The 72,089-nt window shown below is 35.4% G+C and overlaps 1 long non-coding RNA gene across 1 annotated transcript; it reads left to right on the forward strand.

Annotated features, from left to right (window-relative positions):
• Positions 1-26,358: 26,358 nt before the first annotated feature.
• Positions 26,359-51,192, forward strand: LOC118496891. Its single transcript, XR_004899453.1, has 3 exons — positions 26,359-26,500; positions 38,622-38,626; positions 51,176-51,192. It is a non-coding gene; the product is annotated as an uncharacterized LOC118496891 (long non-coding RNA).
• Positions 51,193-72,089: the final 20,897 nt, after the last annotated feature.

The following is a 72,089-nucleotide window of genomic DNA, read 5'->3' on the forward strand; positions in this document are numbered from 1 at the left end:
AGTAACCAGAAGAGAGGTGGGAGAGGGTGTGGGGGGAAAATAGGGGAAGGGTTGTCAAAGAACATGTGTAAAGGACAAATGGACAAAGCCAAAATGGGTAGGATCCAGGGTGCGAGGCAGGGATGGATGGGGTGGTGGGAGTGGTCGGGGGAAAATGGAGACAACTGTACTTGAACAACAATTAAAAAATAGAAAGAAACAGAAAAAACTCTTTATATTACAATAGCATAGTGAGCACAGAGGAAATTAAAATATTAAATTAAATGGCTATAGTGAGCCTAGCTGGACAAGATTATTTGCACAGTGGAACACAGTTATAGGGTTTTTTAGAGGAGGAGCAATGTGATTATGACTGCATTTTGAGAGGACCACTTTGGCTAATATATGGAGAATGGATCATAGGGATCAAAAATAGAAGCAGGAAGATAAGCTGTGAGTTGTGCAGGAGAAAGTTGATTATAGTTGGACTAGAGTGATAGTAATAGCAATGGACAAACAGGGAGAGTGTCTAGATAAATATCAGAGGTGATGTTGACAGTACTTGATTGATTGTCATGATTAAGGAAAGGAATACATTGATAAGTGACTGCAGGAATTTGGGCTTAAACAACTCCAAAGGTACATAGTGGGGCTGTTCACAGAAATAGAAAGAATTAGCAATGAGGCAGTTTTATCCCTTGTTTTTGAAGACATTAATTTGATAAGACTATCAGTTGTATATACCAAGTAAGCAATTAACAGTTAAACCAACAAGATTGGGTTGGAAGGAGGTGGTGAAGTGGAGAAAAAAAATGAGAATGACCATAGCAGCATAAACAAAAATAAAATTAAAAAGACATGGTTTTATGCTTACAATGACCTGTATTGAATACACACTAAACACAAATCTGTGTGAGAAAAAAAATTAGTTAAGACTACCACTTCATAGGGAAGTCTGGGGTAAGCTACAAAATTTTAATTATGAGCATATAGATAGCATTTAAAGCCATAGTAAAAAGTGAAACTAAATTTAAAAAAATAAATTGCAGGAGACATTGAAAAAACATAGGTTAACTCTTGGAAGTTTTCAACACTTTCTAGTAGTAAGAGAGGAGCAAGTAAAAGAGGTTGAAAAAGTGAAAAGAAGCCAGATGAAAGAAAAATGAAAAGAGAACTTTTCATACAATACAAGAAACAAGAGGGAAGTATGAGAGAGCAGTCAAGAGTATTTAACAAGAAGTTTTGGGAAAAAATCCATTTGAATTAGCAGTAACAAGGTAGATGTGATTATGATAGGAACAACTTTAATGTACTGATGAGACTAAATTCTAATTTGAGTGTGTGGGAGAGTGACTGGGAGGTGAGATAGTAGAAAACAGAGTTTGTAGAAAATGCTTCCAAAACTTCAGGAAGGGAAGTAGAGAAGTGATGAGGTATCTAGAAAAGGATGTGGAGTCGAGGATGTTATATTCAGTCTTGGAAAAGTCTGGTGTGGGTTTCTACACTTATGGCAGTGATCCAATAGATGCACAGTGTTAAGGCAATGGAAGAGATAAGCTAAAAAGTAAAGCCCATGGAAATATAATATAAGATATGACAAGAAGAAAATATAAAGGCATTAACCTTTGCCAGGATATTTGTCCTTTGAAGTAAGAGGTAGGAAAAGATTGGAACAGATTTAGTTTAGATTTAAAGATTTGGCCATGAGGATATATAGCACATTTTTTATGAGACTTTCAATATTTCAGTGGAATATGATGCAAAGATCTTAACTAAAAGTGGAATGGGGATTAAGGATGGCAGAAGATTAGAAAAAAAGAAAGATGTATGCAATATTTTTTGTTTCAGGGTAGGAAAATACTATTGTTTGAGGAAACAGGATAGGTTTTCCAGGGAAGTGTTGAGAACCATTTGCCATTCAAGATTATTATTTTGTAGTAAGATCAATCTGGCCAGTTTCAAGATTAAAGTAAAAATTCACTGCACTAGTGTAGACACAAAGAAGGTAAGAGTTTAGATTTCAGCTTGTGGTATTTTCTGAGTGAGTGTAATGGAAGCAAAAAATGTTTTCAGGTTGATGGATTTTTTTAAGTGAAGGTGGATTAAGATGGTGTGAGGTCTAGTGTATATGGTAGGGCCAATGGATTAAGCTCCTAAAGAAGTTGAGGTGTTTTTCCATTAGACTACTTGACAAAACAAGCAGTACCTATAAGACATTTGTGTTTTGAGGTAAGATGGTTTGTGGTGATAGCTAGACCTAGGATGTAACCATGAGAGAGTATGGCTGATGTACAATGAAATGGACCCAGGAACACACATTTGTTCACTCAACAAATTTATTTTGAGACCTTCCTGTGTGTGATGCACTTTTTAAGCCCTGGGTTTGTAGCAGTGCCTAAACAGGTAAGAATTCTGTGTGCTAATTGATTTTACATGTTAGTGGATAAGAGAGATGACAAACCAAGACATACATAAGTGCCCAGTGTGACAAATGGCAGGGACTGAGGAAAGAGGGGTGGCCAGGGGCCTCATTAGTCATGATAGAGTATGAATTTTTCCTTAGTGTGGTGGAATGCCACCAGAAGATTTTTGAGGTGTGTGCATGTGTGTGTGTTTGGTGGGGTTGGGGAAGACATGTACATTTATATTTATAAATGGATCACTAGAACTACTATTTGGAAAACAGACTTTTAGTGGTCAGTAGAAAATACCTGTTCAGAAGCTTCTACTCTGGTCTAGGCAAAATATAAAAGGTCTCCCCTACACCAGGTAGTTATGGTGGAAGTGAGCAAGAGGTTGAATTCAGGCTATACTTTGGAGGTAGAATATCAAATTGTCAGATTCTTGAGACACAGTGTTTGAGAGGTGGCTCTCCATGATCTCCTCAGCTAATTCAACTCCAAGAGATCATTTCTGCACAATAGCCTGACACGGTAAAATTCAAATGTGGCAAATCTCTTCACATGATTTTATGTGATTTTATGTGATTTTATGATTGCATTTAATCATTATGACAGCTGTGTGTGGTAGTTTTCACTAACCATCTTGCAATGTACTGTACCTCATCGATCTGGTAGGAGGTAGAGAAGAGGTAGTGATTCAAGAGACATTAAATTTGCAGATTACAAGAGAATACTGTATTTTGAAGTTAAATTCTGTCTGTTCTGGGAAATTCACAAAAGACTGTACAAATTTATGGTTAAAAGTCAGAACGCTATATAGTTTTTAGTATATTTTATTGATTATGCTACTAAAGTTGTCCCATTTTTTCTCTCCTTCATCACCTTCTGCCCTGCACTCCTCCACTCTCCAGCATTCCCCACCCCCACCCCCTAGTTCGTGTCCATGGGTTGTATATATAAGTTCTTTGGCTTCTACATTTTCTATCCCCTTGTCTATTTTGTGCTCACCAATTAAGCATTTTATTCCCTGTAGCTTTTTCCCCCTCCCCCTTCCCACTGATAACTCTCCATGTGATCTCCATTTCTGTGATTCTGCTCTTGTTCTAGTTGTTGGCTTAGTTTTTGTTTTTTAGGTTCAGTTGTTGATAGTTGTGAGTTTGTTGTCATTTTACTGTGAATACTATACAGTTTTATTTCATTAGACATTCAAGAGATAAATATGACTCTTTAAAACTTCACAAAATGTTTTCTATCCACAGAAAATATGCTTTTATTTCATAGGTCAATGCTTTTTTGTGCTCGTAGTTCTTGATCTTGCTTGCAGATTGTAAGACCTTTCAAAAATAGAATAGTTGTAGTTGAGCGAAGTATTCTCAATTTAAAATCTTTCACTTTTGCAATATTCTTCTGCATTTAATACATAAAATTTTGGCACAAAACAATGACTGTCATTGGCTTTCATTCCTGTTTCCCCAAACACAAGTATCTTTTCTGGATGAGCAATAAGGGCAATTAAAAGCATTCTGAGAAATTAATCAAAATGGGGTTGGAATAAGATCAAGCACTCAAGGAGTTGAGAAATCAGGGTATTAGAGAACTGTTCTTGTAAACATTAAAATTACTTAAACCCTGTCAGTAAAGGTGTGATGAGGAGACTGTGACCCAGGTCCTGAAGACATCAACAAAGGAAAAGGACTGACAAAGAGGCCTGTAAAAGTCAGTGATGATGAGAGCAAAGTGTTAAATGCTAATGACATACATAGACCTCAAAGCAGTAAGTGCTTCTCTTAGAGAAAGTGTCGGGAATTGGGAGGATGTCATTACATGGTAGTGTGTCTGGAAAGTAAGAAGCTGCTCAGTCCACAACATAGGTGTCAGTTTTAAAGAATATGTGAAAATAAATACTGTCTACTTGATGGGACATATGCCAGTAGTCAGGAGGTGGTTTGTATTCAGTTAGAGCAAAGAGTCAGAGGTAACTTTTGGTAAAAAGACCAAAGATTTAGGGAAGTGTGCTGGTCATGGAGTAAGAGATAAAGTGGACACAGTGCAGATTCTACTTCCTGATTTACCAACTGAAGCAAACTGAAGCCCAGAAATGATCATTTATCCAGGTTCATAGGGCTTCTAGGTGCCAGTAGAATTTGGCTGCTTATGCTATTTTATGACTCCAAAACCATTGATCTACATAAGGAATACAAACCTCAGTATAATGTCAGATAAATGTTATAATTTACCATGTTTAAGCCAGCAAAACATTACAATACAGACACTTAAAAATGTTTTTGATAGTAATATGGGGATGGATTCTCTCCCCCTCCTAGAAGAGGTCTCAGTGTGCTAATAAATATATTGACTGCCTGTAAGAAAATATTCAAGGCTGGCCAGGAAGAACACTAGATTTTGATAGCTTCTAGGGCCTGCTTTAAAACATGCATCAAAAAAATCAAGGAAAAACATACTTGGAATGTTTGAGCAATTTGCAATGAGATTAAGAGGAAGCTTTGGCACCAAACTATGAAGAAACTCTACGCAAAGTCAAGAAAAGAAGTTTTGTATCATTGGTGTCTTTGCTGTATCAATCTTAACTATTTTAAAATTGTTTTTCTTATTTAATCATAAAATATTTTAATGTTAATTCTTATCAGAGTGTGAAATCTAAATTTAATTTTTTTAAAAAAGATTATCTGGTCAAAAGGTGATTGTTAGAGTATGTGGGGTTGCCATAACAACTGGCACACACAACAATAAGTAGAAATCCCTATGAACTTAGGGGGCCAAGGTTTTCATGGTTCAGACTATAAATTATTTTTAAAAATACAACTTTGAGTTTTTCAACTATTTAGAATAAGGAATAATTTTTACAGTAGTTTCACACTTTATTAAACTTTTCTCCAGCTAGCAGATCAGAGAAAGCTAAAACATAGGTGACTGCAGAGAGGGAGAATGACAAAGCTCTGACTTGCTCCAGAGGGTCCTGGACCAGCTTGCAATTTGAATGCATCAGTGGCATGTTAGGTGGGCTAAGTTTTGGACCTAACCATGAGTAGGATTCGATTGTCTGCAGAGAAGATGAAAATTCAGCTCTCCTCAGCAAGCAGGCAGCCATGTGACTCTATTTTACCCCACCCCAGCTGGAAGAAGATGTCTATTCTCTGGAGAAACTGAAATCAAAATGCTTGAAATGTGGGGGCGAGTCTTACTGAAGCTAAAGGGATTGATTGTAAATCATCATAGGCATCATGAGACTTCCAGGGTGTCCTTTATCCCAGCTCCAAGAACAGAGGCCATCAAGAACATTGCCTTCCAGTCCTGACTGTTGTGGCTGAGTTGATTGTGTGTCGTCCTGCAAAGTGAAAGGTCACCAGTGTGATTCTGGGTTAGGGCACATGACATGGTTGCAGGTTCAGTCCTAGGTCAGGGCACTTATGAGAAGTAACTGATCAATGTTTCTCTCCCTGTCATCCTCCATCCTTTCCCCTCTCTCTAAAAATAAATAAATAAAATCTTTAAAAAAGAATATGGCCTTCCAGTCACCAAAGCAAGAAAACAAGAGATTATTTTCTGAAAAGACTGCTTTAGAAAAAGACCTTCTCACTTTTGAGATTTTCTGACATTTCAGGTCACCTAAGGCAAGAGGGTGCTCTGCTTGATGACTTTGCAGTACTGTTTTTCAATTGAAAAGTCCTGCCATGACCCTGGATCTCCCATGGGACTTATAGCACCTCACTCATGGGAATTTAAAGGCAAGTGCCACAGGATATTTCAGAAAAAAATCTCTAATATCAAGGCCAAAACCTAACATAAACAAGGAACAATAACTTGAAGCAAGAAGATGACTCAAGAAAGCCAAAAGCAACTTTATAAAACTATTATTAATATGGTTAGACTGATAAGAATGAATAGCACATCTATGACATGAAAATTGAATATGGTAGATTATAAGTCATTTTGAAAATTAAATTTATGATACCCCAAATTTTAAAAAGTCAATAGAAGGCATTAGAAGATTAAACAATTCTCCTGGAACTAGAAAAAAACACAAAGAAAGTGATGATAAGAAGAAAAAGATTTTCTTTCCACTTATTTTATTTTTTTAATTTTTTTTTATTGTTGTTCAAGTACAGTTGTCTCTATTTCCCCCTCACCCCAGCCATCCCTACCTCCCACCCTTGATCCCACTGGAAAAAGACAAAAGAAGAAAAAGGTTTTTAAAAGTAAATATTTCTCCAGAAGTTCAAGCAGCCTCATAAAGAAAGAATAGGAAGAAATTGAGATAATGCAATTTTAAGTAAAGTAATATTTTTTTAATTGAAGAAGAGGAGTTTTCAAATTTAAAAGTTTGCTCATCAATGAATGAAATAAATGCATCAAACTACATCATTTTGATATTTTTAGAATTAAAAAAAATTTAAATCTCCCATAAGAAAAAAGATGGCACACAGTTAAACAAGTGGGAAAAAGAATGGCCAATGGGAACCTACTGTAGGAAAATCTGTAGAAAACCTACAAAAGTTTAAAACTGGCCTCAGTACTATTTGGGCCTGAGCCAAATCCTTAATCACCCTGTGCTTATTTTTATTATTTGTAACATACAGATAATAATACCACCTACTTCATAGGGTTGTTGAGAGAATTAAATGAGATAATGTACAAAGTGAGCTCTCAACATTAGCTATTTTTATATTGATAATATGATTACCACAGTTTTTTAACATGCACTTCTTATTAGAAAGAATTGTCTAGGAAACCATAGACATAGAATATCATCATTTAAATTATTGTGAAATGAATAAGGACTTACTAAGCATGGAGAAATAATAAAGGAAAGATTGAAATAATTATTTTATATATTTGAACATATAAAATTAAAGCCAATTATAATAATTACAAATGTAATAATCAAAAGATAAATTAGAAAACTAAAATATAATTGCAACCATCATGTGGCAGAGGGTAATGTGATTCATTCATAAAGAACATTTTTAGTCAATGAAAAACCTATACATTAATAGTAACTGGTTAAAGGATTAAACAGAAAAATAATAGGCATTTTTTTAAATGCGTGAAACCAATTATCTGTGAATGCAATCAAATTTTAAAAAATAATGGGTTGAAAATCCTGGCTGGTGTAGCTCAGTGGATTAAGTGCAGGTTGTGAACCAAAGCATTGCAGGTTCGATTCCCAGTCAGGGCACATTCCTGGGTTGCAGGCCATGGCCCCCAGCAACCGCACATTGATACCTCTCTCTCTCTCTCTCTCTCTCTCTCTCCCTCTCTCTCTCTCTCTTTCTCCTTCCTTTCCCTCTCTAAAAATAAATAAATAAAATATTTTTTAAAAATAATGGGTTGATACTATTGGTGTAGGAATTTGGCAAAAATCAACATTAGTAACCCATCAACTTCCTAATCATATCTTCATTACACTTGATTGTACTATTTATTTAGTATGTACCTTTGTTTAATACATCCTTCCCATGTAGGCTCTGGACTCTGTTAGGGCAGAGGCCTTGACTGTTTTGTTCAATGCGGCTTTCTCAGGGTTGTCAAATCAGGAGTCATGCTGTCTCATCCCAGCATCTTCTCTCTCGTTCCTGTGTCATGGGTGGGGACATACACCATCAGGAGTGCTCTGGACCTCCCATAGGAGAAGCTAGGCAGCAGGGCAATGGTGTTGGGTGCTCTAGCCCAGGACAGAGGTTCCAGGCAACAAAAGTGGTGGTGACTGAATCAGAGGCTGCAGTGAGTTGAACCCTAGTGCCAAGGGTGTGTGACAGGTAGTGTGGCTCCTACTTAGATGCTTTTCAGTAAATTGAAGGTTATTTGGGTGCCCCAGCTGCCTTGATGTCAGGGACCAGCACACAGATATGCATTAGGTACTTAACATTTGCTGACTGACTGAGAAAATGCTATTGTAGGGTACAGAGCAGTCATAGAGGTAGCATGTATGTGTGTGTGTATGGTTTTGAAAACATTTTGGAAATCTGTAAACTCATATATTAAGAGGCATTCATAACCTTTGACATGGAAATTTTTTCTTTGTTGAAATCCATCCTGAAAAGTCATCAGATAAACAAGTATTTAGAAGTGTATTCACATCAGTTTTTTAATAATAATGGAAATCACTTAAATGCTTAAAAACAGAATAAATTTTAAAGAAATTAGGGTGAAATGTTATGCAGCCGTTAAAATCAACAATTTCAAAATCCACTTAATGATCTGGGGAAATATTAATGATATGTTAAATGAAATTTGCAAAATATGAAATTATATAGTTTGAGATAAATGTTTAGAAGCATAAGCATTTACTAAGGAACTTCATGAAATTTGTTAGTAATAATTTTCCCAGGTGTGAAATTATTATAGATTTCATTTATGTATTTCCTAAAATATTGTAAAGTATTTTTTTAAAAAAATTAGAGCCATACAATAAGCATTACTAAATCAGTAGGAGACCGATACACCTAAGTTATAAACATGCTTTGCACATGTAAGATTATTTCTTAAGGGGGTAATTACCTTAGATTTTAATTTGTTTATATGAGAAACTAGACAAATTTTCATAAAAGAGATAACTTGCCTGTCAGCAGTCCATTGCTTGGTCACCTCCAGTTACATTCCTCTAGGAAAGGGAAGAAAGGCTGGCTGATTTCCTATCCAGATAAGTCAGTGCTTGGGACTGCCTGCAGACAGAGCAAAGCCCTCCTCTCTTACCTTACCAGGTAGTCTCTGGACAGAGAGGGATATCTGCCCACCATTGTAAAGCAGGACAGGCTCATGCATAACTTGGTTGAGGTAGTACAAGTAATTCAAGGTAAAAAATTTATATTCCAACAATTTAAAGATGCTTGGAACCACCAGGGTTGGTTCTCTGGTTAATTCATTGTCTAGGTTGTTTCCAAATGTCATTAAATAATTATTTTAAATTGTGTTAAAATAGGATGAAGGGATTAAGAAAACAAACAAACAAAACAAACAAAACAAAACAAAACTCAGACACAGACAGCAGTGTGGTGATTACCAGAGAGGAAGAGAAAAAGGAAGTGGGGAAGGTAGAAGAGGGTAAAGGGGGATAAATGATTATGGAAGGGGACTTGACTTTGGGTGGTGAATACACGATATGATATATATATATGATGTATTATAGAATTGTACACCTGAAACCTATATAATTATATTCTGTCATCCTCATAAATTCAATAAAATAAAGAAAATAAAGTAAGTGTTAAACACTAGGTTCAATGATTACAGCACTTCTCTTCCAGGAGTCCTTCATAAGCTAAAGGGTCTTGTAAATTTCTGAGATGGAAATATAATCTGCAGATTTTCTAAAACTTAGTATTCTTCTGGGTTCATTTTTTATAATACTTTTCTACTTCAAAAGGGTTTTTAGGATATGATGATTTTGATTTTCCCTCTAGAACTCTAAGTTTAGATTTTCATCAGGAAGAAAAAATAATTTATCCTAAAATTTCTCTATCAGTCATTTTTGAAGACAGATCTGAATTAGGGTAGCTGTAGGATTACAAGTGTTCAAGGTAAAATTTTGAGAAGAGGAAAGTTGAAGTGTATGAGTTCAGTGTGCAAAGGTGTTATTAGATCATGGTTTTGGATTTATTATAAATGTATATTGTAAACTCTAGGGCAAGCACTAAAAAAGTTAAAAAAGAAGTGTAATGGGTATTCTAAGAATATCAAATTGAAAGAAAATTGAATCATATAAAATACTCGATTAACACCACAAAGGCAGAAAAAGGTGGAAGACAAAAATAGGAACAAAGAACAAGGGTGACAAATAGAAAACAGTGACAAACTTGGAGGTATTAATCCAGCTATCTCAACAATCACTTTGAATGTCAATGATCTTAATGCAACTATCAAAAGGTGCCAGTGGCCAGCTCTCAAGAAGTTGGTAGACTCTAGTAAGGGAACCAAGAATGAGAAACTCAGAAGATACAAGGCTGACGTAACACCAGTTGCTTACTATAGAATTCTATGAATTGCCATGAACAAAGTTTTGAAAGATTTAGATACATAATTAGTTTTGTTTCCTATATCATCTTACCTTTATAATGAGATTATTAATTCATTAGCCCTACATGATACATCACAGCAGTATTTATTAGAAACATAGTGAGTTTTTTCATTATGTTTTATTAATTACATATATTTCCAACTATGCTTCTAGTTTATGCTGAAAGAGTACTGAGAATATAATCTAGTCTCTCATAATAGGAAATGTTATATTCCATTTATAATTGGTCTTAGATTTTTGCCTTGTAATTTAATTTTCATCAATATGATTTTACTTAAAGATTTTTAACAAACACATGCTTCCCATGAAAAATGAAAACTTCGCTTTGACATCTACTTTGAATATTATGTCCTACGTTGATAAACATTCTCTGTTTTCAAGCTCTCTCTATGAAGTATATTTGTGCATGAAAATAGAGTTTGCTTCAAAGAAGTGCTCTCCCCCTGTTTCACTAAAACAAAATGGGCTCAGAGACATTGTTTCATCTAGAAAGCAATATTAACAAATGAACTTGTGTGAGCAATATAGGACAGAGTCTTATACTGAGATTCAGTTATACTCAATCGAAGAGTCGACTTTCTTATTCATATGGCCCTATCGAGGAGTTAGTTACTGCAGATATACTTTACTCCTCACGGAGACGAACTCATTCTATCAGAAGACACACAGAGGCCATGTCAGTATGCTAGCATTTTCCCTGACACTCTGCCTGAGCTCTGGCATGCCCATTTCAAAAATGTCACTCCAGCAACTAGTTGGGGGAGGAAGAGAAGGAAACTTGGAACAGAATATAAGTGGTAGCTGATATTAAGTGTGGTTTAGAATCATATATTTGAGATAATTTTACATCAGAGGTCATGTACAAGAAAAGTGGTGAACATTCACATCCAGATAAGAAGCCAGTCAATTTAGCCAACATAGCTTAGTTCGGGCTTACCCCAGCTCTGCAGAGTCAGCGCCATCTAGTGGTCAATCACGAGTACAAAGTTGTGCAGGAACCCCATTGTGGCCCCATCCCCAGCATCATCAGAAAGAACTACCTCATAATATAGTGCAGACAGCAAGGAATATTTATAATTATTCTTATTTGAAAGATGGTGTTTTGGCTCGTATACTGCATTGGCATAGTCTATTCTAAATCTATTCAACAACTAAGCCCACGCCATATCACTTATAAAATGGAATCAGCCTTCTGGTATACATATTGTTTCTGTCATATTAGCTGGCATGTTTCATCACTAGGTGAGTCCTACATAGTGCCAATGTGTACTTAAAATAGACTCCCATATCCATATTTACAACACAGACTCTGAGCTTTACTTAGTAAAACAAACTTTGCTTAGAAAACAGAGTTCACTCACATTCAAATTCCAGCTCTAGAATCAATTATATGGCTCTGCACAAGTTATTCAGACTTTCTGAACCTCATTTTCCCAAATCTTTCAAATACAAAGTCAATAGCCATTTTAATTCTATTACACATATATTTACATAAATAAAATTATGTATGTAAAGTTCTAGACACGCAATATGTGTACAATAAATAATAGCTATTAGTATTTTAGAGTTTTCATAAAAGGACAAGATATATTAATAGACTTTTTCATTAAATAATCTGTAAATTCATAAATAAGGAAGTCAAAATTTTGATTGCACATCCTACAAGGTCTGAAAAGCTACCTACATACTAGTAACTCAAGGCACATGAATTGGAATGAAAATAATGTCAGCGCTTCAGGTGCAGGTCAACCGTCTTTGCTCTCCTTTCCTTGCAGCAGTTCTTATGTTCACCACTTTTGTGTTTATGGCATATGAAGAGATTGAATTTCATCTGCAGCTATTACATTGTTTACTCAGTCACTTGTAACCACCCTATTGCTGTTTCAGAACTGCCTTGAATACACTGTCTCATAAATTCAGAAGGCAAATTAATCACATTCTTGCTAAGTGAGCTCTTTCCCTGACCCTCTCATGGTAGTATTCCATTTGGCACATGTCACGGTAAAAGTAAATCTTCCTAATGGGGGCAGAAACTAAATCTTACGCAGTGACTATACTTTGATCAAAAGTCATCAGTGATTGGTTTACTACTTAAGAGCTACTGTCTGTCTTAACCTAATTTTCTTGTTACCAACAAAAAAACACACAAAAATTGCTGCACGTAGAACAAGCTTAGGCAGTCAGAAAATGGTCTTCCTTCCTGGGTAATGAGCCTGGTATGTACTGGGGAGGTAAACAAGCTTTATAGAAACTAAGATAAGTATGTACTTGGTCTTTTATATGGAAATTGGTGGTATTTTCAAGAGAAGAAAAGAATTATCTTTAGAACAAGTAGCACCTGGGCTGTTCTCATTACTTCTTATTACCAATGGTTGAGCCTTGGGAAGAGAAAAAGTTTGTTACATAAAATAGATGATAGGTTGAATTGTGAGCTAAGGCTCCAGAAGGATTCTCTTTTGCATTGAGATGGATTGTATAGCTTAGTGTCAGAAAAGAATGTGTTTGCCAGGAGAGTAGGTAACTCTAAGTTTTAAACTAAAGACAGAAGAATGAGACAGAAAAATGCCCAGGACAATAGGCATTCATAAGAGAGGATAGTGCAAGAATTGGTGGTGAGTAACAACCAGGGGAAATAGAAAATGCCTCAGACACACAGATACTCACAAACAGCACAGCAGGAAGAAGAAAAAGCACATTTTAGTTTATAACAGAAATACTATAATAACATATAAGATGTGTTTATGGGACTACGAGGAGAGACTTCAAGACTGGAAGGGTTTTCCTATTTATATGGAATGATATGAAGGTGAAAATACATGGTTCAACGTAAAATGTAAAGAAAACAGCAGTTACATAATTGTGGGAACTTACAGAAATACCAACGTGGTGTACAACACAAAACTAGAATAAGTGGGGGTAATGAGATTTCAGTGTCCTCAAATGCTCCTAAATGTCCTATTGGATTTGTAGACATTATATAAATATGGAATTTTACTTTCTTTCACAAAATATTCATTACATTTATGAATTATTAATCTTACCTATATATTTCAATTGAATTTATTGGGTGACATTGGTTAATAAAATTATATAGGTTTCAGATGTACAATTTCATAATGCGTCATCTGTATATTGTATTGTGTGTTCACCACTCTGGTCAACTCTTCTTTGATCCCTGTTTATCCCCTTTAACCCTCTTCTGCAACCCCAAACCCATTTTCCTCTAGTAATCATCACACTGTTGTCTGTCTATGAATTTGTTTTGCTTAGCCCTTCATCTTTTTCACTGAGCCCCCTTAGCGCCCCTCCCCTCTAAGACTGTTAGTCTGTTCTCTGTCTCTATGAATCTGTTAATATTTTGTTGGTTTATTTTGTTCATTAGACTCCATGTGTAAGTGAAATCATATAGCATTTGTCTTTCTCTGACTGGCTTATTTCACTTAGTACAATATTCTCCAGATCCATCCAAGCTATTGCAAAGGTATGGCTTCCCTTCCCTTCCCTTCCCTTCCCTTCCCTTCCCTTCCCTTCCTTCCCTTCCCTTCCCTTCCCTTCCCTTCCCTTCCCTTTTTCTTTTCCCTCCTTCCTTCCTTCCTTCCTTCCTTCCTTCCTTCCTTCCTTCCTTCCTTCCTTCCTTCTTTCCTTCCTTCCTTCCTTCCTCTTCTTCCTCTCCTCCTCCCCCTCCCTCTCCTCCTCCTTGTTCTTCTTCTTTCTTCTTTTGGTGAGCAGTATTCCATTGTGTAAATGTAACACTGATTTTTTACCCACTCATATACTGGTAGACACTTGGGCAGCTTCCACAACTTGGCTATTATAAATACTGCTGCAATACATATTCTTTCAAATTAATGTTTTGGTTATCTTAGGACATATTCCCATAAGTGGGATTGCTGAGTTATAAGGCTGTTTGATTTTTAATTTTTTGAGGTATCTCCATACTGCTTTCCACAATGGCTACACCAATCTTTATTCCTACCAACAGTACATGAGAGTTTCCTTTTCTCCACATCCTCACCAATACCTGTGGTTTGTTAATTTATTGATGATCATTATTCTGACAGGGGTGTGGTAATATCTCATAGTTATAATTTGCATTTCTCTGATGATCTGCTTCTGCCTGGCAGCTGCCTGTTAGGCTCAGTCACTGAAAGAGCCTCTGGTGGTACATGAGTTACGTGAGGTAGGTTCTCAGTGACTTACCAGGTAGGGGTGATTGTTCACCAGATTAATACAGGTTCAGACTCAGTGACAGGCAGAGTCTGAGGCCACTCAATAAATATCCCAGGGTATACTAAGTTCAGCTGCCACCCACTGGGTGCTTGCATATATTCATGGTGGGTCAAGGTCTCATGGAGTTTTCAGGGTGAGCAGAATTCATTAGGCCCAAACCGACTAAGATCTGGCCATTTGAAGGGAAGTCTCTGCACTGGTTGGGCATGTGAGGGGTAAATGTCCCCTACCCTAGAGTCACATGATTCAGTCTGTCCCAGATACTGTAAGGAGCCTGAGCTCAGCAGGGTGGGGCCACCTGGAGTCAGCAGGCTGGATCTCCAGTGAGGGAAAGATGCCAATCAGGCTTAGGAGAACGTAGGAAGAATGGCCTCCATCCCAGACACACACATCTTATTCTGTCCTGGATCTGGCCAAGACCTCCGCAGAACAGGGCCAGTGGGAGTCCTGGGATTGAGATTGCTAGGAGCTTGAAGAGTGGGTTTGGCAGACCCCTCTGGGGGAGGTCAAGCCAGGTTCACGGGAAATTGGGGGGAATGGCCTCTGCCCACAACCATACAACCCAGTCACTAATGTGCCCTGAGTCTGCTCAGACCTCTACACTGGAGACCAGTCTGCTGACTCCTCAGCAGAGCATGAGCTTTGTATAGTGGGGAGAGAGGGAGTCCAGGGGCAGGGCTATTGCTTTCCATCCTTCTGTTGTTGTATGGAGAGAGGTGCTCCACCCAAGAAAGAGGGCATCTGTGGTATTGTAACAGGGTGGAGGCAAGGGGGTCCCCAAATAGGGATTTGTAATGGGGTCCGGAACTCAGTGTCCAGGAAATATTAGAAAAAAAGTATATATATATATTATATATATATATGATGTCCTCACCCCTACAAGTCTGTGCTGGGGGATAGAACACATGGAGCAGGGCCCTTGAGAGTTGTTTTGAATAGCAATAGTTTTGCAGATAACCTCTAAAATGGTTGTTTAATATATCTATAACCCTTAATTAGTTTCATAGATATGTTAAATAGCTGTGGCCCAGCTTTGAGCCAGGGGAATGGGAGTGACTGCAACCCAAGATGTAACTGGGAGGCAACTCCCCTTGGTTACAGAGCCTAGTAAGAGCTTGGAGATGATTGGCTCCACACCACAGGGCCACACCTGCCTGGATTTAACTATGGCAGCCCAGTAAAGCTGGAAAAATATGGAAATGCTGGCAGCTGTGGCCAATTGTGGGAGGAGTAGGAAATGGTGTGGCAGAGGAAGATTGATGCTGGGATTTAAACCCAGGTGCAGCAGCCATGCAGGTCTTTTTGGAACCCCAAGGCTCGGGCAGGAAAGAACCATGGACTTCTATTTCTTCTTCTGAGATATGGTACCCCAGACTGGGCAGAGGGGGAAGGAAGGGCTGTGCGTTTGTGGGTATTCTAAAGGACTTTGGGATCTCAATGAAGACATTAAGTCTTTACTCTTAAGTTTGCGTAACTCTTTAAATAAATAATCCCTTTTCTTTTTACCAATCTCTGGCATTGAGAGATGTCTTTCCTTGGCAGTGGGCAAGGTGAACCTAGTATGGGGTGGGGGGACCCCAGAGCTTAAGGGTTGGTCCATTTGGTAATAGTATATCATTCACCGCCCCTCACCCCCCTGTTGGGTCTGTTCTGTAACAGTGTGGGAGAGGGACTCACCTCAGGGATCCTGGTGGATGTCTCTTCAGCTCTCTCCCCAAAGCCAGAAACCCCAACTCTCCTCAGGTGATTCTATTCTGTTTCCCCCCTCCCTCTGCTGTAGGAGCCCAAGGTGAGTGGGTGAGAAAGAAATTTTGTGTATTGGCTCTTTAAGAGGGTGCCTGTGTCTCTAGTAGATTTTTGTTACTTCCTGGTGGACAGAATCCCTGGTAATTTTTACTGTCAGATATTGAGTGGGTACCTCTTCCCAACTCTGGTGTTCTGAGCTTGGTAACCAGCTTTGGGTTGAGACCCCACACTTCTCAGGATGCACCTGTGCACCTGGAACATCCCTATGGAATCTCAGAGGCAGCTCATGGGAGCAGGGCCAGCCCTTTACACATCTTCCTCATTCATGTGTCTCAATGTGACTTCTTCTGTAAATCCTTGGTTATAAGACTTGTCTTCAGCTAGTCTTCAGTTGGTTATTCAAAGTGATTGTTCTATATTTTTGTTGTAATTCCAGTTTGGTTCTGGGAGGAGGTGAGTGTAATATCTACTTTCTTTGCCACCATCTTGGATCTTCTGTCATTTTGGTTTTACTAAAACTAGTCCACCTAATGCAATACATCCCCAACCTGTCTTACATCTTTAGAGGGTAGAAGGAGCAACTAAAAGAAATGCTTTTCCAGATTTCTTTTAGGTTGGCAAAGAAATTATAAGGCTCATTGGGAGAAGAGTAGAAAAGTCTTTTTGTGTTCATGCTATCCATATTAGAAACCCTAGATCGCCTCAAATTGAATAAAAATGCAGTTTAAATACTTAGAGATTTTATGAGCTTTATATATGTTTAATATCATCGTTCTAGTTCTTTTATTTTGAATACTCTTTTACCCCTTTGTATAAGAGTGCCATATTTTTACCTGTTATTTGACATCTGAGTTTTCTCCAAATTTCTGTTTTTGAAATAATGTTGCTATAAATATTGAACATGTTTCCACTTGTGCATATGAAAAAATGTCCTAGACCAAGCAGTGGAATTGCTACATCCTGAGTTGTGGCTGCATTTGGATTTGTAGATATTGTCAGGTTGTTCTTCATAGTTATGAGAATATAATGCTCCCATCAGTAAAGTACAAGAAGCTTCATTAATCTATAGAGTCACAAACACATGATACTGTCTGACCATTTCAGTGTGGCAAGCTAATGATTTAATCTTTTAGTTCACCGATTTTGGATGATGTTGAAATTTTTATATGTGTAAGTTACTTATTTTCTTTCTGTGCACTGTTTCTTGGTACTTTTGCCCATATTCTTTTGGGGATTCCTCATTTTTATTACTGTTTATACAAGTTCTTTATATATTGCAATTATTATTCCATTGTAAGTTATATGAGTAACAAATATCTTCTGCCAGAATGTGGTCTTTTCTGATTTTGTATGCAACTTTTTATGAGTCAAATTCTTAAATTTAAAGTCAAATTTATCAACAAAGGTGATATTAGATAAGCTATCTAGTCTGTCAGTGCTTTATTTGGGAATCATGGAGAAGTATTTAGTGAGAGTAACATGAGACTAAAATAAGAGCTAGAAATAATTAAATAATGCTGAAGTATTCATTAATTTTTCTTGTTATTGTTGCTTTTCTTAACTTGTTTTGGCACTATATCATTCAGCTATTTTGAGAGCCATGTTATATAACAAAAAATACTTAGTGGCTTGCAACAATAACCATTTATTGTCATACTCCTGAGTCTGCAGGCCAACTATGTGTTTTTCTGTTCTTGGCTGCAGTTGGCTGATAACAGCTTCAGTCTGTGGTCTGGCTGGGAGTGGCTCCAGGTCAAAGGTTAAGTTCAGGTCAGCTTCATATCATTCTGCTATTGGCACTTATCTTGCACATTATGTCATTGAAATAATAGATACCAAGAATCAAACCAAACTCTTTAACCATATTTTAATGTCTCTGTATCACAACTTACTCACATTTCTTTGATTAAAACAAGTCACATGACAAATTTGAAAAGGGAGTGGGAAATTATTTTCTGACTCAAAAGAGAAGACATGAGTAAATACATATTGAACAATATTCTAGCCCAGTGATTTTCAAATGGTATGCCACAAAAATTTTTGAAACATGTAATGCCTGTTTATTCAAGGGCACTGACCAGTTTTCCCTTAGATTTTCAAATTAAAAAAAAAAAAACAACACCCAACACAATGCTATCCACTGTGAATGAATCAAAATGATGTATCTATTTTTTGTTGGGTTGGCAACTTAGCTTATGTGTACCAATAGATGAAAAAGGTTGACAATCGCTGTTCTAATCTATTATAGTTAGCTTACATATTGGAGAGTATAAGGGGGACTCCCCCCAAAACTGGAATTATCTTCTGGAGTGTGGGCCCCTTCTATCACTGGCTTCCCCTGCACTAGGTGAGTGTTCTAGGAGCCCATCTGTATCAGTGTACCAGCTGGCATTGTTTGTGAGAGGCTATGTTTGGCATCAGTGAATTTTCCTGAAGACTCTTTCAATGTATTTGTCCATTTCATGATGGGTGATTTATGAGTCCACCTGCCCTCACTGCGTGTTCAGCAGTTTTTGACCAAAAATGGCATGACCCCTGTACCCCACCTTTCCTATTCACCCAATCTCACTCCAAGTGACTTTTTTCTTTGTTTCCCCAGATGGAAAAGTCCTCAAAAGGAAATGTTTTGTTGATGTGCAAGATGTGAAACAAAAAACAGCAGAAACACTAAAATGCATCAAAATCAACAAGTCCAAAAACTGTTTTGAGCAGTGGCAAAAAATGTCTCAATACATGTATTGCATCAAATGGAAAGTACTTTGAAGGTGACTGAAGTTTAAATGTGTAAGAACAAATACACAATTTTTTAATAAATAAGTTCTGTTTTTTGGTGTCCCTCCTCATATATATTTCCTGTTTGTATTTTTTTGGAGGAAGGGACATAAGATTCTTTTAATTATTTTTTGCATGTACGTGTGATTGCTTAATAATTTCACTTTATAATTTCTTATAAAGAATGAGGAAGAACAATGAAGGGACATAAATGAACATAATCAAAGTTCTCAATTCAAAATATGTGTGTGTGTGTGTATGTGTAATCTGATTAAATTACAAGATTAAAATAAACTTGGCCATTATCTTTTAGTTAGTTAATATGTTTTTTAAATAAGTTGATATTCATTTAAAAGATTTATCCACAAATATATCCTCTTTGGTGCTCTTTAATCATTACTGTATTACATCAATTCAATCTGAGATAACATTCCAACATTTTATTATGTCAATATTCAAATATATAGCAAAGTGAAAGAATTTTACAATAAAGAATCATATATCCACCGCCTGGATTCTATGATTAACATTATACTAAACTTGTTTCAGCATGTATTTATCTAATTCTTCATCGTTCTAACTGTTCATGCACTTTATTATGTGATGTATAGCTAAGTAAGTTGCAGTCTTCACTATGTTGCTTGCTAAATGCCTCAGAATACATACCATTTACTAGGGTTCAATATTTATTCACAATTGTTTTATTTTGAGGTCAAATGCACCCACAAAGGAATGCACAAATCTCAAGAGTACCATTCAATGAGGTTTGCTGGGTGTCTAGGCCATTGCAGTTAGACTGGAGCAGCTCTAGTTGAGTAGGAAGCCTTCCAGATCCCAAAGCTGTAAAAGTGCAATGAGTAGAGGGAACAAAGCCATGGACAGTGCTACAAAGGAGCAATAATAATGACTCTATGATTCATGCATTTCATATCCGCTGGTATCCTTGTCATCAAAGTTACAAACTTACAAGTCACCCTCAAATCAAAGGAAAATGTTTTAACCACAGGGTGAGATATTTACATTTGATAGATATTACCAGGTGACCAGGACTGGTGACTGCTTGCTTTCAAAAATTTATTTCACATATACAAATACTGAAGAATACTTCAATAATATTTTATAATAAAAGTATATCAAAGGGGCAAATAATATTGGGGAAAAAGAGATTCGTCCATTTCCATACAATGTTTAAAAGAACAGTCATAACAGCCTCACTGTAAATATTCATTATTTATCATATGTTCTTTTTGTCCCTCAGTCCTTTTCTTTGGATGATTATGAAAAGCTTTACTATTGAGTGGAGGAATCTCTAATATAATCTCTCTTCTTTCTTTTCAATAGTATTTTGGGGCATCTATATTGTGTTTATGTGTGATGCTTTTTTCCTGGTCATATAATGTAGAAAAAGCAAATATGATCCCTGTTTATGATGTACCAGAGTTACACAAGTAGTATACATAGTCAAAGCTACATTCCTGTGTAGCAAGGGCTTTTGCAGAGTTGTTTGTACAATGTGCTTTGGGGACATTAGAAGAGGGGCATAAATGAAGGTAAAGGAGATGGAGGGAGAGAAAGGAGATTGAGGAAGACCTCTGGGAGAAGGGAGGTCAGAGCTGGATCTTGACAAACAAATAAAAAAACCAAATGCCAGAGAAGGTCATTCGCAGCAGAAGGATGAAACAAAACAGAGGAATACAGATAACAGAAACATGACATAGGTATTCACTGATTCAACAAAGATTTAATGGGAACCACTAAGTGTCAGGCACTAAAGAGGTGCTGAGGACACAAAAGTGAAGAAAACAAACACACCCTCCTAGAATCCAGAATCCAGTGGTTATTAGATATGGAATATGGAATTATAATGTGATAAATGATATAAAGAAGACATCTGTGAGATACTCAATCTTGTGTTTCCATGGTGAGATATGGCAAAAAGCCACTCTGATGAAATGATGTTAAGCAGATATCTGTGACAGATGGGAAAAAAATGAGAGGTGGGATGGGGGGAAATGAAAAAAAGATGATAGAGCTGTTTGGCCATGAAGAGGAGAGAACAGCTGTGGAGCCCTGAGGCAGGGAGAGCTGTGGTTCATTAGAGAAGCCTAAGTAAGTAAGCGTGGCTTCAAGGTAGAGTGAAAAAGAGGGAAACCACTAATTAAGGTGAGAGAGGCAGTCAGGGGCCTGGTTTTGCAAAGCCACTTTCCTACATTGTCTATAGACAATGGTAAATATATTTTCCATTCTTCCCTAAAAATAATGGGGTGACAAGAACAGAATTGGGACTAGAGGTACATGAACATAAAAAAAAAAAATACCTGTTAAACAGGTGAGATTCTACAGTGGAACTAAAACTAGATAAGATATATAGGTAGATAAAATAGATATGGATTAATAAATAGAGATACAAAGAAAGAGATAAAATATGTACTAGGGGAAGCAGGCATAATTATTTTGGTTGGGATGAGGTTGGATCATTATGCATTCACATAAAAAGTTGCAGTGGATTTGAGCCTTGAGAGAGAAGGTGTCTTACAGGAGTCAAGCAGTTCATTCCTTATTTGGTTATTCTTTCCCAAGTCTGGAAAAAAAAGTACTCATTCTGCTAACCTATCATCAGCTGCATGCTTCTTTGTAAGTTACTTTGCTGCTCATTTGATGTACTTTTTGTCAAAACAATGACACAAAATAATGAGTCTATGTTCAGCAGGAGCTGTCAAATTAGCACCATTGCAAAACAATAATCAGAGTAAATGGATTGTGGCGTTCATGCTCTAGCAGTGACTATTCCTCTGTGGAGCCATTAGCAAAACCAAGCAATTGGATCAGTATGCAATTTTAATGACATCAGGATTACACAAATGGAAAATTACATGGGAGGTGTTTTATTTATTGTTTTTTGGGGGGAAGAGAGACATTTGCCCTCCTTTTTTACTAGACTCTATCACTATGAGTGTTTGGAGAAACTCATAGAAATAATCAGCATGAGAATTTTTAGAAGGTGATATTTACCAGTGATACCACAGAGTAGGTCACCTACAATTTTCAGAGATGAGCACCTCAACTTATTTTAATTTTTGTTTTTTTATCCTTACCTGAGGACATGTTTATTGATTTTAGAGAGACAGAGAGGGAGAGGGAGATCAATGCGAGTGAGTAACATTGAGTTGCCTCTCATTTGCACCCTGACAAGGAACCAAAACCTGCAATCTAGGCACGTGCCCTGACTGGTAATCGAACCTGTGACTTTAGAACTTACAGAATGATGTTCCAACCAACTGAGCCATGCCAGCCTGGGCTAATTTTATTTTTAAATTAAAAAGGAACAACTTAGTTAACCAAGAAAAATGGTGGTACTGAATTTCCTAGGCATAAATTAGGATTATGAATTTCTAGATGGTTTTAAAAGGCTTCCAGAACCACATTTTGTTTTAGTTTCTATACATGTAAAAAGGGCTGGATGAATAATTAAAATATATGATTGTTTCTTTTATTATCTGTATTTTTATTTTTTTAAAGATTTTATTTATTTTTAGAGAAAGGGGAAGGGAGGGAAAAAGAGAAACATCAATGTGTGGTTGCCTCTTGAGCACCCCCAACTGAGGACCTGGCCCATGACCCAGGCATATGCCCTGACTGGGAATTGAACTGGTAGTTCTTTGGTTCACAGGCCAGTGCTCAGTCCACTGAGCCACACCAGCCAGGGTTTATTGTCCTGTATTTTTAAAGCTTCTAAAATATAGATACACCAATTCATAAATACCAAGGAAATACATATTTATTATTATTATTATCTTTCTTTCTTTTTAATATTAGGTCTTGCACATCAAATCTTAAATACTTCTGTCAAGCACAGCATCAAACCTTTTTCTCATTAAGCAGAAATGGAATCAACAATTGACTAGCCCAGCAAAATTCTATCTAAGCATTAATCTGACAGTAAATATTTATTTGAAGCTAACAAGTGGCAGGCATTGTACCCAGGTCTTCAGATGTTTTAGTAAATAAGGCACACTGATCTTACCTTCATGATATAAGAAAGAAATGGAGAAAAACAAAACAAACATACAAAAATATGAGTTGAATTTTTAAAAGGGCAAGTAAAGAGAAATGAGAAATATAGAAAAATAGAACATATAGACAATAGTAAAGGAGGCAATATAGTCAACTCCAAGTATGAAAATGATCACAATAAATGTAGATCGACCAAATCAACAAGTTAAAAGCAGAGATTTTCAGATTTGATAAAAGAAAATCCAGCAACACATTTTAAACTGCCACAACTAAAATCCAAGAATATAAAAACGTTGAAATGAAAAGGATGAAAGATATAGCAGATAAATATAAAATATTTCAGAAATTTTTTGCATCAGACAATACAGTCTACAATAACAAAAAGCATTGTTAATGATATGGCAGCTATGGATAAATACAATATTTCAGTTCAATTGGAAGATATAAAAATTCTAAATTGGTACCCATGTAACAAAATCTCACATTGTGCTAGAAAAGTTGGATAGCCACAGTGAAATTATCAACTGTAGCCAGGCCAGGTTGCACAGCTGGTTAGAGCATCATCCAATGCATTAGAGTGGTGGTTCCATTCCCGGTCAGGGGTCAGGACACACAACCATCAACGGATGAATACACAAAAAGGTGAACAACCAAATCTATATATATATTTTTTTAAGATTTTATTTACTTATTTTTAGAGAGGGAAGGGAAGGAGATAGAGAGAGAGAAACGTCAATGTGCGGTTGCTGGGGGTTAAGGCCTGCAACCCAGGCATGTACACTGGCTGGGAATTGAACCTGGGACACTTTGGTTCCCAGCCCACGCTCAATCCACTGAGCTACGCCAGCTAGGGCCCAAATCTATATTTCTCTCTCTCTTTTATTCTCCCTTCCCTTCTTTCTCTAAAGTCAAAAATAAAATAATTAAAAATAAATTGTGTACTTTTAATGGATAAAATATGGGAGATATAAATTATGTCTTGATGAAGCTGTTGAATAATATAACCACAAAATACTCAAAAGGAAAATTTGATTGACTTTTACTGCAATCTCTTGATTGCAAGAGATTTCAATATGTCACTTACAGTTTTATATTGTTATAGTATTTAAAATTGTGTTTAAAAATGTAGAAGTAAGAAACATAAACATCCCACATTCAATTAGTAGAGAATTGAGATATTTTAGGCTTACATGAAAAAATTTAAATTTAAAAATTGGACCATATTTTATTTTATTTTACTTTTTATTTATCTTCACATGAGGACATTTTTTTCATTACTTTTAGAGAGAAAGGAAGGGAGAGGAAGGGATAGATAGAAGGAAGATGGGAGAGAGACAGAGACAGAGAGAGAGAGACATCATTTGGTTTCCTCCTGCACACAACATGCACCCCAACTGGAGTTTGAACCTGCAACTGAGGTATGTGCCCTGACTGGGAATCAAACCCACTACCTTTCTGTGTAGGGGAGGACACTCCAACTGACTAAGGCACACTGGCTATATTTTAGTGATAAAATAAATCTCAGCTTTATCATAGAGTCATGTATACCACATTATTTTGAATCCATGAAATTAAGTTAGAATTAGTAACAAAAACATAACTTTAAAAATTGGACTTTCAATACACAAATTCTAAGTAACCTATCAGTTAAACAAGAATTAAAATGTGAATTAAAAAACATCTGAGAATGACAGTAACATGCTACATTTCTGAAATTCTGGAATGTAGTGGAAGTAGTATATCAAGAAATATTTGTGCCCTGGCTGGCATAGCTCAGTGGATTGAGCACAGGCTGCGAACCAAGGCATCACAGGTTCTATTCCCAGTCGGGGCACATGCCTGGGTTGCAGGCCATGGCCCCCAGCAACCACACATTAATGTTTCTCTCTCTCTCTTTCTCCCTCCCTTCCCTCTCTAAAAATAAATAAATACTTAAAAAAAGACATATTTGTATCCTTAATTTCTATATTAGATAAGAAAAGGAGCTAAAAATGAGTTCTGTCCAATTTAAGGAGTTAAACAAAGAAAAAAAGCAAACACAAAGCAAATAGAAAGAAAATAAAGATAGCAGAATTAAATTAACTAGAAAATAAAAATGCAGTAAACCAGAAAAACTACATGTTGGTTCTTTAAATAAACTTGTAAAATTGATAAACTTCTGGCAAACCTGAACAAGATATGATGTTACAAATATACAACATGAGGTACAAAAAAAGAGAAATTGAAAGTGCATCAGAGATTAAAAATTAAGGGGACACTTAAAAGAGCATTGAGTCAGTAATGAAAATGTTAACATAATGATCAAATTTCTATAAAAGTAGAATTTACCAAAACAGATTTAAGAATAAGTAGAAAGCCTTCATAGCCCTATGACAATTAAAGAGCCGGAATCAGCTGTTTAAAATAATTCTAGCCCTGGACGGGTGGTTCAGGTGGTAGGTGTGTCGTCCCATACACAGAAAAGCTGTGGGTTCCCTCCCCAGTCCAGGTGCCTAGGGAGACAACCGATAGATGTTTCTTTCTCACACTGATTTTTTTCTCTCTTTCTCTCTCTCTCTCTCTCCCCCTTGCTCTCTCTCTAAAATCAGTGAATATATCCTTGGGTGAGGTTAAAATGATAAAATAGAGAAATTCTAAAAAGAATACACTAAATCCAAAAGGTTTTAAAAGTGACTGCTACCAAATTTTCAAATACGAGGTCCTTACAAACACACACAAATGTTCTTCAGGTATAGAAAAATAACAGTACTTAATTCACAAATCCAATCCCACTTAAGAAAAACAATGAAAATTTCTTTTCATTGTTTTGAAATAACATTCAAATAAATGTTATTTGTTTTATTTCAAAACATTGAAATAAATCTAGCTATTATAGAAAAGGATAATGACCAACTTATTTTTATCTAGACATTGAAGGCTGTAAGAACTGGAAATATTCATATGAAGCCCGTCCAGAAAGTATCCAACCATGTAATATGAAAAATAGAGACATATATTGAAGAGGATACAAGATATAAAAGCCATTTAGGACAATGATGCCTCAGTCCCCTTTAAAGTAGGTACCTTGGGACCTCACACAGTTTTCCCAGTCTCTATCAACTGTCCACCATTGAGGTATTTTCCAAAATCTCATCAAATGTCTGAAATCTTTTCCCTTTCAAAGATGATTTTAGTGCCAGAAGTCACAGGGCACTAAATCTGGGCTGTAGGGAGCACTGAGTCACCTGGGTGATTTGATGTTTTGCCAAAAAACTCTGAATGAGTTGTGATGCATGAGCGGGCACATCATCATGAGGAAGCTGCCAATTACCTGTGGCCCATAGTAGCGGCATTTGGAATCATTTGAATAGTTTTCGAGGAGGAATGTTCAAGCTTAACACAGATTCGTTGCTCTACTTGCTCAGTCATTTTGAATGTGATGGCCACACAGTACACATGCTCACTCAACAGCATCTACTGCCCCCACTGACTAGTACTTTGAAGTTGTCACTGTTCATGCAAACACATTCCAGTCCACTCTTCTTGGCTGCCAGGTTATGTAGATGTCATGCAAACCATTCTTATTATATTAACAATGGCTGGACTTTTTCTGGACAAACCTCATGTGTTAGTCCCAATTTTATGATTTAAAAAGAAAAAAACCTATGATCATTTCAATTAACTGGAGAGACAGACGAAGTCAAGGGAATGTTTGAAAGTTGGTGGGAATAAGCCAGTAGAGAGGGAAAAAGATGAAGTGGGAAACAGAGTAGAAAATTCTGGAACACTGTCCTGAAGTGAGCAGGATGAGACCTAACAGACAAGGGGAAGAATTAACTCTGGATAGATATTCATGCTAAGATGAAGGAAAGGGGTTATGGATACAGAAGTGGGGGCAGGAATGTATAGTTGTTTTCTGATTGCCACATTTCTCTTTATAAGGAAGTGTATGTGTGCGTGTGTGTGGACTGTTCATAACAGGAATTTAAGGACATGCAAACCAGATGTTAGTAAAACAAGACTATTTTCATACAGTCTGGATATGAGTGACTATAGTTGATTACTGAAAATGAAATAATTCTGGTTGAGTAGTTAGGTTTGTTTTTACCTGCTCTTGTGCATTTTTCTCATGGAGAAAGTTTCATAATTTCTTTTTAGAGCTCAGTGAGTATGCGACTGTGTGGTGTAGGGTTTAAGAGCCAAGATGATGTAAAACTTATTTCACTTCTACAGTATGTAAATATTGGTAAATTTTGTGGAATCTCATTTTAAAAGCACCTACCCCATAGGGATGCTGGGAATATTAGATAAAATATATAGTAACACTTTATTAGTTAGGGTTCAATGAGGAAAACAAAAGCCATAAAAAATATCCCAGGTATGAGAAATTTAATATAAGAATTAGGGGTTTAATGGTTTGTAGAAATACTAGGGAAATAGAGTTTATAAAAGCTGCTCCTGAAATTAGCCAAGTCAATACTGAAGGTCTTAGTTGAAATCACCAAACTAGGCGGTTCTCTCTACTCATCAGGAAGCTGCTGCAATTGTTGAGACTCTTTGAGAGGTCAACAATGGTTTCAGTCTTAAGTGGCAAAGTGGGTGGGAAGCTGCTATGGATCTCTTGACTTCCCAGGCCATCTACCTGAAGCCGCCTCCCAAAGAAAGAATGGGTTCTTCTTTACTTTCACTTTACAAACCTCCCCATGAGTTCTTTGCATTGGTAAACAGAACCATGCAGGGAAGGAGATCCTGGGAAACATAATTCACAGTTTGAGAAGGGAGCAGTGATGCTAGCCTACCCTGTACTTAACATGCTGATGGATAAAAATGAAATTGCTGAATATTGTGCCTATTTCACAATTTCATTGTACACTCATTTAAATTAGTGAAATTAGGGAAAAGAATTGCAACATATGTTTGTGTCAAGTTCAAGACTTTAAAAGAGCCCATTTAAAACATTAGCCTGTTACGACAGACATGTCAGAGAAAATCGCCACAGATCACAGTTACTATATGACAATTGTATGTGTTAAAGATTTCATTTTTAAAGTATTTATTGTGCATCCTGTGAGCAAGCTCTGCATTACATGACTGGAGAAGTACCAAAATAAGTCTAAAACACAGTCTTTGCCATCAAGAAATTTTTAGACTTAACAGAGAATTGATGATTGAATAATGGGAACAAATAACTCAATTGCTAGTTTTCCTTGGTATTCCAGTATGTATCTAAATACTTCATTTTCCTCTTGACTTCTCTTAATTTATTTGTGTTCCTAGCTTGGAGATCTTATAGTCAGGGCACAAAATGCCAAACATGCTAAGATGAATTCATGTATGTGAAATAAACATTCCTGCCATAACACCATGAGAACTAGAATGTTCCATAAACCTTCTGTTTAATTAAACATTAACATTTTTCTTAAGCTATCTCTAACAGTTAAAAAAAGTTTGCTTCTTTTTCTAGAATATTGAGATATGCTAAACAAATCCATATTCACTTGAATATGAATATTCCAGGCTATTTTTATTCGGAATGCATTTGTTTTCTCAGCCTGGAGTAAATTTCCCTCTTTTGCTGCCTGGCAGGACCCTACCCATCTTTCAAAATTTGTCTTGAGCATTGTTTCTTGTACAGAAACCTACCTCATCTCTTCCAGCCAGAATTAGATATTTTCTTTGGAATTTCCCCAAGCCTCCAGAGCATGTCTACTACACTTACAAAACTGCATGTTTTTCATGCCATTGTCACTGTTTAAATCTCCATCTCCACCACTGCACACTGATCTTCTTCATCTACAGACAGCAGCTGGTTCATCTTTGTATCCTCAGGGCCTATTTCATCACAGGTCCTTATATTAATTCCCTATTGTTAGAGCAAAAAGTCACCCCAATTTTAGTGACTTAAACCAACATGAACTTTTTTCTTTCAGTTCTAAAGGTCAAAATAAGAAATGAGTCTCACTGGGCTGAAAATCAGTATCAGCAGGGCTTTTTCTTCTGAAGGTTCTAGGAAGAATCCATTTCTTTGCCTTTTCCAGCTTCTACAGGCTTCACCATTCCTTTACTCCTCACTCCTTTCCCTTCTTCAAAACCAGTGTAGTGCCCTCAAATCCCCCTCTACTTCTTTTACTTATAAGGATCCTGGTGGTTACATCAATCCAGGATAATCTCCCAAATCAAGATCCTTAACTTAATCATATCTGCCAAGTCCTTTTGCCACATTAAGTTAACACATTCACAGGTCCTGGGGATTAGGGATATGGACATCTCTGGGGGTGAAGGGTGTTATTGTTCTGCTTATCACAATGTCTAAGCAAAGTCTGCTCAATAAATGAGGCATCCCCATATCTGAGTCACATCCATTTCCTGAATAATGATTTCTTTGCACCCTCTGTATTTCTTTCAGCTTTGTACAAGTTTTATGGAATGAAGTACAGAGCTTTGTGTTTCTCTGAGTCTGAATGCTATGTGTTTTTTAGATACCCTTCTGTAAGTATTGATTTCAGTTATATTCCCAGTAGAAACAGTGTCATTTGCCTCTCCTAGGAAATAAAAATATTGTAAAATTTCTATTTTAATTTTTTATGAACATATTAGGTTTTCTCAAGTCTAATTTTTTTTAGCTCCTCTCCTGCAGTGCAACGTGGAAATACTTTGTCAGACTTAGAAAGAGGGTGGGGGTAAAGAGGTATATTTAGTGTTTAATGAAAAAAAAACCAAAATGAGCTATCATTATCACACAAACCTACAGAGATTAGCTGTTCTTTACGTCCTTCAGATCTTAAAATTAACAGACAAAGGAAACAGAACAGTTTAGTTTCCAGATTCTTTTGCCTTGTTTCTTCAACTTTTCTTATCTTTTTTTCTTCTCATCCACTTTTCCTCATTTTATTCATTTTTCTTTTAGATTATGTTTGAATTAAAATAACCCTCCACAATGCTCCTCTGTAATTCTCTTACCTATTTTTTTAAATTCTTTTTGGGATTATTGTTAATACTTAGCCATTATCTATTTTAATCTCTTAAAGAACCCAAATAAAAAATTCTCTTATGACTTTATTTCAAATACATTTGAAATTCACAGTTTATTACAAAGATATCCATTGACTGTATAAAGCTGCTATCAATATTAATGCTGTCACTGAAACCCAAATTGTCAGCATCAATGTCAAAATAAATTACAATAAAAAGTTTTCACTTATTTGTATTTAAATCACCAGAGAAATAATGACAAGTTGCCATATGAGATAAAAACATTTGAATGTGATGATAAGAATATGTAAGTCTCAATGGTGTCAGTTTAAAGCCAATTCAAATTTTAGCATACATTATCATTTAAAGTCCCTGAATTTATATTTGGCAAATGAAGGAAAGCTTTGAAGTCATGAAAGGAAACTGGTAGAATGAAGTAAAAACTCACAATTGACAAATGAGTAATTCAGGTAGCAGCTACCTTATTGATTTTCAGAACCCTAGGGAATCTGTTTCGCCTTTCTGACGCTCTGACTTTCCACTGCTGCGCAGTGGTGGGGTGGTCGGGTAATTTAGGCACAGAAACAAATGTCACGCACACAAACCCCAGCATATGACATAATGAATTACAAATTACTAGTTTTGGTTGCCAATAAAGTAAGAAACAAGATAAACAAAATTCTATGTGGCCACTAATGTTGCCCATGACAATGAAAGAAATATGGTAGCTAGTGTACTAAAAGGGGGCAAAAGGGAGCATAAATATTGGAAAAGAAGTAAATGTATTGGATTGACCAAAAAGTCCGTTTAGTTTTTTTCTGTAAAATAAAAGACACACTTTTCATTTTCACTAATTGCTTTATTGATTTGGACATTTTGAGTATGTCTGAAATCTTCCACTATTGGCTTCTATTGGGTAGAGGCCAGGAGAGCTGCTGAGTATGTTCCAATGTATTAAGAGCCCCATGGCAAAGAATTATTTGGCCAAAATGTCAATAGTACCAAGGAACTTTGCAAACCACTTTTCATATGTCGATCAGTCACAGCACCTTTTCTATACAGCACAAATCTTTTTTTGTGTGTGTTTCTGTTGTGTTTTTACCTTTATTGAAATAATAAAGCATAATGCATTGGTAATATTGCACGTTTTGTTCCATTTTCAATATTAAAATGACTGCACAAAAATTCACTAATTTTAATACTTTTTAAAATGCACACTAATATGACAGCTGTCACAATACAGTCTAACAAAATTGTTTCAAATGAAGTTAAAGACAACTAAGGACACAGAGTAGTGTTACAGAAAAGGACCCGTTGTGGGGCCCAGATACTGTTACTGAAACAAGCCATCTCCCCTGGTGTCTTTCTGTTCTCTGTTCGTCTTGCCTGCCACCAGGTGTTAGGAATTATGGCTCTCAATGCCAGAGTTTGGTGAAAAGAAAAGGAACTATTTATTCAAAAGTTATACAGGTTTAGAGTAATGGTGGAATGTTGCTGTTAAACCCCAAAGTCCCCTTAAAACACCCAGAAACATACAGAGTCCTGACTCCCCTTGCTAAACTAGGCCAGTCAGGGGTACCACATCTCAGGAAAGAAAATAAAAGTCTGTAGCTCCTCTAAATTCCCAGTTCTTCCCAGTAATCCAAGCTTGATTGGCAGGTCTCCCATAGTTTCCAGCTCCATCAGCGGTGTCTCCTTGATCTCCAGTCCTTAATCCAAAACCACGTGGTACCTTCTCATGGCTCACCAGCAAAAGTCCTTTCATCCCTTTTCTTCCTATGCGGTCTCTCATTGTCCCCGTCTTAATTTTCTGTCCCACATGGCAGCCCACCTTTGGTTTAAATCCCAGACTGGATCCTCCTCTGTAACCCCATTTCCGACTCCTCCTTCAATCGGCCACACCTGCCAGCATTTCCACAGTTTCTTTGCCTTTCTTGGCTGCCATAGTTATTCTGGGCAGGCATGGCCCCATAGGGTGGAACAAAACATCTCCAAGCTCTCATGCAGGCATGGGAACCCGGGGACCTGCCTCCCAGTTACATCATGGGTTAAAGTCATACATACCTTTCCAGCTTCACTCAGGTTGGAAGACTGGTCTGCTGTTATTGATATTTAAAATAACTCTCAATGGCCCTGTTCCATGTCTCCCATCCCCCAGCCAGGCCTATGGGAGATATCCTATTTTCCCAGACACCCCAAGTTCTGGATCCCATTACAAATCCCCCCTTTCAGATACTCCTGTTATAGTAGAGCCATCATAGAGAAAAAACTAAAAACTTTTTGGCCAACCCAATATTTCTATTTGCAAAGCACATGCTTCCCTTTCAGGAAACCTCAAAACAATTTATTGACGTTTGCTCTCTTCTAACATTATCTCATTTTAGCCCAATTACCCAAATACTAACAAAAAGTTTGCCTTCTCCCAAGACATTGTTTTATAAGAGACAAATTGGATTTATCATAATAAATTGTTATAATTTATTAGAAGATGCTCATTGCTTATATCCTTTCATTTTACCATGGTGCATAACTTTTGAACATGAAAATATTACCTATCCAAGATTTATGGGTAATATTTCAAAATTTAAAATTTTTATGTCTTTGAAAATCTATGATTCTAAAGTTAATTTTAAAATGGCAATAAAGATAGTTGTCTGGACTTACCTAAAAGTATAGATAATGAGCATAAATATAGATAATGAAGTTTTACATAAAATTGACAAGAGGGAAATAGATTTTCCTTCAAAGATGGGTGCTTTGACCAAGAAATTTGTAAGATGCATCATACCTGCAGCTTCTTATAGAGTACTTGAGAGAGCCTTGTTACTTTGTCAACTCCTTGCCTTGAATTCACACTAGCAGCATGAACTTCAGATTTATGCACAGATGTATGTAAAAGGGAGTGGACATGTATAATATTCAGTTTAATGTTTTTCCTGCCTTTTATAGAAATTCAAAAAAATTAAGAGCAGGGATAACATAACAACATTGCAAGAATTAAGTAAATATAATGAATATTTTTCAAAGTTACATCTAGTAAAGTGTTAAGTTTATCCTAAATATAAAAACATTAAGGCCATCTTGTTGTAGTAGGCACATAGCCAGGACAATCCAGATGTAAAAAGCAGCTCTTTGCTGGCTACTTCATGAGATAATATCTTCTAGATGTTTTCTTCAGTTGCTGAATTTAGCTAAAGGCACAAGAAAATTATGTTTACACTTTTATTTGGCTACTTAAACTATTGATTTTTTTACTTTATAACTAAACATGATTTTGACTTATTATGACTTCTAGTGAATCAAATGAAATAATAGGCTGAAACAAATTCATGGATTCTTTCTGTGTTAAGTTCTGGACTGGTCTGAGTATATGAAAATTTACATAAATTAATTTAACGCTAATTCAATAATTCTTTACCTTTCAATTCTCTATTTTTACTTTTTAAATAATCTTACTTACATGTATTTTGTTATTATACCATAGCATTAATTGAATTTTAAATTTTGCTAGACCAATAACAATTAAAATTATAGATATTTTATTCACCTTATTGTACATTAATTAAAATGTATCAGTCGTATATTTTAACAATGGATCTCATTTTTTCTACTTTAGAGAAAGATCACTGCTTCAATTAATTACTTATTTAAAATGTTATAGTAGTAACTGAGAACTATTTTTTCCCTCTATTCTCTACTTTTTGATAATTCCTTCAATTACTTGCCTTAGAAACTTTCTGGAAACTGCCATGCAGTTGTCATAAAAATATAGAGGTTAATTTGCTTAATTGCTGAGACTTTAATTACAACAGACCAGTTACTGAGACTGTTTGACATTTCCTGTAAATTCCTCTAATTAGGAAATCCTTAGAGATTCCTATGAAAGAAGATGAAATAACCAAATTGTGTTGGCACAGACAGATATTTTTCCTCTTACCAAATGAACTGAAAACATCATAAACATTTGGAAAATTTTAAGAATTATAATTTACAGTTAAAATGAGTGGTGTGACTTCAAATGCTTTCTGGTTTGTTGTGATTGCTTTATACCACATATTTGTGGAGAGGAGAATGTGCTTGTATTTGTACATAGAAACAAATTGTGGTTAAAGAAGAACTCATTAAAAGTGTGTTACAAGACAGGATCCATAAATTGTTAGACTGGAAATTTAGAAATTCAGAAGTTATATTCAGGATAAAAATATTACTATGGGTTTCAAAATTTGACAAATAATCACATTATTATTATTTTGCATAGAGTGCAAAGGGTTTGCTTTAGCATGTTACATAACTATGTAATGCCACAAACAAAGGTACAGATTAACAATTAGCCCACATTTTAGTCTGCTCAATATGAAACACATGTGGACTTCGCCATGGGCAATGACCGGGTTATCATAAAACCCTGACAAATCTCTAATTACTGATATCAGCTGTGCCTTATGTTTTCATCTCAACACACACCACCACCATAAAAAGTGACATTTAATCATGGATAAGACACAAATATTAGAATGTTAAACTCAAAGGGATTTTTCAATTCCAATTTTGACCTTATTTCTGAATCACTTGTTATATGAATAAGCATATAGATATGAAGGCCTGATTTATCACAAAAATGTTTTGCTAACAAATAACTAAGTTGTAACTACAAACCCAGTATCTGTTGCATAGCAGAAAGAGAGGGATGGGTTGATGTGGTACTCAGGGTCAGACTCGAGGCTGAGAAAGCAGAAGGTGCTGGGGAAGCCCTGGCTGCTCCAGGACTCAGGAACTTCATGCCTGGAGCTGAGGTCATGAGTCTTGTGCTTTCTGGCTAATCTAGAAAACCAGACCAGGTTGGGTTTCTGAGTTGTTGTGTGACCAACAGTAACAACATTCCTAGTAATGATAAATAACATTTGTTGCTAATTTAATATTTCCAGGGAGTATTTTGAGCCTGTAACTCTTACTCTGATCATGAAGCTGTGGTGTGTGGTGAATGTTATCCTTATCTACACATGGGGAAGGTGAAACGCAAGGAGTCTGAGAATATTGTGAAGGTCACATGGCAAGCTGGTCTTACCTTCTTCTGAACTTTCACCTTTGGTAGGGTAACAGGAAGCATTCAGGTTAGACTGTCAGGCCTGAGGCCTGTGCCCAGACATTTGAAACACTGAGGAGAGTACGTAGGCTGAAGGTTTAATTCTGCTCTTCAGAAGAGTCCATAGGCACAGATAAGAACACCATTTCCAAGTACACATTCTAGTAAGAGTTTAAGATTTGAAGGTGGCAGTCTAGAGTAAAAATAAAAAGAATGGCAGAGTAATCGAAGTTAGTGTCTCAAGATTTATTGGGCAGCTGATGCAAATACAACCAATAAATTTGGTGGTTGCTATCCCAGGAAATGTGTTGTCTGATCTCTGCCTTAGGAGCCTTACCAGTGTGATGAGAAGCATGAGAGTGGACAGTTGCTTCCAGAGAAAAAGAAAACTGTTACAATACAATATAGCAAAGGAGTAATCTATATTTTTACATTTTTAATAATTAAAATTTTTAAATTTTCAGACTCCTTATTTTTTTTTTACTTAATGCTTTTTTCCATTCCAGAATCATCCATAGTACCACATTATATCTTACCATCAAGATGCTATAGATTGGCTTTTATTGGCTGTGACAACTTCTGAGACTTCTTATTTTTTGTTGACCTTGATAATTTTGAGCAGTATTGGTGAGATATTTTGTAGAATTCCCCCTGATTTGTCTATTTCTTCTTATGATTAGACAGAAGTTATGAGTTTTGAGAAGGAAGACCACAAGTAAAGTGTCTTTTTCATTCCATCACATCAAGGATTCATATTAGCAACTGGACACTTTGTTCATATTAGCATCAATCACTTGGCTGTGATAGTGTTGGTCAGGGTTCTCCAGCATAAAGTTATAGTTTCCTCTCCCCATCCATACTCTGCTCTTTAGAAGGAAGTCACTATGTACAATGCATACTTAAGATTTGTTTCTTCTTTCCATTAATTATTTGTTCAATACTTTGTTTATACAACTCTGAACTCATGGGTGTTTATACTTTTTAAAAATTTATTTTTATAGAGGGAAGGGAAGGAGAGAGAGAGAGAAAGAGAGAGAGAGAGACATCAATGTGTGGTTGCTGGGGACCGTGGCCTGCAACCTAGGCATGTGCCCTGACTGGGAATCAAACCTGTGATGCCTGGTTCGCAGCCCACGCTCAATCCACTGAGCTACGTCAGCCAGGGCTATTTTATACTTTTAATAACAATCTTACTTTATTTTATTTATTTTGTTGCTCAGATTATTTCAACTTTGGTCTTGGGAGTCCTTTGAGTTGGCGCCAGTGTCCCTTTGATATACTGATCATTTTGTTTTTATTCTGTTTGTTGTTATTTGTTTTTTAGTACTTCCTTACTTTCTAACACCAAAAGTGAGTTTAGGCTCCTTTTTGTATCCTCTGCCCCAGTCTTGGATTCACCTGTTTCTCCAAGGAGACCCAAATGTCTTTCACTTCTACTGGAGTGTTATTTCTTCTAGAACCTCTCCGTTGACTGATAAATAAATGAATATACATTCTAACTCATGTGTGTACATATAAAATTTCTATATATAACCATCTGTCTCTATAGGAAGTTACACACGACTTCACATGGATTTTCCAAATCTAATTTATTACCACATGGATCATTCTATTCCTCTTTCCTTGCTTAAATGGAACTTCCTCCTCCAGTTAGAAACCAGGCTCCCACCTCCATAACCCATTCACTATATTGTTCAATTCCAGTGTGCATGACAGTGGTCTCTTGTTAATCCATATACCTTTGGAAAACTTTATTATTTAGAATACAGTGCTTATCTACAGTTTCTTTTTCCTTTAATCTTAGACACTTCATTCATTTCCAAAGTTACTTAGGTCAGCCCCCTTTTTGCCCACCACCTTCAGTGAAGGTGTTTCATACATTTGTAATATTGTTAAACTGTTTTGTCACATTATGTCTCCTCTCCTGGGATCCTCAGACCTGCTAGATGATTTTCTTAAAAAATACATATGTGGTAAGGTGACAGTGCTCTCTGCTGTAAAATTCTGTGAGTTTTCATCAAGTATACTGTCATTTATCAACCATAGTTTTACCATCCTAAAAATCACTTACACTTCATGTATTCATTCAGTCCCCATCCAACGGACCCCTGACAACCACTGATCTTCTTACTGTCTCTACAGTTTTACTTTCCCCAAAATGTCTTATAGTTAGAATCATATACTATGTAGCCTTTTTAGATTGGCCTATTTCCCTTAGAAAACTTTATTTAAGATTCCTCCATGTCTTTTCATGATTGATAGCTCATTTATTTTTAGTGCTGAATAATATTCCACTGACTGGGTATACCACATTCATTTATCCAATCACTTACTAGAGAACATCTTGGTTGTGCAGGTTTTTGAAGGCATAACTCTGAGGAACACAATTGCTGTATGGTACAACAATAGTATGTTTAGTTTTGTAACAAACCTCCAAACTGTCTTCCAACATGTTTATATAATTTTATATGCTACCAGCAATGAATGAGAGCTCCTGTTTTTCCACATCCTCACCAGTGTTTGCTGTTGTTAGTGTTCTGGAATTTGACCATTCTAAATAGGTGTGTAGTGCTATATCTCGTTGTTTTAATTTGTATTTCCCTGATGACATATGATGTGGAGCATCTTTTCATATGCATATCTTATACATATGCATATGTATATGCGGTGTCTGTTCAGGTCCATTTTTAAAATTCTGTTGTTTGTTTTCCTACTGCTGAATTTTTAGGGTTCTCTATACATTTTGGATAAAAGTCCTTTATTAGATGTGTCTTATGCAAATATTTTCTCCTGTCTGTAGCTTATATTTTTAATCTGTGGACAATGTATTTTAAGAGGCAGAAAATTTTAATTCTTATGAAGTCCAGTTTACCAATTCTTTTTTCATAGATTGTGTCTTTGGTGTCATATCTAAAATATCATCACCAACTCCAAGGGCATCTGAATTTTATCTTATATTACCTTCTACAAATTTTGTAGTTTTGTATTTTACATTTAGGTCTGTGATCCAGTTTGAGCTGATTTTTATGAAGGATTTAAAGTTTGTGTCTAGATTCATTTTTTTATTCATTATTCAATTGCAGAAGTTTCTAAATGGCTTAGAATTTTTATCACAAATGTTGGATTTTTCCAAATAATTTTCAACACCAGTTCATATAATCATATGATTTATCTTCTTTAACCTGTTAATGTGGTGCATTGTTTTGATTGATTTTTCAAATGTTGAACCAGTCATGCATTCTTAGAATATATACCACTTTGTCATGGTATATAATTCTTTTGATATGGTTGGATTCCATTTACTACTATTTTATTGCCAATTTTTATAGACATGTTTATGAGAAATATCAGTCTGCAGTTTTCTACTAATATATCTGCTTTGGATATTAGGGTAATAATAAATTTATAGACTAAGTTCTAGTTTTTGGAAAGGACTGTAGAGAATTGGCATCATTTCTTCCTTGAATGTTCACTGTAATTTACCAATGAAACCTTTGTTCCATTCCTTTAATAGATATAGTGTCATACAGATAATTTATATTTCTTTGTTTTAGTTTTGGTAGTTTGTGTTTTATGTAATTAGTCCATTTCAAATATATCATCAAATTGTTAACACAGAGTTACTTCTAGTTTCCTTTTAATATCTGTGAGACCAGTAATAATAAACCTTTCATTTCTGATAAAGAAAAGTCATGTCTTTCCTCTCCTCCCTTCCATACCCCTCTCCTCACTTTTGCTCCTCCCTTCCCCTTTCCTCTCCTCTGTCTGTCCCCCTCTCTCATTCTCTCCCTTTCTCCCCAGAGAGGAGGAAACCTTTGATTTCATTGATTTTCACTATTATTTTTCTGCTTCAAATTCATTCATTTCTCTTCAAATTTTCATTATTTTTATTTGCTTGTTTTTGTCATTTACTTTCTTATTTTTCTAATTTCCTAACGTGTATGCTTAGGTTACTGATTTTTAGAACTTTTTTCTATGCATGCATTTAATGCTATAAGTTTCTCTGAGCAATGTTTCACTCTATGCCTCAAATTATGCAAGTAGAATTTTTATGTTTATGTAATACAAAATATGTCTTAATTCCATCAATACTTTTATGGCTCATGTATTATTTAGAAATATAGAATAGTATCATTTAAACTTTATTTGAAAATTTTCTCGCGGGCTGCGAACCAAAGCATCGCAGGTTCGATTCCCAGTCAGGGAATATTCCTGGATTGCAGGCCACGGCCCCCAGCAACCGCACATTCATGTTTCCCTCTCTCTCTCTTTCTCCCTGCTTTCCCTCTCTAAAAATAAATAAATAAAATCTTTAAAAAATAGCAAGGAAAGCACAAGTAATCCAGGTAACTAGGTAAAAAAAAATCTTAAAAAATTTTTTTCCAGTATTTTTTGTTAATGGTTTCTGTTTATTTCCATTGATAACATACTTTGCATAATTTATATTTTTAACTTTGTAAAGCCATGTTTTATGATTCAGAATATAGACTGTTTTAGTGAATGCTCCATGTGAAACTGAGAAGAATGTGTATTTTTGCTACTGTTGGCTGATATAGTCTATAAATATTAACTAGATTCTATAGATTGATGCTACACCAATTAAACTATACTTTTATTGATTTTCTGTCTGATTGGCTTATTAATTATTTAAAGATGAGTGTTTACGTCTCCAGATATAATGATGGATTTCTCTATTTCTTCTTTCAATTTTATCAATGTTTGTTTCAAATATGTTGATGGTATGTTGTTAGGTACATACACTTTTAAGACTGTTGTACCTTCTTGGAAAACAGATTTATTATCATTATGTAATGCCCTTTTTATAGCTGATAATTTTCCTTGTTTTAAAATCCCCATTTTCTGAAATTAACATAGCTACTGCAGGTTTCTTTTGGTTATTGATTGAATGATATATATTTTATTTTTACTTTACTTGATTCTTTATATTCAATTTGGGTTTTTTGTAGACAACAAAACATTTTTTTAATGAACTCTGACAGCTTTTGTCTATTAATAAATATACTTGATTCCTTCACATTTAAGGTCATATTGATATAGTTGTAGTAATATTTATGCTGCTCATAATTGTTTTAAATTTACTGAATTTGTTCTTTTAATTTTCCCCGCTCCTTTCTGCCTTCTCTTGTTTTAATTGAGTATTTTATAATTCCATTTCATTTTTTAAATCAAATCTGTTATATGTCTTGTAAAAAAAGTGGCTGTCCTAGCATTTACAATACACATTTATAACTGGTGTGAGTGTTCCTTCCAACAGCATGAGCACAGGTAACTTATATCAGAGTATTTCTAATTCCTGCCTCACACCCCTTGTGATATTACTGTCATTCATTTCACTTTTCAATCTGTAGTAATCTTATCTCTTCTGACTGTTTCTTCTTGCCTTTGGCATAATGTGTAATTTTTTTGTTATTGTCATTTAAAGCTGTACATGTTGCATTGGACAATATGAACTAAGTGAATTTAATAGGCCTTATAGTTTATATTCTGTCCAGCAGTGGGGCTATGTTTGATGTTTGCTATGTCTGTGTAGGTGCCAGAGGCTTCAGATTCCTCTTGTGCACTTGTGTTTGCTTCCACTCTTGACTTTGGGCTTCCCTAATACTTTTCCTCCATAGAGTCTGTGTCTTGCAACTTTCACTATAATTTATTGTTATTATTTTGGAGTCCTATTGGTGTGGTGGAAAGGTATGGGGAAGGGAGAAAATTCTATAATTTTCTGATTAAGTCTCAGTCTTTGAATGATCCTGAGTCTCTGAGATGTGATATTTATCAACACTTTTCTAATTAAGTATAGCACTCTTCCATGCCCCCAATCCGTTCTCTAATTGCAGTGTTCAGAATATAATTTTCGACACTCTGAAGCCTGTAGACTAATTGACTATTTTTTTCCTTTCAATGAGAAAGAAAAGCTAGAGGGAGATGTTATGGGAGTAATGTTTTTTTCCCAGCTGAGATAAGGCTCTGGAAAAGTCTGTCACCCCAAGAGTTGGATTTTGTGGTAGGGAGGGCTCACGGCACAATGGTCACTCTCTCCCTTTTGCTAGAGCTACCAGGGATCATTGTGAAACTTATCCTGAGAACCTGGTGGGCTTCCTAAAATGCCTCATGATCCTGGGATTTCCCTAGGAATGTAGCCTGCCTGCAGGTGTTTCATATTCTTAGGCTCATTTACATATATTCAGCTTCCCACAGTTGGTAAAAATTACCATTTATTTGTTCTCACCAGTTTTGATGCTAACATATTCTGCTTCGGGTAAGCAGGCCTCAGCTTACTGGATCCACCTGTGCCTCCAGTTTTCCAGATAACAGCCTGCTCTACCTCAGTAATCTGACACTTTCAAGAAATCACTGATTTGCATTTTTCCTAGCTTTTATTTTCTCTTGCAAAGACAAGAGTGATAACTTCTGAGCTGTTTACCTGTTGGAACTGAATCAAGAAGTCATCAAAAAGCCTTTTAAGCATTGTTTTTCATGTTCCATTTTGGACCTGTGAAGAAATTCAAAATAAGCAGACATATTCCTTTCTTACAAGAACTAAAAATTAGGTAGAAAGATCATGCATACATATATACGTACATAGAGGACATTTTTGGTGTGCTTAGGTAACCATACTTAGTTTGTAGTTCCTCATCTGTCTGCAATGTTAATTTTCTCAACAATTGATATTTCTGGAAAACCTTTCATATATACATTGCCCTGAGAAAACATCAAGTTTTATTTGCCTTTATGTTTTTTCCAGACATTTCTGTATTTTTCATTCTATATTCTGAGTTCTTGAAATGGCTTTCATAATATTCAGTTTTCTTGTTCATCTCAGCTTTCAGTTGGACTCTTTCATGCCACCAGTTTGCTTTTATCATGAGCGAGACTATAAAATGTGTGAATAAAATAAAGCACACTGCTTTCAATATGTCTGAAAAGGTGTCCTATCAGCAAATCAACGAATTTGAGTTGTATATTAAACTATTTCTGGACACATTTGCTAATTTTCATGTTCTCAGCTTTGTCTTAAAAAGTGCCCCATCCAGGTAAGAAACGTCTGGACAATGAGGTGCTGCTATCTCATATTAGGTGCTGTGAGCTGCCTCAGCTTCCTTGTAAAATAACCCTGAAGACATACAGCATAAGACCCTTACAATTTGGTTAGTATTCAAAGCCTGCTAATTAATTTTATATAACCTGCTTTATTAAATTTGTAAAAATTTGAATTCTTATGCTTTATATATGCACAGTTTGACTTTATGACTTTAAAGAAAATCATTTAGTGTTCAGTCTTTGAAAGAAAATAATTTTCTCACTGTGTGTGTAAAACAAAATTTTTATGCTATGTCTTTTAATATTATTCATAGAATGAAGAAATTGCCAAGGACCATATTTTAAAAATACACTAGGCTCTTTGTGATTAATCAAATTTCCTTCAGTAAATTACAAGACCATTGTAAATTTGGACTTCTTTACAAGATACTGTAGCAGGACACATAAGTTCATTCTTCCAAATTTTATTTCTGTTGACAATGAATAAGTTTTCTAATAATTTTACACTTTCCTTACTTAATGATGTTTTGCTAACAGCATAACTAAAGCCTACATGGACAGAGGTAATACTTGATAAAAGTAGATAGGTGTATTAAATTGATGAGGACCCAACATGAATAAGATTCTTGAGGTCAGTTGTTCCAATTAGGCTTTCATTGGGGGTTGCGTTCCATGAAATACCTGGCTTTTATGTGCAAAGCAAATTGATATAGTCACCTAAGACTGATTTTCAGAATTTCTGTATGATAATAATACGGATTCATGTTAGAAGCATAAGGATAGCTTGTTCACTTGAAAGCAAGTTGGGATGCATGAGGGAGTTTGGTATCAGAGGCCACTGGTGGTCTCTTACTGCATCAGCACTTCTCATGACCTTCTGAAAATAAAGCATATTCTTTGCCAGAAACATTTACATTATTTGAGTATATATAGCTCAAGAGTCATAAATTCAGTAATAGATGCACAGTTGTGATTTGAAGTTAGTGAGCTGTAAGACACTGAGTCATCAGCATTACATGAGTCATGTTTAGAAAAAAAATCACCATTTGTTAAACTTAAAAGTTATGTGCCTCATTTCTCCTGATTCTGTATACCTTTTGAGTGGCCCATAAGTGTTTACTTCTGATTCCTCTGGACTGTAAATAGAGACTCATTTTTTCTACTCTTCTTAGGTGTATCTATTGTCCCTTGGCATCCATTGTATCAATACCAATGAGCTAATTACTGAAGTTTTGGTTTCTTAATTAAAAACAAGCAAAAAAAAAAAACACAGCTCACTTTGTTAAACTGAGAAAATTTTGATATTTACTTGGAATATATTTATGAAAGGTCATTCTGTATTCATTGGTTTAACTTATATTTTATAAGTTAAATTTTTATTTTGAGTTTATGTTATGGCTAACAATGCATATTAAGTTAAAATGCCATTGTATTGTTTTTATACATTCAATGTGCACTGTAATATTTAAAAGGGTTTGGGATTCTGACCTCTATTACGGTGAAAGCTTCTGAGTTTCTAGCATGCTGCAGGAGTCTCCTTTGCCCTCCTTTTCCTACCCCTGCCAAGCAAACCTTCCCAATACCTATTTGATTCCTTAAGCGGGACCATGAAGAATGATGCATGGTCAGTACAGAAAACTGACTTTTCATTTTGTTAATGGTTTTCTTTGCTGTGAAAACAACTTTTTGGTTTGATGTAGTTCCATTTGTTTATCTTTTCTTTTCCTTGCCTGAGCCTGCTAGCTGCGGGGAGAGTTGGGGGGCTGGGTGAAGGGATTAACAAGTATAGATTGGCAGTTACAGAGTAATCATGGGGATATAAATTACAGCATAGAAAATATAGACAATAATATTGTAATAACTATGTATGGTGCCAGATGTATACTAGAAATATCAGGGGGAATACTTATAAAGTATATGATTATCTAAGTTTTGCTGGTGGAAAGAGGTATTTTTGGTGTCTCAAGTGTAAGCATTCCAGTAGATCTTACGGGCAAGATGAGGTCTGGTGATGACATTTATTTGTGTCACCTGATGCAAATTCAAAGAAGTTCCCCTGGGTTTTCAGTGTCCCATCTTATCTGTCCTGTCATGAAAAAAGTCCAATCTTGCCTTCATAAGGCCCAGAAATAGGGCTGGTGTCCAGACATTTTGTGTCACACTGAAGACTAGTCCATAGCAAAGGTTAGTCCCGTTCAGCTTTTATCACCATCCAGTTAGCTTAGCTTGTTTTCCTGGCTGCGCCCCAGCTGGGCTTGCATTTGGAGGCTGTTTTGCCAGGCCACTAGTCCCACGTGGCTGCTATGGAGAGATCATGGGAACAAACTGGGTGAGCACATGTTACCAGGAGAAAGAGAGAAGGGAGCTTTGTGTTAGGCTGTTTATGTTATCCGTGGTCCTGGCACTCTTTTTCAGAGTAACTAATGTATTTTCCAAGCTTTCCTAGGTTTCTGATGGGTCCATCTCCTAACCAATCTATTTCCTTGCCAGGCTAGACTCATAAGCCTCTGTGGTCACCATCTTGTATCCTACTGCGCATGTGCTCACCTCCCCCTTTATTGTTCTATTCCTTCCCCCGGAGAACTGTGGGGTGGGTCCCTGAGGAGTATTGGAAGCTGTGATTTCCTGGCGAAGCCAGCAGGCTTCTGCCCACTAGTTTATTATGTTTAATAATGTCTGACTCCCTTTGCTTCCTTCCTTTATTAATATTTAGCTACCTCTGCTAATATCACTACAATGCTGTATACCTGAAACTATTAACAAATATTGGATGAAAACTGTAATTTTTAAAAGATTGTAAAAATTAAATATATATCACTTACAGAAAGAACCGAGCATTCTTCCCTAGAAAATTGGATAAAGAAGATGTGGTATAGATACGTATACAATGGAATTCTACCTAGCCATTAAGAAAAGATGAAATACTGCCATTTGAAATAACATTGATGAGTCTTGAAATTATTCTAAGTGAAATAAATCAGACAGAAAAAGTTAAGAACCATATGATTCACTCACATGTGGTGTATAAAAATGGAAGTGACAAGTGAATATGCAAAAAAATGAGCAAAAACTCATAGAAACCAACAACAGCATTGTGATTACCAGAGAGAAGTGATTTTGGCCTTAGTAAATGCTAAAAGGGGTCAAATATATGGTGAGAGAAGGGGTTTTGACTTTGGATGGTGGGCACACAATGCAGTACACAAATGACTTATCCAACATAATCTTATTAACCACTATCATCCCAATATATTTAATTAAAATTAAAGAAAATTGAAAAATAAGAAAAATAAAAATATTAATCTCATTTATGAGAACTTGTTTATTCTTATTCCGAATCTTTTTTAATTTTTTTCTGGAATATAGCTTTATTTTTTAAAAGAAGTATATATGTATTAAAGCTTTTAGTTTTCACATACTGCAAAAATATTTCTATTTGCCTGTATACTTGAATGATATCTAATTATACATCCAGATATATATTTTAAATACAAAGTTATTTTCCTTCAAAACATTGAGGCCTATTCCATTTTCTTGCAGACTCTGGGGTCACTAATAAGATCTAATCCCCATTTGTTTTTCAGTCAGTTATAAGCAACCTGTTGTGTTTTGTGTTTCCTCTTGGAAAGCTATTTGGAATAATCTATTGATTTTTGAGGTCCTGCTGTTTCACTAGGAGATATTTAGTTGTGTATCTTTTGTAATTCTTTTAGATAATAAACATTTATCTTTATCTTCCTTGAGAATTGTAAGTGCTCTTTTTAAAAAGATTTTATTTATTTATTTATTTATTTATTTATTTATTTATTTATTTATAGAGACAGGGGGAGGCAGGGAGATAGAGAGGAAGAGAAATGCCAGTGTGTGGTTGCCTCTTTTGCATTCCCTACTGGGGACCTGGTCCTGGAAACCCAGGCAAGTGCCCTGACTGGGAATCAAACCTGCGACCCTTTGGTTCGCAGGCCAGCACTTGATCCACTGAGCCACACCAGCCAGGACAGCTCTTTTTTTCATTATTGCCTCTTCTCCACTTTCTCAGGATACTTTGTGCAGTGGTCCTAACTAGATGAAAACTGAAAACTAAATTTTCTGAATTGATCCTCCATCTCTTGTCTCTCATATTCTCCTTCTCTTTGTTGTTTAATTCTATTTCCTAAAGTCTTCTTCCATGTTCCATCTATAATCTCTTTCCTTCCAGATCCATTTCTTTAGTTTATTCAGTATGGTTTTTCTCTTTGTGCTACCCTTATCAGCTGTCTGGTAGTCCTGCTTAAGCAACCAGAATTATGAAGAACTCTGTGGATAATCAGAGTAACTGCTTTGGATTTCCTCAGGAGACTTGTAGGTCTGTTTCCCCCTGGCTTCTCTGTACATGGGAAATGTCTCCTTGTCATCTTTGCTTTAGGGAGGACAGACTTCAATCTTAGACAGACTGCACTTTATTCAGTGCCAGAACAAAGATATCTTAATCCTAGGATATTGGTTGCCAACCCAGGAACCTAGGTTTTCCCAGGCAAATGTACCCAGGTTATTTTAACCATCATCAGGCCAGGTTTACCCAGGGAGCCCTGACCCTGCTGTCCTTCTCTAAGTGTGGAGGCTCTGGGCTACTTGGCTGCTCTTCCTGCAGACTGCCTTGCAACCACTGACTGAATTTATTGTGCTCCCTATTCTCCGAATCCCCAAACTGAGCTTGGTGCTGAGAAAAATACCTGCCATTCTTACTTCAGATTTCTCTTCAGTGTTTTTTGGACTGTCTTCTTTCTTTAGCAGACTGTCAATGTACTTCCAAATATTACTTTTTTCCAAAAATTCATTAAAACATCTTTGTTATTCTAGAACTTTTTTCAGTATTATTAGAGACTATTTTTTTCCATTTTATTCATCTTCATTGTATTTTCATTGGGATCTCATAAGAAAGAGGGGTAAGTGTTTATGCTTAATTGCGCCTTTTGAGTAGAAAATGTGGGATCGATATTTTGGCATTACTGCAGGTATTTAAGAGAATGGGCTCTAGAACCCAACTGCCTGGGTTTGTATTTTGACTGCCTGCCCCTTCCAAGTTTGACATTGTGCAAACTATTAACCCTTCGATTGCATTTCTTTGTCTGTAAAATGTAGAGGTCTTACTAGTATTTACTTCATAGGGTTATTTACACACATATATACATATGTCATATTTACAAAATGCTTAAAGTACGGAAATTATCAATAAATATTAGTTATTATGGTAATAACTTTCATATTGCATGGACTTGCATAAATGAACTTTATACCTTTTCAAGAAATGTCAAATATGATGCTAAAATAATATATGATAGTATAATATATAGTAGTATTTTTGTAGATTTTTATTTATTCTTTCTTTCAGTGCTTAAGGGGATATCAAATATATTACCTGTACAAATCCCTGTGATGAGCTCCTTCAGGATTCAAAGGTCACAATTTGTGAAGTGAGTACACTGTATCTTCTCATGAGAAAATATTTATGGACTCTGAGTTATTTTAAAGAGAAAGAGATAATGAGTAACCTGCCATGGCTTTTATGCACCAGAAAATTTGATTGAGGTGACAATATGGAGTGGTACAATATGTGTTATGGTAGATATAGTTCATCTCTAAGGGATGGGGCATTCTAGTAAAGAATTTGAAAATTAAATAAACAAATTTAACTATGATTCTGAAAATATAGTTTATGTATCCTATGTTACTAACTCACCCAGTTTGCAACTTTGTTTTACTCCTTTACTCACAACTGAACACCTGCTCCCTACACTCTGCATTTTTAAAATGACTCAGTAGGCTGTGCCTTGCACAGCAACTTCTTTTAGGACACAGGTATTTAGGATATAAGGCAATAAACACATTCAGCAGTCTCCGAAGTAAAGCTGTGAAATGGAACCTTTGTGATGTTTGAACATTATAAAACCATCTGAAGCAATGTTCAGATGAAAATACCATAAAGAAGTTATTATGAAGAAAACCACACACACTTATTCAGCAAAGAACATAAATCTACAAATTTGTAAATAATACATTAATATCACTAAGTAATGAAATAATTTGAAATTTGAAAAAATGAGCAGCATGGCCAAAGGAAAAATTAGTATTGTTTTCTAGGCATGGCCTAATTGTTAAAATCAAACCAGTTGCTGTAGGGAAGTCTTTTTAGTAGCATATTGAAATACTTGTATTTACAGCAAGCTAAAGCACAACTTGTAAATATCTAAGTTTTCAGGATATTTATTATCTTTAAAGTTCAGTGCTGACTTCAGTGGGTTGGGAGCTGAAATTCAATGTATTCATACTACTATGTTGACAAAGAGTCTTATTCAGGAAAATTGAAATAAAAAATAAATTTAAACTTATGCAAATTAAAACCACAATGAGATACCACTTCACACCATTAGGATGGCTGCAATAAAAAGGACAGACAATGACAACTGTTGAGTAACTATTGAGCATGTGGAGAACTTTGAACCGTTATATTTTCTTGGTGAGAATGTAAATTGATGCATCCAATTTGAAAACAGTTCAGCAGTACATCAAAAAGTTTTGCCTTGAATTAACATATTACCCAGTAATTATACAATTACACTCATGTGTTTTCCGTTCCCAAGAGAAATGAAAACATGTCTACACAATACTTATACATTACTGTTCATAACTACATTATAACTCATAGTACCCCAAACTAGAAACAACCCCAATTTCTGTCAACTGATGAATAGAAAAACAAAACTGGCACATCCTCACAATAGAATAGTACTCAATAGTAAAAAAGGAATGAACTGCTGATGCCTGGTAGAACATGGATGGTTCTTGAAAAGATTATGTTCATTGAAGCAAATCCACTACAAGAGACCACATATTAAACAAGTCCATTAATATGAGGTATCAGAATAGGCAATAAAGAAAGTAGGTTAGTGGTTGCCAAGGGCTGGAAAGAGGGAGGATGGAAAGTGACTGCTAATTATACTGAAGTAATGTTTACACAACTCTGTGGATACAGTAAAAACAGTTGAATGCACATTTTAGGTAGGCAAATTTTATGGTACATGAATTATATCTTATTAGACATGTTAAAAAAGAATGCTATGCTTTAAAAGGATAGAAAAAAGTCAGTTTGTCTTTTTATACATCAGGTGTAACTTTGCAGCACCATGGATTGCACTCTGAGAACAGGGACTTCATTCAGAATCTTTATTTTTGTTTTGCATAACATGAGTTAGTTTCTAATGGTGATTTTCTTAAAAAAAAAGTAATTATTACCTCACTGGTTAGTTCACTGTACTTAGAGCCACTCAATATATTGCTTTTATTCTTTATGTTTTTTATTTTTATTTTTTATTTTTGTTGTTCAATTACAGGTTTCCCAATTTTCTCCCCAATGCCCTCCCCTGCCCTGCCCAACCCCCACTCCCACAGTCAATCCCCACCCTGTTGTCCATGTACATGGGTCCTTTATACATGCTCCTTGACTAGACTCTTTGCCCTTTTTTGCCTGTTTTCTCCCTTCTTGTTTTCCTCTGTCAACATATTGCTTTTACATGACCTGAAGCACAAGGTCTTCAGACTGACTCTGGTAATGACATGGTATGGACTGATTCATGGTAATCATCAGTAGTGTGAAATCTAGAAAGCACAATGGGAGGTGAGCTAAACGTACATATGAGCTCAGAATCTTTGGTTATGTTTTAAACCAGCATTGGGTAAATTAAAGGTCTGGTCCTCTGAATAAAAATGAATAAACAAACTAAAAAAAGAAAATACAAATGAGCTCAAGTATAAACTACACAAGGATAGAAATCTTAAATTTCATAGTGAAGCTTACAGTTCCTAACACAGTGTTGAACATATCAAAAATTCCATAATGTTTGTATAATGAATAAACTAATTTTATGTGTACTTAAATTAAAATCCCTCATAACTATTAACTAGCCTGAGACTGAACATGTCAAACTCTGTTTCAAGAACTCATAGAAGTCTTTAAGAAAAATCACACAGGCCATAAATCTACCCTGTGTCATTTTATATCTGCTTTTCTAATTAGTTCATTTAAAATTAAAATGAAACTCTTTAAAATAATAAGTAAAGTTTTAAACTGATGGCAAGAACTAACTCCAGCCTCTGTATGTCTATTTGGGAAATTCAAATATTCTCTATAAACTAAATCAGTGCTATGTAGCACATTTCTTCTTGTTGGTAATTGTGCTTTTGAAACATAAATTATCGTTGGTTGCTAAAATAGCTAGTGGGAGGATTATATCATAGTGAGGTCTGTTCAGAAGGTATCCAGGCATATAATATGAAAAATAGAGACATTTATTGAAGGAAATACAGGAAACGTACATAGGTCAATGACTCCTCAGTCCTTTTCAAAGTAGGCACATTGGGATCTCACATAATTCTCCCAATCACCCTTAGCTGCCCTTTCCTATTTTCCTGAATCTAAATGGCAGTCTGAAATCTCTTCCCTTTCAAAGGTGATTTTAGTTTTGGGAAAAGCCAGAAGTCACAGGATGCCAAATCTGGGCTGTAGGAATGCTGAGTCACCTGGGTGATTGGATGTTTTGCCAAAAAACTCTGCAATAGACATGATGCATGAGAAGGTACATCCATCATGATAAAGCTGCCAATAACCAGTTGACCATAGCTGCTGTGGCCTTCTGAATCATTCGAATCGTTTCCACAAAGAAATGTTTAAGCTTAATGTAAAATTTGATGCTGATTTGTTGCTCTACTTGCTCAGTCATTTTGAATGTGACGAACACACAGTACACATGCTCACTCAATGCCCCCTACAACCCCCACTGACTAGTACAGTGAAGTCATTGTTCACACATGTGCATTCCAGTTCACTCTTCTTGGATGCCAGGTTACATTGATGTCATGGATGTCATGCAGACCATTTTCATTATATTAACAATGTCTAGACTTTTTCTGACAGACCTTGTATATCTAGCATTATTTTACAGACTGGTTTGTTCTGTTATAAGTAAATAATGCTATCAGAATTTACTATTGTTATAGCGGAGATCGCATTTGTGCACATTTGAGAGTCAGTGATAAGTAGGGTGCCCTAAATTTACAGAGAGGTTGGAAAAAATCATTACGGGCCACACGGATATGTCTGCAACAACATGATCACATTAATTCTGACTTAATGCAAGCTTGATCCTCTGTCAATGATTTTAGTGTCATGGAAATTTACCATGTGATAAACAAAGGCTTGTAATTAAGGCTTGTTCATCTAAAATATCTGAGTGCTTTCATTTTCTCTCTGGTTAAAAAGGTATCCTCGATTAGATGATCTCTAGGTCTGAGGATTTTATAATATAAGAAATGCGACCTGCTCACTGCACATTATACACACCTTTCCAACTACATATCAATAGCATTAATTAAAAATCTCTACAGTCTGGCGTACAGGTATGATCAGTATTTGATTATGTTCTGACAATATTAAGGTTTGTTAAATTTTCATTATTGCATGTCCATCATAATTGCTCATTTCTAATCCACCCAGCCATAAAATGAAATAATGCAGTGTACCATCAGAATAAGTCGGTTCTACTCCTAGCTTTATCAATCAATTGAGGTGTGAGTTACCATGTTATTTCATGAATTAATTAATTAACTCAGTAAATATCCAATAAGTACCTACTATGTATTAAGCACATGTCTTGTACAAGGGATAAAATAATAAATAAGAGAGACTTGGTCTCTTTACTCATGGATAATGGGTTAAGTTTCTTTAATAGGTTGATGTTTATTTGGTTTATGATTTGTATGGAAAATAGCAGGAGTCATAACTTCAGAATTTTATTATTATAAGAAACCTTGGAGGTTATATAGTCCCACCATTTTAGTTAGCAAATGTGGATGTTGAGACTTACAGAAGTAAATGGGTTTGCCCAATAAAGGAAGTGATAAAAATGTAGGAAAAACAGATAGAAATTCAGACCAGCTAAATCTTCCCTGTTTATTTATTGTAGTTGTATGAATAACATATTGCTGAAAAAAATAAAGCACCTCATGTGAGTAAATTATTTTCTGGCACTTAGGATAATCTTAATTTACTTGCTGGGTGTCATCTTCAGGAAATGTGAACAAGATAAAACACCAAAATGTCTAACAGCAAAATGTGATTCACTTTCCATAAACATGTTGCTCAAGACAATTTATCTTCTAAAGATGCTACTTTGAAAGGTACTTCCCTTAGGAATAGTTCCCCTCATATTTTATGTGAAGTATTTTATATTTTCTTTCCTCTTGTAAAGAGTCCTCTGAATGAATTACTTTCTTAAGTGTAGAATTTTTAAGCAAACACTTTGAAAAATATCATTCTATTTGTTGCCAACTACACAGATCTGAAGTGGGGCCTTCTACTTTGGGGGGCTGCAATATAAAAGATCCCTAGACAGTCCTTGCACCTTTCTAAATGTACTATGTGGTGCAGTGTAGCAGTCTGAGAGTCACAACTGTGAGTTTGTCCATATGATCTTGGGCAAGTCACAAAACAATGATACACTAATTTACTGTGAAATAAGGAAAGTTTGTAATAATGTTAAGACACCTTTCAACTCTGAATACTGTGCCTTTACAGCTGGAAAAAATTAAGATAAATGCCTTTTGATTGAACCATATGGATAATGCCTATTCTGGTAGTCACAGTGCCATTCACCATGTCTCTCTTTTTCCTTATGAGCAAATCATAGGTTTGTTCTTCCTCATCCCCTCAAAGTTATACATTGCTATGTGGCTTGTTTGGCCATACAAGGTTCCGTAGTACACTAGACCCATAATCACCAGACACCAGTACAAGGGTGCTAAATGCTGCAGGGGTTGAAACTTTGCATATATTTTATGCTGATTAGCATATATGCATGGCATATAATTTGTAAGTTTTCTTGTTTTGCCTCAAAGCTAAATATGCTCTAGCATCTGGAAGGCAGGTGTTTAGCACCCAGAATTTGGTAATGTAGATATCAAGCAGAGACTGCTTCCATTTAAGAGGACTCTGCTTCACAAAAGAGAATTTGTGAACAAATGGGAAAATTTATTGTTTTGGAAAATCAAGGATTAGTATAGTCAATAAGGAAAGAGTTAAAAAAATTAATTTGCTAGAGAATTGACTTATAGAGGAAGTAGAAGAACAAATTGTCAAGTGGAACTGAAAAAGGAACTTGAAATTAATTCTTGGACAAATTAAACAGAGAAGACACAATTGAAAATGTCAGAAAGCAAAACAGGCATGTAGCACAGGGGAAGTGAAATGTTTTTCTGTGAAGCTGAAGGTTGCAACCTAGCTGGAACTAAAGGACAGGAGAGACAATGCAAACAAGAAGTATATCCATCAAAATTTTCATTATTGGTCAGATGACAATATCTGAGACTTATATTTTATTATTAGTTACACCCTCTTGTTTAATAAGTATGTTAGTCTCCTATGTTATTATTTTATTCCTCTAAAATGGCCAATGAAAATGTTTCCTTGGCCCAGATACTTGCTCAAAAATTATGATACTGTTCTGACTTGCATTTCAACTTCTCCAACTTTACAAAAAATATTTATTTCTAGGTATTCAGAAAGAAATCACTTTGTGCCACTTTTCTAGTTGTGAGACCTGAAATTGCTTGGGGCACTGTTGACTAATTCAGTGATATGAAAAACTCAGAATATTATTATGGTCACATTTCTTCCTTGACCCCATTCTTATTGTTAGTTTTATTATTATTTAATATTATCAACGTTTATCACAGTCACATTCTCTTTTGTAGCCATAATTCCTATTGCGCTTAGTCTTAATTTCATATTTGAATCATTCTTTTGTGCAACACCAAGCAATTCACTACATCTCTTACATGCATAACTATTTATTTATTTATCCATTAATATTTGTTCATTGATTTATACTCATTTATTCTATGAATATAGATAAATTTATTTATTCATTGTTATTTTCACCTGGGAACATGCTCACTGATTTTAGAAGAGGGGAAAGAAAGGAGAAAGAAAGGGAAACATCAATGTGAGTGAGAAACATCAATCAGCTGCCTCTCACACAAGCCCTGATCAGGGACCAAACCTACAACCCAGGCATATGCCCTGAGTGGGAATTGAACCTGTGACATTTTGAATTACAGGATGATGCTCCAACCAACTGAGCTACACTGACCAAGGAACATAACTTTTTATTTTGACTCATTTTTTTACTAGATAGAAATTACTATTGAACATATTTCTTAAATGACAATGTACATGGACATTTTAATATCTAAGTAAGCCCATTCTTAAGAATGATAATATGTTTCAATGACATCTTGACTGGATATAATAATCTTTGATTACATGTTATGCCACAGACATTGTTCCTTTGTATTATATCTTTGAACATGGTTTTAGAAAAATCCCAGGCTTGCCTACACTTTATCCCTTTGGTCATGCAATTGATTTTCTACATGAAGGTTTAAAAAATAATTTGTTCATTTTCCAAGTTTAAGAATTTAAGAGGATATGAGTCAGAAGCTATTGTTATGTAACAATTTTTTTTTTCTGGAAGATGGAATGGTCTTTAAAGCATCAGGATCTTTTTTCAAACTTTTAAAAATTATGAAATGTAACTGATAAAAGGGTATAGGTCATCCTATGTGACCCTGAGGAAACCATTTCACTCTATCATTTCTCAATTCCCCATCACAGGGAAATCATCACAGGGGCAATCTATTTCAACACGGAAAATTCCCAGAATTTCTTACTCTCGTTCTTACAACAAGAAAAATCTGAACAAGCTGAAAATCAACAAATCTTAGATCCATTGTGGAATTGACATCACAGGGCAAACTGCTGCACCTTCCACTCTGGAAAGGGTGGGGAATACAGAGAGTCATGCCTTGCTGGGAATAGAAACTTGACCCAGTAACAGGAACAGTAGTTGAGTAATTGCTGGAGGCTGAGTGTGGCCAGATCAATCTGGTCTTCTTGGGGGCTGACCAGTATGAGGGGAACTCTATGCTTTTATGATTTTACCTCCAGAAACCTCAGCTGGTTATTATAGTAATAATTAGGGAAAAAATCTCTCATACTTCTACCAGGTGGGGCAAAAAATGCAAATTGCAAATAATCACTTTAGCTGTGAATGAGCTAAATCAACCAACTATAAAACAAGAACCAAGTGTATAAAAAATAAAAATCAAAACTAAGACTCTACTATATGTTGTCCAAAAGAAACTTCTTATACTCAAAAGCACACATAGATTAAAAGTTAAGGGATGGAGCCCTGGCTGGTGTGGCTAAGTTGATTGTGCACTGGTCTGTGAACCAAAGGGTCACAGGTTTGATTAACAGTCATGGCACATGCCTGGGTTGCAGGCCAGGTCTCCAGTTGGGGGCATGTGTGAGAGGAAGCCACACATGGATGTTCCACTTCCTCTCTTCCTCCCTTTCCTTCCCTTTCTTTAGAGGTAAATTTCTTAAAATCTTCTAAGAAAAAGGGATGGAGAAAAATATACTATGCTAACACTAATTTAAAGGATGCTGGAGTGACTTTATTGATTTTATAGTAAACAGACTTCAAAGCAAGGAATATTATTAAGGATAAAATAGAGAATTATGTAATTACATAAAGGGGTCAAGTCTCCAAAAAAGAAATAACAGTCTTAATGTATATCTGCTTAACAACTAAGTATCAAAATGTGAGGAAAAAACTAATGAAACTGCAAATAGAAAGAGATAGATCTACTATTATAGTCAGAAACTGAAATACTTATCTATCAGTAATTGAAATATCCAATAGGCAGGAAACCTGTGTGTGTGTAAATTTTATACATAACATATAATACATGTGTTATATGTGTTACTCTAAAGTGATTGGATATAAGTGATGTTTACAGAATACCTCATTCAAAAGCAGCAAACAAAATATACATTCTTTAAGTTCACAGGAATGATTCATCATGGTAGAGTACATTAAGTCATAAAACGCATGTTAACAAATTTAAAAGAATAGAATGATGCAAAATATACTCAGCACAATGGAATTAAACTACAAATCAATAATAGATAGATAGTAAAAAATCCCAAAAATATGGAAATTCCAACATACTTCTAAATAACACATAGATCAAAGAAGAATTTCATAGAAAATTTTAAAATATTTTGGACTAAAAAATGAAATAAAAATTTGTCTAAATCTGTGAAATGCAATAGAAGAGGAGCTTAGGTAGAAATATATTGCATAGAGAAAGGTGGGTCAAAATGGCTGCACAGGCAGTCATGGCTCACCTCTTCGCACAACCACATCAAAATCATAAGTAATATAGAACAACAATCTCTTAGAACCATCAGAAATTGAGTTGAATGGAAGTCTGATGACTACGGATTAAAGAAGCCACATCCATCAAGACTGATAGGAGGGGCACGGATGCAGAATGGGTTGGTCTCTCACCCATGTGTGGTGGATAAAATTTCAGGAGGGATATCTCAGGAGTGAGGGGCCCCAGACCCACACCAGGCCTCCCAGCCAAGGGTTCCAGTGCCAGAAAGATAAATCTCCACAATTTCTGGCTGAAAAAAACAGTGGGCATAGAGTCACTAGAAGAAACTTCTGGAGTCCCAAGGAGTTCCTCTTAAAGAATCCACGCCTGGACTCACCTACTCAGACTCGCTCCCTCTAAACTCTAGCGCTGGGGTGGCAGCTTGAAGGGCACCAGTGGCAGAATGGGACAGGCTGAAGTGTCTGACATTGGGGCAAGCAGAGGTCATCCCTTTTCTGCACCCTCCCACTGCAGAGCCATGGAGCAAGCAGGCTGGTGCCATATCTGAGACTCCATTAACCTGGCTAACATTGTTCAACCCACCTTGGAGATCCCCAGAGACTCTGCCCCACTCAACTTATGGGCCCACCCAAGCTGCTTTTCCATATGATTGGCTGGTCTTTACTTATGCTTCACAACTTCCTAAACCATATCAAACAAGCAATAGCTTGCTTCTGTGAGCTCCAGGCCTGGCACTAGCAGCAGCCAGAATTGTTTCACAGCTTGGTTTCACTTGGGAATTTTCAAGCCCAGCACAAGCAGCAGTCTTCTCAGACTGCTCTATAGCTCAGGAAGAGAGTCCCTGGGAAAAACACAGGTTGGGGCTGACCTTGGCCTGCACCACCCAGGAAATCCCAGGGCCAGTACATGTAGTGGACAGCTCCAGAACACTTTGGAGCTTTGCCACTCTGCCCCTGTACAGCTGAACCTTCTTGGAAGGCAGAGTTTTATGGTAAGTGGTCACAGCCAATCCTTACAGCTGACTGGCCTGGATAAACCCCTCCCATTGTTCTGCCATCAGCAACCACATCTTAACTACAAAAGGAGGGCATACTTAGCCCACATGTACTCAGTCAAGCACCTCTACTACCCATCTGGGTGATAGGGAAGGCTCTGCCATTGGACCCTAAAAGGATACCTACTACATTAGGCCACGCTACCAAGACAAAGAGTCAAAGCACCTCTACCTAATACATAGAAAAAAACACAGGGAGGCTGCCAAAACAAGGAGACAAAGAAACATGGCCCAAATGAAAGAACAGATCAAAACTCCTGGAAAAGAGCTAAACTAAAAGGACATAAGTAATTTATCATATGGAGAGTTCAAAAGACTAGTTACAAAGATGCTCAAGGAACTTAGTGAGGACCTCAGCAACATAAAAAAGACCCAGTCAGTTTTGTTGATGAGGTTCCTGTTAAAGGTGAGATCATATGGTATTTGTCTTTCACTGCCTGGCTTATTTCACTTAGCATAATGCTCTCCATTTCCACCCATGCTATTGTAAAGGGTAGGAGCTCCTTCTTTCTTTCTGCTGCATAGGAACCTAGTCAACAAAATGAACAAACAAACAAAGTATAGCCAAAGACATTGAAATTGAGAACAGGCTGACAGTGAACAGAGGGAAGAGGGGAGGGGATAATGGGTGAAGGGTTTACAGGAACAGTTATAAAGGACACATGGACAATAACAAAGGGGGAGTGGAAACAGGGGAGACAGGTGGGGAGGGGTGGGGTGGTGGGGAAGGGTTGGGGGGAAAGGCAGAAAACTGTATTTGAACAACAATAAAAAATGTTAAAAAAAGATCTAGTCAGAAACTAAGGCTTCACTAATTGAAATAAAGAACAATTTATAGGGAAACAACAGTAGAGTGGAAGCCAATAATCAAATTAATGATATGGAAACATAAGGAAGCAAAAAAAAACACAACCAATCAGAAAAAGAAGAAAAAAGAATTCAAAAAATTGGGGAAAGTATAAGCAGCCTCCGGGACAACTTCAAGAGGTCCAACATTCACATCACAGTGTTGCCAGAAAGAGAAAAGAAAGAATAAGAAATTGGAAATCTATTTGAAAAAATAATGAAAGAAAACTTCCCTAAATTGGCAAAAAAATAGATATGCAAGTCGATTTGTGCTACCCTCAGGAAGCACAGAGAGTCCCAATCAAGTTGGACCCAAAGAGGACCACCACAAGACACATCATAATTAAAATGCCAAAGGTTAAAGATAAAAAGAAACTCTTACAAGCAGCCAGAGAAAAGCAGAGAATTACCTACAGGGGAGTTTCTGTAAGACTCCCAGCTGACTTCTCAAAAGAAACCTTACAGGTAAGAAGGGGCTGGGAAGAAGTATTCAAAGTGATGAAAAGCTAGGTCCTATAACCAAGATTACTCTATCCAGCAAAGCTATCATTCAGAATGGAAGGGCAGATAAAGTGCATCCCACACAAGGTAAAACTAAAGAAGTTCATCATCACCAAGCCATTATGACATGAAATGTTAAAGGGATTAATTTAAGTAAAAGAAGAATATCAAAACTATGAACATTAAAAAGGCAACAAATGTACAACTTTCAACAACTGAATCTAAAAAAAACAAAGCAAATAACCAGAATAGGAACAGAATCATAGATATGGAGATCATTTAAAGATTATCAGCTGGGACCCCTCCCAGAAAGGGCAGAAAGGGGGAAATGCTTCAGGGATCAAGAAGCATAAATGGTAGGAACAATATATATAGGGGGGTGTTAAGAATAGTACAGGAAAGAGTGAAGCCAAAGAACTTACACACATGACTCATGGACATGAAATAAGGGGGAAGTTTCTGGAGGGAAGGGGGATACTGGGAGGAGGGGGGCAATGGAAATATAAATTGGGACAATTTTAACAGCATGATCAATAAAATGTACTTAAAATATATCTTGAACGCCCTGGCTGGTGTAGCTCAGTGGATTGAGCGCGGGCTGGGAACCAAAGTGTCCCAGGTTCGATTCCCAGCCAGGGTACATTCCTGAGTTGCAGGCCATAACCCCCAGCAACCGCACATTGATGTTTCTCTCTCTCTCTGCCTCCCTTCCCTCTCTAAAAATAAATAAATAAAATATTTAAAAATATATATATATATATTGAAAACATATATCCCCTGTTAGGAACTGTTCTAAGCATTTTTTAATATAAATTCATTTAATAAATTCATTTTGCTTCTTAAATATTCAGGAAATGAACTCATTGTAAAATAAATATATTTTACTTTTTGAAAATTATTTCATTTCCCAAAATACTCAAAATAGCCCTATGGCATAGATTCTGTTATTATCTTACTTTAGAGGTGAGGATATGAAGGTACAGATACATCACTCCTCAATCCCCAGATCCTCCCTACCATTTTAAGAAGCTTGAGTCTTCCCCTTCGTCCTTCACACCTGACTGGCTGATTAATACCAGAGGATAGGGATGGAAGATCTGGTAGGATATTAAAAAAAGAGAGAGAGAGATTGCATTAAATAAATATACAGAGGTGGAAAAAAGTAGGCTTAGAGTTGTGAGTGCACAAAATACAGAGTTGATTCCTGTATTATTATTCTTGTATTGTACCTGATCAACTGTAAGCCTACGTTTACCCACCCCTGTGTTAGAAAAGAAGAGAGATCTAAAATCATTAATATAAACTTCTATTGTAGGAAACTAGAGAAATAAAATAAATGTAAACCTAAGGCAAGCAGGAGAAAAGAAATAATAAAAATAGATATAAATGAAATTGAAAACACACACACAACAGAGAATATCAATAAAAATAAAAGCAAGTCCTTTGAAAAGATTAAATAAATTTATCAACTACCAGCCATGCTAACCAAGAAAAAATAGAGAAGATACAATATGAAACATAAAAGAAGAGCCATTACTATGGTCCCATAGTAATAAAATGCTAATAATAGAATATTATGAAACATTTTCTGTCCACAAAATTTGTCTGATGATTGAACTCCCCAACTTCAAGCCTTATAAAGCTACAGTAATCAAAACCCTGACATTGGTGAAGGAACAGACAAATAGATCAATGAACTGAATAAAGATCCCAGAAATAGACCCATACAATATAGTCATAATTTTTGAAAAAGAAAACAGCAATTCAATGGAGAAAGGGTGATGCTTTCAACACATAACAATGGAAAAACTGTATATATCCTTATGTAAAAAATGAATCTACAGTTAAACTTTATATCTCTCATAAAAATTAGCTCAAAATTGATTATATACCTAAATGTAAAATGCAAAACTAAATAAATTTTGAGATGATAACCTAGGGGTAAATGTAACCTTTGATGTGGCAATTAATTTTTAGGTACACCATTAAAGCATGACCCATAATACAAAGAATGATAAATTGGGCCTTATTAAAATTAAAAACTTCTGCTCTGTGAAATACACTGTTAAGAGATACACTGTTAAGAGAATAAAAAAGATCAGACACACACTGGGAAAGAATATTTGTAGAACATATTGTGATGAAAATATTCAAAGAACTGTTAAAATTCAAAAATAAGGAAAGAGATAACCTAATCAAAAGTAAACAGGAGATCTGAAGACACCAAAGAAAATATATAGGTGGCTAATAAGATATGAAAAGGTAGTCAACCTCTTTTGCTATTAGAAAATTGGAAGTTAAAATAACAATGAGATACTCCTATTAGTCAATTAAAATGGGTAAATTTTGCTTTAAGAAGCTGACAATATAGGATTTTGGCCAGGATGTGGAGCGAGAGAAGCTCTCACGTATCAGTGGTGGGAATTCAAATGGAACAGTAACTTTGGAAAACCTTTGGCACTTTATTTATTTATTTTTTACAAAAATAATATTACCTTACCATTCAATTCAGAAAAAAAACTAATAGATTAAAAAGTTATGTTCGCATGAAAACTTCTACATGAATATTTAATTCATAATTGACAATAAACAGAAGAAATTACATATATCCTTCAAAAAGTAAATTAATTTTGGAGACACTGGTATTTCCATACATTGATTATTATTTACCACTAAAAATAGATCAAACAAGCCATAATAAGACATGGAGAAAGTAAAGTGCATATTGCCTGGTAAAAGAAGCCAGATTTAAAAGGCTACATACTGTTTGATTATAACCATATGACATTCTGAAAAATCAAAATTAGACAGTGTTAGATTAGTGGTTGACACAAGTGTAGGGAGATAGGTCCAAGAATGAATGGGTGGAGCATGAAGAATTTCTAGGGTAGTGAAACTATTCTGTATGGTTCTATAATGATGGATACATGACTTTATGTATTTGTTGAACCTCTAGAATGTACAACACAAAGTGTGAACCCAAAATCAAATATGGACTTTAGTTAATAATGTATGAATACTGGTTAGCCAATTGTAGCAAATTTACAATTCTAAGATAAGGTTTAATTGTGGAGTAAGTGTTGAGCAGAGGAGTGGGAATATATGGGTACTTACTGTACTTTCTGCTCAATTTCTTATAAATCTAAAGCTATTCTAAAATTATTAATTTAAAAAAGCATGTGTAACATACATATCCAGCATATATACACATGCATATAACCACAACCTGTTAAGAGTTAACTTACATAGATGAAACAGCTACATTCTTATCTTTGAAGACAACTGGAAGTTTAATACAGAAATGGAGCTTAGATAAGAATGAAATGGGTGGAGCATGAGGTATTTCTATGGCAGTGAAACTATTTTGCATGATGCCGTAATGATGAACACATGACATTATGTATGTGTCAAACCCCTGGAATGCACAACCCAAAGAGTGAACCCTAAATTAAACTAAGGATAGGTAGTGGTATATATGTGCATTTAAAATGGGAAAACCCCTGAAACCTGGGATAACCTGTCTGTATTGTTTAGGGCTGTGTAGATCCATGATTTCACCAGGTTTAACCAGCTGCATTGCCTGGATGTATCATATGATCAGCAGAGTATAGAAGACCCAACTGTAGAGTTTTGGTTTTACATATTTCTCATGAAACCATGGTCTCCTGCACCTATGTCGGTGGGTCATACTCCCAACACAAAAGGCACCCTGCACTATAAGAAAGGTCTTATAGACTGTGCCTGAAAGCCTGGTACCTGGATGATTACACGCATATACGTTCTCTCATGCTGGACCATATCCTTTACCTTCATTAAAGGCTTACTTATGCTCACACTGTGGAGTTCTCTGAATCCTTTCAATTATCTAAGACAAGAAAGAGTAAATAGACAACACTCTAGAACAAACAATATTTTCTTTCAAATAAAAAATCCTTCTCTCCCTCTAAAGTAAACCACAATTGTCCATTTGATGATAACTCTGCCCCAGCTTTTCTTTGTAATTTTACCATCTCCATATCAGTCCCTAAACATTATTGTTTAGTGTTATTTCTTTTAACTTTTATGCTTTTCACCCAATGGTATGTTATTATAACTGATGTTCACTCATTACATAGCTATATTACCATGTCATTTCATGAATATTCCAGTTGAACTACTCTACTTACTGGATATAGGTTGTTTTTAATTTGAGAGTGTGATAAAAACCTACCCTCAACATTCTTGTTTATGTCCTCTAATGTATATGGTGCATGCCTGCCTTAGGGCATATACACAAGAGTAGGTATCTGAGGCAGGCATAGTATGTTTTTTCAGCTTTACAAGACAATGACAATTTTCTTTCTTTTTTTAAAAAAATATTTATTTATTTTTTTAGAGAGGGAATGGAGGGAGAAAGAGAGAGAGAGAGAGAGAAACATCAATGTGTGGTTGCTGGGGGCCATGGTCTGCAACCCAGGCGTGTGTCCTGGCTGGGAATTGAACCTGCAACACTTGGGTTCGCAGCCCAAGCTCAATCCACTGAGCTACACCAGCCAGGGATGACAATGACAGTTTTCAAAGCGGGCTTATCAATCTATACTCCCAGCACTGTGTGTGTGTATGCCCACTCCTCCATATCCTGCCAAATATCTCTTACTATTAGACTTACTTTTACCTGCTCTGGTAGTTGTGTAGTTATATCTCTTTGTGATTTTCAATACATTTCCCTGGTTATTAGTGAGTTTGAGAATCTGTCATCGTTTTGTTCTTATTCCTTTTAGCCATATAGTTCTCCTCCTTTTGAGGTCCCTAATCAAGTCTTCTTCATTTTCCCATTGGGTGGTTGTCTTTTCCTCACTGATTTGTAAGATTTTGGATATAAAACACTTCTCTGTTATATGCATAGCACATATTGTCTCTCACAAGTAAAGCTGAAACTGTCTGTACCAACATTTTTTTTGCAATGACTTTCCTTGCCCCCCTTTTAATGGCCTTTTATAATGAAGAGAGATTCATAATTTTAATGTGTTAAATTTAAATAATTTTTATAATTAATGCTTTTTAATCTTCAGGAAGAAATTGTACATAAAGGTCATGAAGATATTCTCTTCCACAAAGCTCTATTTTTAGCTTAGCTTTTCACATCTATATAGATGTAGGCAAAAGTAAGTTTACAATGGTTTGTATGGAAAAATAATACAATATTTAATAAATAATAATTCAAGATAAATTCTGTGTTTCATGTACTAACAATGATAAACCTACTTTTGCCCACTCCTGTGTAATTCCTCTGGAGTGATTATTAACCTGAATTATTGCATACAGTTATCGTTTATTTTAGCCTTTTCACAATTTATGAAAATATTAATATATATTTTTGAACATTCTCTTATATTCAATTGTGTATTTTTTAATCTTCATGACAATGTAGATTCTCTGTTCCTCTCCCTCTCTCTCAAATATCTAAATGACTTTTTATTTAATAATTTATTTTTGTCCCTTTATTAAGCTGTGAACTTCCTATAGGTAGAAATTATGATATTTCCTCACTATATTTTGAGAGTATCAGGACAAGATAGGCATTCAACAAATGTTTGTTGAATGAAAAATATATGATGCTTATAAGAATCTATCATTTGTATATAATTTGAGTCCCAATCATTTTGTTGGCTATGTAATTATAGCCAATCAATTAGATTTATTAAGTATTTTAATGTTTTGTCATTAGAAGTAATCCTGTAAATTTTTATGTTTATTTACATGTTTCTTATTCTCCTGTATGGAATGAAAGCCTGGGGACATATCTCAGAGTTAAAGTATATATAATATTCTTGCAAAAAAAACAGTGACAATGGCAGTTCTATAATAAATGAGGTGATATTAGGCATTTGTATTCATGTTTTGTTAGTGATTTACTAATTATATAATTGTCTCTTAAGTAAACATTATTTTCACTTCTTTTAGAACTATTGACAAATCTCTATAATATTTTTATATTTTTGAAACATGGAGTCATTTTAACCTTTTATTCAAAGTTTATTTCATTTACTATATATTTATACCGGCCAACATTCTGAAAAATAAACTATATGATCCTCTACAAAGAAAAGGAAAAGATACACTGATCTTATGCTCTTTAAAGTACCTTAATTTAAACCACAACGACATTCCAGTATGTTCAAGAAAAAAAGAGCAGAGCGTCATTAAACATATCACTCTACTGACTTAAAAGGTTAATGGGAAAAAAAATGGTCCTGTCCAATGAATATAAATGGCATTGAAAGCATACAGAAAAGGGTAGCATTGGTGGGTGATCACTTACATTATATTCAATGTTTTTCCTTTGTTAGCATTCTAGATTTCCTTAGTAGCTCATTTCAATAGATGATAGTTCTTTATTAAAGTGGAAATATGGAACAAAACATCTGAAAAGAGACCCAATGAGCACTGCCTTTCTTTAACCTGCAATGTTATCGGCTCCTTTGTATACTAATTATGCACAGTGATCTAAGATGCACTGCCCAGTAAGGTAGTCACTAACCTCAATGCCTATTGATTTTCACATTAATTAAATTAGAGAATGTAAATCTCAGTTCCTTTGTTGCACTAGCCTCATTTCATGTGCTCAGTGGCCTAATGTGGCAGTAGTTACTATACTGAGTATAGCTATAGAACATTTCCATCACCATAGAAATATTTTTTGGACAACACTCACTAGAGTATTCAGCAGATTGTGTTGGAATTTATGCATTTCATTGAAATACAGCTAGGTCTGAGTGAAACCAATGAAGGCACTCTTCAGTTATTTGCACTAGTTTTCATTGGGATATCACATTTTAGAACAAAAAATTGGCTGCGAGCTAACTTAGATAATTTTCTCCTTTTATTAATTAGATAAAGATAAGACAACCCAGGGAAGGTTATTATGTGGTGGAAAACAGACTATTGGTTGGAAAATTAGTGGTAAAGCTAGAATTAGTACTAAAGGCTCCTGACATGACATTTATTTCTCTATCTACTATACCACATTGTCTCATTTAAGATCATTTCACTTTACTGCCACCAGAGAAACAAAAGAGTAAATGACTCAGCTGGCAATGTATCTGTGAAATCATTGGTTACTGGTTAAATTATGCTATTGGATTTTTTTTCACTGTGGTAAGGAAATACCACATCATTTCCAGACCCAAAATGAGGACTACAGCCAATGTTTTTCATATAATAATTTTTTCTTGCTTAGACTATGCTTTTAAAAATTTGATAATGCACATAAGTTTTAAGGTATTTTATAGTACAGGTATTTTGGGCTTTATGGGATGGTTTAAGGAGTGACTGAATTGCCAGATATAAAGACCTGAATTACTATAATCCCCTGGAGTGTAAATCTACAGCTTCCTGGTGAAGCAAACAGATTTATGTTGCTCCATTTATTAACCTTAATGCCTACTTTCCTCTGCTCTCTTTTATTAATATCTAGTTAAATAATGACAGTAACAGTAGAATACTCTTACTTATATATTTTTAAGATTTTATTAAAAAGTGAGTTTGCAACACTTATTGTTATAAGCAAGAAATAGAATGAATGGATTGAGCTTGATAGTTTAGAACATTATAAGATATAACCAGATGGTTTTTTAACTGCTTTGTGTCTCTAAAATCATTCATGCTATCCTTTTTGCTGAAAAACGAAATTACTAAATTTAAAAGTTCAGCTGCATTTTAGGGAAAGAGGCAGTAAAATCTTTTAATCTTACAATTTACCATTATGCATTTTCTAGAAACCTTTCTTTCTTCCTCTCTTTCTTTCATGTCTCACCTCATTTATTTTTAAGTATTTTCAGAGTTGTTTCCTTATCCACCTGATTTGTTGTTTTGTTTTACAGCTTATTAAGAACTTCTAATAACTAAAAGATTTTCATTATCAATTTTTAGCTGAAAAATGTAATGAAGTAAATGATTAAACATTCAAAATAATTTGATATGGCAGAGTAAGGTATCACAAATTAAAATCCTGATAGAGTGCTTTAAAGAGAATAAATGACAGGAAGTAAGCAAAAAATAAGGAATTCTTTTAATTATTTTTTATTAAAACACTAGGTAAAGAAATTATTATATGATGCCAAATAATGATGTAATTGTAAAATTGTAAATATAATTAAAGTTTATACATTTTGAAGAAAATAGGCAGTGCATTCACTCACAGCCCCTTTTTCTGGTGAATGGTCATTCCCAAAGCCATTGATGTTTGGGCAGAATGCTGTGTGGTCCTAACTACAATTGTGGAAAAAGGGGGCACATTTTTTTTCAAGAATTAGAAATATCAAACTAGACTGTAGATAGTTGATGATGGTTTGTTGAGCTGAAAAATCATATATAGTCAGGGCTAGAATTGATAACATGGCAACCTATTGTATAAGATACACTTTATCAATTCCTGAGGGTAAATTTTGTAAAAAAATATATGAAATCCATTCATTGAAAGTAACTGAATCTCCTCTATGGAATGTTTTATGTAAGGTAATTAAACTGTAGATAAGCATATTTCTTAACAAAATATAGCCAGATTGTGCATTCCATAAAGATAGAATCCTAGACTGTGCTCTTTCTGCAAAGTCACCCAAAATAACTGGCACCTAACAGGTACTAGTTAGTATAGTTCTGATATTACCTTTTATCACTTCCTTCTCCTTTCTTATAATTTATTGAATCTCTTTACCAAAGATAAATGGCTGAAGGAACAGATCTTTGCTTTTATCCTCTTACCATTGTTTTCATTTTCTTGATACTTTACCATTCAGTGACCGTCTTCTGAGTCTCTGGCTGTTTTGTATGCAAGTTTAAGCTGAATCAGAATGGATACATTTTGTGAATAACAAACACATACAGGTCTCTTTGAGATTCCTCACATTACAATATACAGCTTAGCCTTCAATTTGAATATATATATTCACAAAATATCTTCGCTTCTGTCAAATGTAAATAAATGCTAAAATTTAGTTGGATTTTTTTTTCTTAAAATAAGAGTGGCATAAAGACAAGCTAAAACTGACATTTTCTTTGTTCTTTCTGCACTATCTGGACTTGCTTTGTGTACTCTCTAAATGCAGTAGCAATGGGAAGGGGCACCTCAAGGTTAATCATGATGAAAATTGCTTTAAAACAAAACAAAAAAAAATATGAAATTAAACACTACACTAAACAGACGACATCACTCCATTTGCACTTACACATCTCTGTTTAGGCTCCATTACCAATTTATATTTCTGTGATCACATAACTGCCTGATATGAACTGAATTAGGCAACTATTAATTATTATATGTTTACTATATGTCAGGCACTATGTTAGGTACCACATATTTATTACCATAGAGATTCTGAGATTTATTACACTGAAAATTCTTCCTTGCCCCCAAAAGTTAATAAAACTTCAAAGAAAGTGGCTGTAGGATAAACATGATTTTCAAATTATTCAGGGGTACTTTGATGTGCCAAACATGATCATTTTCATTAGTATATAAGTTTAATAAAGACAAGGTAAACATCAGACTCATTTTGTAAAGTATTCTAGCGCCCAGCATAGTATCTAGCTCATAAGAAGATCTAAAAAAGGTTTAATTGAGTTGATGCAAGACTGTCAGATTACAAATGAACTCGCAGCCATTGATAGTAATGGAAGTAAGATCATTAATATTTATGAAATGATACCAAATAAATTAGGGAAAGTACAAAGTAAGAGCTGTGTTGAGAATCTAGGTAACAATATTTCTCCTAACGCATCTCATATCTATGTGTGTGAAAAGTCATGAATGAGTAAACATAGATGGATACTGTTGACTAGGGAAGATCTTTTTCCTTCATGGCTATGGGAACAAACAATCTAGTATTGCTTTGCTTCCTCATCTGCTAAACAGGGCAATGGCACCTACCTGGCAGGATTCTGTGAGGATTAGAGAAAGTTTACATAAAGCACAGTGACTTGTTCTTAATAATCATGTAAAGGATTTATTTCTTTACTTATTTAGTAAGCACATATTTATCAAGTACCTACTGTGTGACAAGTATTCTGGTAGATACAAGGATGCAAAGTAAAGAAAACCCTGACCCATCCTCTCAGAGCAGAGATTTCAATGACAGAAGAGGTTAATTAAAGAGGTTGTAAATAAATTAAAACTAATAATCACCTTTATAATTAGTAGTGTGTCTATGTTGGTATTATTTATACTACTTATTTATTTTAACTCTAAGGATGTTTTTATAAGAATAAAAGTAAATGAATTAGGAATTCTATAGAGGGAATGGTTGCTCTCTTTGGTTATGGGACATTTTAGGGTGTAACATTAAATAAATTGTATAATGAATCATGTTACACATGAGGCTTTTACAAAGCTTCAAATGTTTTAAAAACACTATCAATTCTATGGTCACACACAAGTAGTTTTTCTTCATATTAATTTAAACAGGACTAAAATATTAATGTTCATAAGATAGATATTTGAATTATATAAATATTATAATAAATAGCACAATTATCTCCTTGTATTATTAACAGAAGTATGTGTAGCACACGTAGAATTGACTTTGATAGGTGTTTGAATTCTCAAATTCATTCAAAACCTTTATAACCAAATATGAGGCCAGATATAAATATGATAATAACAATGAAAAAAGAGTATATACATGTAGTAATATAATACCTGAAAGATATATGTTTTTAACCAATGTTGCACCCATACATTTGGTAAATAAATAATTTTTAAAAGAAAAATTATTATTTAAAAATTTATTAAATTTACTATTTTCCTCCAAAAGGAGAATCAAATCTAGATGTAATAAAATAAATAGAAGAAAATAAGATATCCAGGACCTAATTAGACTCTTATATGTTGATTATACTTGCACAGAAGTAACACAACCCCTGACTATTTTATCATCTCAAACATACATAAAAACTTTTGAAATAAAGTATTTATTGTATAAAATTTTATTTTAATCTTGGGTAAAAATAATAATCTTTGTAGTGTTATTTAGTGATAAAGTTGTCAATTTTCTGTTCCCTAAATTAGTCTGTATTAGGTTTCATCTATATTAGTTGTTCAGGGTTCTTCAGAGAAATAGGAATAAAATATATACACGTACATATGGAGAGAAAGAGAGAAAAAGAAAAAGAGAGAGGGGTTTAGTATTAGGAATTAGCCATGTAATTATAGGGCAGAGAGTCCCCCGATGTGCTCTCTGCAAATGGAAACTGAGAAAGCCAGCGGAACAGTCTGAGTCCAAAGGCCTGCAAAGCAGGAGAACTGATGATGGGAGTTCCGATCCAAGTCTGAAAGCTGGAGAAGTGGAGGGCTGATGGTGTCAGTTCCAGTCTCAGGACTGGAGAAGACTCACCTCCAGTGGTCAGGCAATTGATGGTACAGGTGCTACTTTAATGACTAGTTTGTGATATAAATATTTAAGATAATTGAGGTCAAGTATTATCTTAATCTTAAGTGATAGCTTATATCATATACTTTATAATCTAAAGACTTTATTATTTTTAAAATAATTTTATTTTAATTATTGTTCAAGTACAATTTTCTTTTACTCCCATCCCAGCCCACCCACCCAGCCCTCCCCACATCCCTCCCATTTCCACCCACCCCTAGTTTTTGTCCGTGTGTCCTTTATACTTGTTCCTGTAAACCCTTCCCCTTTTCTCCTGAAATTCCCCTGAAATTTCTTCCCCTCTCCCCTCTGAACTCTGTCAGCCTGTTCTCTACTTCAGTGTCTTTGATTGTATTTTTCTTGTTTCTTTGTTTTGTTGATTCCTGTTAAAGGTGAGATCATATGGTATTTGTCTTTCTCTGCTTGGCTTATTTTGCTTAATATAATGCTTTCCAGTTCCATCCATGCTATTGCAAAGGGTAGGAGGTCCTTCTTTCTTTCTGCTACATAGAATTACTTTATTATTAAACATTATTATTTTCTAAGATTTACTTGTCTCTTTCCACCATTTTGGAGCCTGTGTAGGTCTGCTGGGAGCTGGGCTTCATACACAACAAATACACCTGGAAGGCTGTGGTCCAAGGTCATTTTCTCCAGGTATAAATGGGGATCTGGAATTAAAGGGAGTATACAGCTCTTCTTAAAAATTGAAGGTGTTTATGCTTGAAAAGAAACTGAATTCTGTCTAGGCAAGAGATGTGCTCATGTGTACAAAGCAAAAACAGCACAGTGACTTCTCATAGCAAACCAAACAAAGCCGGGAGGGTAATCTGGGGAGAGGTAACCTGAAACAGGAGGCACAGTTGAGCCCATTTCTGAAGCAAACTTTCTGCTAAGATCATTGGACACAAAACTTGTGGAATTCTGTAGCTCTTGAGGATTTAAACTATTGAAACATAAATAAATCAAAGTGGATTTGTTCTCTTAAAAAAAGTGTTGTGTGTGATAACAGAGATACAATTGAGTTAATCATGGAAAAATAAAACCATGTATCTTTTTCTTAAAGTAAAATTTTTTTCTATGAGAGTGATATCCTACTTTTTTTTGGTTTTCAGGCTGGTGCTCAGTCCACTGAGCCAGACCTCATGTCCTAATTTTTTGAAAAATGTGACTAGTAATATCTCTTATCAGTTACAGAAAACTATATCAACAGCCAACATATACTGACCTAATAATAATTCCTTATAGATGCATAACAGTTATGGGTTATGAACTGTCTTCATGTGTTATTTCATTTGATTCAATCCCAAACTTAAGACATACATTCTTTTTCCCAGAAGAGGAAACATAGTAAACATATTTGTCAAAGGTGACTTAACCATTAATAGCAGAACAATAGTTTTAACCCAGACCTCTAATGTCCATTCCAGAAGCACAGTGGTGGAAGATGTGTCAAACTGAAGGCCAGCCATCGGCATCTTAGAGGCATGTGGGGAGCAGAAGTGTCTATGAAATAGGATTGCCTGCTGTCATCAGGGGCCATTTCCTTAGAATGTGATTAAAATGCAGAATATTCACCATTCTCTTCTACTTTTCAAAAAGAAAGTTTTCAAATAAAAGTCACCAGGAACATTTACATAAGATGAATAAGTGTTTCTAAAATTTCTTGGGGAAATATATTTCTAAAAAGCAAAAGTACATGACTGAGTTTAGAATTTGTCATTGTTTCAGACTA

Source organism: Phyllostomus discolor, chromosome 9 (genome assembly GCF_004126475.2).
Source record: "Phyllostomus discolor isolate MPI-MPIP mPhyDis1 chromosome 9, mPhyDis1.pri.v3, whole genome shotgun sequence".
NCBI classification, from domain to species: Eukaryota; Metazoa; Chordata; class Mammalia; order Chiroptera; family Phyllostomidae; genus Phyllostomus; species Phyllostomus discolor.